This window comes from Schistocerca cancellata, chromosome 2 (genome assembly GCF_023864275.1).
Source record: "Schistocerca cancellata isolate TAMUIC-IGC-003103 chromosome 2, iqSchCanc2.1, whole genome shotgun sequence".
In the NCBI taxonomy this organism is placed as follows: Eukaryota; Metazoa; Arthropoda; class Insecta; order Orthoptera; family Acrididae; genus Schistocerca; species Schistocerca cancellata.
Genome location: NC_064627.1, coordinates 202,620,813 through 202,692,901, shown reverse-complemented (window position 1 = coordinate 202,692,901; position 72,089 = coordinate 202,620,813). Strand labels below are relative to the sequence as shown.

The 72,089-nt window shown below is 39.8% G+C and overlaps 1 protein-coding gene across 1 annotated transcript; it reads left to right on the top strand.

Moving 5' to 3' along the window:
- The first annotated feature begins 37,128 nt into the window (after nt 1–37,128).
- On the top strand, nt 37,129–48,986 carry LOC126144477 (immunoglobulin-binding protein 1). The gene is made up of 3 exons (XM_049915494.1): nt 37,129–37,360; nt 38,838–39,574; nt 48,593–48,986. Exons 1-3 carry the CDS (start codon nt 37,244–37,246, stop codon nt 48,798–48,800), a joined length of 1,062 nt encoding a protein of 353 aa, XP_049771451.1. The 5' UTR covers nt 37,129–37,243; the 3' UTR covers nt 48,801–48,986.
- The last annotated feature ends 23,103 nt before the right edge of the window (nt 48,987–72,089 follow it).

The window sequence follows — 72,089 nt, the reverse complement described above, 5'->3', positions numbered from 1 at the left end:
AAACACTAATACGTAAGTATATCCTCTTCTTGTTCTTGGCAAAGGCCCCATCAAATCTGTTGCCGCTAATTGTCTTAATTTGGTCGGTACGATTGGGTATAATAGTGCCTGCATGCTCACAGTGGAGTGCTTAGCCTTTTGGCAGTCTTTACACACCGATAGTACCCTCCGAATTCGACGCTCCATGTTTCGAAAGTAACACATGGTCCTTAGCTTGAGATTGCACTTGCGTGGTCCGAAGTGTCCATAGCTGAAGTGAGTATGCCATATAACCATGTTTATTAGGTGTTCAGGGATGCATACCCCCCATTCAGTGTCATTGGCATAATTTCGGTGGAAGATTACGCCTTTCCGCAAGAGGTAGAACTGCCTGACGGTGGCGTGTCGTCTGTCTATCCATTTCTGTCTCAATAACACTAGGGCAGGGTCCTTGTCTTGCTCCTTCTTGATGTCCTGCATACTACAGGTAATAAAATTTTCAAAGGCTACTTTATAGAAAAGGCAGTAGTGATTTTCCTCCAGATCTTCTTCCATGTTGTGCTCAAATCCGATCGGAGACCGTGATAAGGCGTCTGCAATAATGTTCTGACTGCCAGGGATATATTCTATCGCAAAATTGTACTGCTGCAGATATGATGCCCACCTAATGAGCCGCCTGTGATTAAGCTTTGCAGTCATCAGGAACTCGAGTGCCTTGTGGTCTGTCTAGACCCTCGTCTTGCGACCAAACAGAAGGTATCTGAATTTTTCAAACGCCCATACAATAGCCAGCGCCTCTAACTCGGTTACTCAGTAATTTCTCTCACTCTTGGCTAGTACTCTGCTACCAAACGCAATTGTCGTCCACACCCTGTTTCCTTCATGTACATAGTCTTGGAACACCACGACACCCAGACCTGAGTATGAACTGTCCATTACTATGCAAAGCTCTTCTGCTAAATTATGGTGTGAGAGGATGAGTGCTTGTAATAACGCGAATTTTAATGCTTTCCATTCGGATTCGGCCGCCTCATCCCATTCCCAAGGAATCTTCTTTGGATCAAATGGGTCTGAGCACTATGGGACTCAACATCTGAGGTCATAAGTCCCCTAGAACTTAGAACTACTTAAACCTAACTAACCTAAGGACATCACACACATCCATGCCCGAGGCAGGATTCGAACCTGCGACCGTAGCAGTCCCGCGGTTCCGGACTGCAGCGCCAGAACCGCTAGACCACCGCGGCCGGCGGAATCTTCTTTCCTGTAAGTTGATGCAACCTAGGACTGCTCTGAGTTTTGACATGTATAAAGCGGTTGCAAAAATTTATGATCCCTAAGAACCCCCTTAACTGTTTATTTGGCTTAGGAACGGGAAACTTTTCAATCGCTTCGATCTTTTCGGGATTTGGCGTAATGCCCTCACCTGTGATGATATGTCCCAGAAATTTGACAGAGGACGTCCCAAAATTCGATTTTTCGATATTGATAGTCACTCCGTATTCCTTGAATGTCGCAAGGAGTTCACCGAGGACCGCATTGTGCTCTCCCCAAGATTTCTCCGCGATCAGCAAATCGTCCACTTAGCTGGTGACATGACGTTTCAAATTATCGCTTAGTATGCCATCCAGCCCCAGAATGAATGCGGCAGACGAAATGTTCAAACCAAATGGTAGACGACGAAACCGGTAACATCTTCCAAATGCTAAAAAGGCTGTGTACTGTCTGCAATTTGGGTAGAGCTCGATCTGCCAGAAACTCGATTTTAGATCAACTGATGAGAAGATTGATATTCCATGGAAGATTTGTAAGAGTTCCTCTAATCGTCCCGGTCTGTCTGTTTCGGGTTCTATAATGGTATTAATTTGTCGCGAGTCCAAGACTAAACGAATACTACCATCTGCCTTCTCGACAGTATTGTAACAAGGCCGGTCCCATTCCAAAATACCATTATCCATGATGGCGGCCATGACGTCAGAGTCATTATGAACTGTTTTCATAACACCTTCACCATTCCTAAGCATCGTTAGTCGACAACAACAAGGTCGCACGCAATGTATCCGGCACGTGTTGCCTCTCTAGTCTTTATTACCGTAGCGGGTTGTGACATAGAGAGAGTCCATTCCAAAGCATCGTTATTTGACAACAACAAGGTCGCACACAGTGTATCTGGCACGTGTTGACTCTCTAGTCTTTATTACCGGCGCGGGGTTGTGACATAGAGAGAGAGTTAGCGCCATCTCTCTCTATGCCGCAACCCCGCGCATACATACACGTGCTAGGCAGGACCTATATAAATCAATGCACGACCTACCTCACTCTCATACTGCTCGTATACTTCATTCATCCAATACTTGTCACGTCTTCGTAATTAAACGTGTAAAAATGAAACGATCACGAACCGCCAGTGACAGCAGCAGCATCAAACGTGCTCATGTGGACGAAGTTCCATTCCCTGGTAAGTACATTTTCAGTATTCTGATATCTACACCCTTTAACTCTGTGTATGAGTGCTACATATCTTTTATAATGCTCTCTATAAAGATCGCTCCTCCAATTGTTCTGTGTGTGTTCCGGCTTACGTTTTTTACCCTTTTGAATCTCTCTCTCTATAAAAATAGCTTATCCACGCCTTTTTTTTTACCTCTAACTTGGGTGTCTGAATCTTTTATTTTAGCTGTTACATTTGTTTTGTACTGCTCTCTATAAATATTGTTCACCCACGTGTTGTATGTTACGTGTTATACCTGTTTTCGATCTCTCTCTGTAAAGTTTACTAAGTCTTTTAACGGATTCTATGTTTGTGTATGTGTTAAGTCTTATATCCGTTTTGGACATCTCTATGTAAAGAATGACTTTCCACATGTTGTATGTGTTATAATTAATTTCCCGTATCCGCTATAAAGATAGAGCTTCCACGTGTTGTGTATCTGTTATATTCGTTGTGCAGTGCTCTTTGTAAATATTTCATTTCGTTCCTTCTTTTTTTTTTTTTTAAATTTGCTGGTCCGCTTATTTCTCTATCACTTAACTGAAAGCACACTTCCCTTTCCATATGCGATATTATATTCAGTCTTCTCCATCTTTCCAGATTTCTTCCAGCAAATCACGGCTGATCTAGACAACCAGATCGAGATGGAAAGGGCTCAAGCGCAGCTCGAATGTAAGTACATTTATAATACAATCATACTTCTTAAACTTAATTAATTTCATCTAATATATACCTGTTTCCTGATTGTATACATTTAGTCCTCATAAGCAGGTCTTTTCTTTGTAGATGCGCCTAATTCAGCCTTCAGTTCAACCACCCAAAACGTTCAAGGAGGCGGCGGTAGCGTTCAAACGGCGCCCGCCACACAGGACACTCAGTCTTTAGAGGAGGAGGAGACCAACCTGCCTGACCCGTTTGAGGAGGAGATCAACCTACCTGAGTGGTTTGAGGATCTACTTGATTTTGGCAATGAGTTGCTCAAACCATGGAGTCAGAGTGGAGAAGGTGAATAATTTTGAACATTAATATTCCTTCACATAACTGCCATTATCTACTCTTATTGTTATTATTTATCGCTCTTTTAAATATAAATCACTAAATTAATTTTTTTCCTTATTTATCTCACAGGTATATCACACGGCGTAGGCCGTGTTCCTAGAGCGGTGGTTGCGAGGGCGGGACTCGGGCGCACCGAACCGCAAAGACACGCCGCGCCTTGCGTAGCCCCTATAAGGGCTTCGCGGGAGACAGATGCAGAACACGCGCCAGCTCCTCCCCCAGCGCTGTCGCAACCGTTTGGCTGCGCAGCCCGTCCACCGTCGCCACAGCCTGGCCCTTCAAACCGGCTGTCACCCCCTCCTCCTCTAGAAGCAGCAGCTCGCCGCCGCCGCCCACGCAAGGTATGCGTTCCGAGACGTATACCTCTCCCCGCAAATGATGATGATTACGATCACCCATCACCAGCCCATTCATCTATCGGGTGGACTCCTAGTTGTAGCAACAGTAATAATAGTAATTTCCTTATGGCTAGCAGTAGTTCTCTCCCCCGTCCTATCGATAACTAATTCGATCAGAATAACGGCGTAATGACTCCCTTAGAATACTCAGCAGTTGCTAGAGCGTTTGATGGGCGAATCTCTTTCACCAGAATTGAGAATCCAGGCGGGAGGTATCGCGATCCTGTAAGGTTTTTGGAGGCGTGCCTCCCCGTCTTGGAGACCGAGCTCCTCAAACTCTTAGAAGATCCGGAATTTAACGCCTTTAAATGCAGTGCTGTGTTATGCTGTGAACTGAGTCACCCCCCTAAACATCAAGGTGACGCGGAGACGGCTACTCTGCATTATATATGGGGTGACAATGGCGTTATTTCTCGGAGCACATCGATTGCTGAGTGGTATCGAGAATCCTCCTTGAGCGCGCTATTATGGCCCGATTTTCCGAGATGGAAGTACGTGGATCCGCTAAAGCGCTCAGCAGTATACCACACCTCGACATCCATATACATGTCTATGATCCAATGAATAGAGGGTCCAGTTATATTAACTTCCTATAGATATTGAGAAAAAGCAAGCATGCATTAATGTTCAAAATAAGTATGATAATGCGTGTTTTGCATGGTCAGTCCTGGCTTGCGAGAGAAATTACAATTACAAACATCATCCCGAGCGTCCCAGCAGTTACAAAGTCAAAGATATTAAGAGACAGTATAACTTTGACGGAATAGAGTTCCCTTTAAGAATCCAGGACATACCTAAGTTTGAGGCTCAGAATACCGCAATATCGGTCCACGTTTATGGCCTGGAGAAGAAAAGCAAGTCAGATGAGCAGAACAAGCATACAGTAGTAGGCCCCCTCCATTTCTCAAAATTTGCAGGTGAGCGAGAGTTGCATGTCAACATGCTGCTCTTCTCCGAATGTGATAATTATCACTACGTCTGGATCAAAGACATGTCCCGACTCATTTCCTCCCAGTTAAGTAAAAATGATCATAAACAACATATTTGTATAAGGTGTTTGAATTATTTTTCATCTCAAGAGTTATTAGCAACACATCTATTAGATTGTGCATGCAAGGACCCGGTACGTGTTGTTATGCCCACTGAGGAAAATAACTTCATTAAATTTAAAAATGCTCACCACCAGCAGCGTTGTCCTTTTGTTGTGTACGCCGATTTTGAATGCTTGCTGGCTCCTATTACTCGTTGTGAAGGGAACCCCTTAGCCTCACACACAATCTTCACACAAAAACACGTACCTTATGCGGCGGCGTTCCAAGTTGTATGCGCATATGATTGTAAACTTAATAGCTATCAGTCTTATGTAGGGAACGACCCGGCGGTTTGGCTTCTCACAGAGCTTGAAAAACTTTCTTGGCAAGTTCACAAGCTCTACAGCATCAATATTCCCATGACCAAATCAAAGGAAAATGAAGACTTGTATGAAAAGGCTGTTAATTGTCATATTTGCGGGCTGGTCTTAGATAGAAAAGCGGAGACTCCTCGTAGAGACCATTGTCATCTTACGGGTAAGTTCCGCGGTGCAGCCCACAATGCATGCAACTTGAAGTATCAGTTACCTACACACATACCCATCTTTTTTCATAATCTGAGCGGGTATGACGCTCATTTTCTCGTTGAGCACTTGGCTAAGTTCGGTATGAAGAATGATCAGGTCAATATCCTGCCTGAAAGTGTTGAAAAGTACATCTCTTTTTCAAAACGAATGACGCCGAAAATTACGCTCCGCTTCCTTGACTCTCTACGATTTATGCAAACTTCGCTTCAGAAACTGGTTGAGACTTTACCTCGGAATGATATGCATATCACTCGATCTGCATTTACCGATGAGGAAAAGTTTCAACTTGCGACGAGGAAAGGAGTTTTCCCGTACGAGTATCTTGATAGTATGGCAAAACTCAATGAAACCAGGCTTCCCGACATAACTTCTTTTACCAGTACTCTTACTGGCGATACCATAACTATCACAGATTATGAGCATGCCGTTAATGTCTGGCAGGAATTTAACATCCCCAATTTGGGAGAATATGCAAGGTTATACATGGACACGGACGTTCGTTTGCTTGCAGATGTTTTCGAAAAGTTCCGGAGTGTATGTATGACCACGTACTCTCTGGACCCTGCCTTTTATTACACGGCACCTGGGTTGTCCTGGGACGCTATGCTAAAAAAAAAACGGATTGCAACATTGAACTTTTGACTGATGCTTCAATGCTTCTATTTTTTGAGCGAGGGATCCGCGGTGGACTTTGTCAATGTGTTCACAGACACGCCAGGGCAAATAATCCGCTGATGGGTGTCGAGTACAACGCATCCCTTGATTCTAGTTACATTTTGTACTTAGATGTTAACAATTTATATGGGCATGCTATGAAGCAACCACTGCCGGTTGCTGGGTTCCAATGGGTGCCTGAAGACGAATTGAAGGGATTAGGTGGACAGATAATGGGTCTTGCGGCCGATTCTGATGTAGGGTATGTGCTTGAGGCAGACATCGTGTACCCTAATAATTTGCATGGAGAGACAAGCGACTTGCCTTTATGTCCAGAGCAACAAATTCCACGAGGAAGCACCATCCCTAAACTGATGGCCACTGTTGGGGATAAGCAGAGGTATATTATTCATTATCGTAACCTCCAGCAGTGTCTCAGATTAGGAATGGAGCTCATTAAAATCACCCGGGCAATCTCCTTCAAGCAATCCCCCTGGTTGAAGGAGTATATTGAACTAAATACCGAAAAGAGGGCGGTCGCGAGTAATGATTTTGAAAAAGACTTTTATAAATTAATGAATAATTCCATTTTCGGGAAAACTATGCAAAATGTAAGAAATGAACGCGATATTGTTATTAGAACCGCATGGGAAGGGCGTTACGGCGTGAGAAAATGTATAGCCAGGCCAAATTTTAAGCGTGCCACCATCTTCAATGAAAACTTTGTTGCTGTGGAGATGTCGAAGACTGCAGTAGAGTTTATGAAGCCCATCTATTTGGGGATGTGTATACTCGATATCTCCAAATTCTACATGTACCGATTCCACTATGAGTTTGCGAAACCTCATTTCGTAGATCCAAAATTACTTTATATGGATACAGACAGCTTTATCTACTGGATCAAGAACTGTGATCCATATGAAGTAATTAGGTGCAATGGTAAAGAATTCGACACCTCTTCTTATGAGGTCAATAATCCTTATGGTATTGTTCCACAGAACAAGAAGGTTATCAGTCTCATGAAATACGAGTCGAATGGTTTACCAATTGTAGAGTTTGTGGGACTGAGATCGAAAATGTATGCATATCGCACAGTAGACGGGGGCACTCTGAGACGGGCAAAGGGTGTTAGACGGATCACGTCTCGTGCGCTTACGGTCGAGGACTACTTGCAGTGCCTGTACGGTCGTAGCGTTGAAGGCGCTCATCCGCACATGGTTCAACAAACTAGCATTCGATCACGAGCTCACGAGGTGTACACTGTGCTGCAGTCTAAAGTCGGACTGTCTCCTCATGACGATAAAAGAGTCATACTCACACTATTTACTTGAAACGAAAGTAGGGGTGGGGTACTCTGGTTGAGTGATAGAGAGGGAATGAGCGTGTGAATGTTACGAATGTGGGCTATGCATGGAAATAGTATGGCTCTTTTATCATAGTGTAAATAGTTGATGAGAGTGTTTTGTTGCGTGTATCAGTTTGCGTGCTTCCATGCATGTCTGAGTGTGTGAATGAGCACAAACTTGTGTTAAGTGTGTGTGTATGTAAATATAATCATTATTTTTTCAAAGAAAATCATAATAAATAAAATAGTCTTTATATCTACATATTGCTGACCATTATTAATATATATATATATATATATATATATATATATATATATATATATATATATATATATATATATATATATATATATATATATATGAAAAGGCTATAAATTTAACCAATTAACTTCTGTATGAACAAAAACAAATAATAAAATTTTCTCACATAATATATGCATCACTTCTAGTCATTATAGTGCTTAGATTTTAGTTTGTAAGTTTCACCTACCGCTAGCCACCCAGCCAGAACTAGTTTTTAAGTGTATGAGTTCCACTAATTAAATTCTTTCTATATGTTCAATTGCTTGTTCTAGCGGAAAATGTTTCTAGACGTCCACTTTAAAGAAAAATATATATGTTCACCTTGTTCTTGTAGTTGAAAATCTTTAAATCGACTTACTTGGAAAAAAAATATATATTCAATTTGTTGTTGTTCTTTTCGAAAATGTTTAGAGCCATTGACTTGAAGCAAATAGGTTTGGTATTAATTAAAAGTGCTTTGTTTTTCTGGTGGAACTTCATTAGCGATATTAGTTACTTTGTAAGATAGGGTAGTACCTCTGCATTAGCTTTAAAATTATGTATATAATTTATCTGAAGAGAATGCTTATATATATTTCTTAATTATCTAAAATTGTTAAAAAAATTATCTAAAAAGATGTGGAATTTCAGATTTTTGGTTAAAAACCAATCTTATATCTGTAAACTCATATTTATATATAATGTGAAAAATGTTAAATTCTGAATTCAATAATAAACTCAATTATTTCCTTCTAAAAAAAATGTTGTTATTATTTGATACCCTAATAATGATTATTCTTTTTATTAAAAATATTATAAATTTATTTATGTGTGTATGCAGAATACGTACATACAGCCACATCGTAATGCATAAAGTTAAAAGGTTTCCTGCTTTTAATCACAAGTGCCGGACTTCTGCTAGTTGTCACGAACACACACAGCCCACTGCAGCGTTATCTCTTACAGTCCTACGTCAACAGATACTTTAGAGATCGTAATCTGACACATCGCTTTCCACAGCGGCCGCGAGGCCGGCAACTGGTGCAACCCCCTACCAAGCGTCAGCGCGTGTCTGCCGATTTCGACGGAGGCCGCGAGATTGGCATCTGACGCATCCGCGCCTAACTATGACAGTAGGCTCATTCCACGTCAAAGGCCGGGGTATATGTCTCTCTCGGACAGTTCCCTTCATAAACAATATAAAAAGAATAAACTTACAATACTAGGGACGTTGGATGTCATAGAAAGAAAAAACACTCAATCTTATAAATTATTATTCATTTCTAATAAAAGTGAAAAGTAATTTTACATTCTCATATGCAGATACAAAAGAACTTTTTTGGTAATCGTTCTTCAGTCGATGGATGGATGGACATCCGTACCATTCAAGGTCTTGAATAGATGCAAATTTAAATATTTGACACATCCAGGAGGTTTTGTCCTTTCCCTTCACGTAAACGATGGTGTCCTTGTGATCGAATAATTTAAGTGCGATCACCACATCTTTATAGGGTATGCCGGGATCATCCCAGTGAATTCCATGATAAAAATTAGTTAACCACAATGCACTGGTCCGTGTTTTACAAGATTTCACTTGCGTGAACGGTCTTGGTGATCGAATATTTTGCAGAGAAGGTTTCAATTATTCCTGCGTCTTGTGTGTAGGCCACAAAAGCAACTTGCTTAAATACGAACTGTCTTCGCTCTCCATCATGGAATCCTTCAACATCTGCAATGATCTTCACAGGCTGAGTTGCCATCGTCAAATGATCAATGCACAGGACAGCATATTTTCATTTATACAGCTCGTTGCACAACACCTGTGAGCGGTGAGTAATTGATTATTCTGTCGTGTAGGACTAATGCATATGCAGCAGTGTGTTCTGGGAAATTTGTCGATGATTCAAATTCAATTCGAACGTCTATAGGTCCAGACTTAATTATCTCATTCTGTTTAGAGCAGTCTATTACAATGATCGGTGAAAGCTCTTTGAACTTACGAGGACTGAGTAGACACCCCCCTCCCTCTCCTTCAGCAATTTCATAGTAAGAAGGACGAAACCTTGCATACATGTCATACGCGAGGCTGTATACATTTTCATTCCATTGCAGATGTAGATTGTCATATGGGTAGAATTCTGAATTGAGGTAGACTTTGGCATTAGTTAACTTGCAGTTATCGAACACGGTGGAATCGTTTGATGTATTTGCTCTTCTATCAGTCTGAAACGCAAGTATAATGAATCTGGGTGTCTCGATATGACTGGGGGTCTTAATAGCCCATGTTTGTCTGCTCGCGGTCAGTAACACTGGATACTCAAAGATCTCCCATGAGCGGAAGGTCAGTGACAGAAATGTACCTGAATTCAACACTTTCAAAAGCTTCAATCGTTCCTCGTCGGATACACTGACGTGAGGCATTTTCCATATTAATTTGTTGATTGTGATCCTATTCTCTTCTTGAGCTCCTTGAATGTACGAGTTATTGTCTGTCGCACTCCGCACGAGAATAAGTTCCTGTTTAGCGTTCATAATAATCTGTCTCATATCCTCAAAATATCCCATAAGTATTTTTAGAGGTATGCATGCAGTAAATCGCTTGTACTCCTGGGGTGTTCTACCCTCCGCATCGTCTATGAACCATCCAGCATTTTCTAAACTGTGCAGATCTGCTGGTGATGCCGAGACGTATGTTTTAAGGGTCGATGTTAGACCAACATTGCGTGTACGATCAATCTCAGAACCATTCAGTTCATAGCGAATCTCTTGGAAGAGGAATGCCAATGCGTTGCGAGTCAGCTTGGACCCCACTGTATCGGTGCCATCAGTTTTCTTGAATGACCCTTCGAGATATATGAAACTCTTGCACGGAAGAGTGAGTGTGTCCTGGTGCTGTATGACAATCCTGATTTCATCATTCTTGTTAAACGTGGTTGAAGCGTAAGATTTATGAGAGAAGTATTCTTGACGTATAATTCTGTCATCATACTCTACTGGATTGGTTATATTGAGAGATGACGTCATTGCAGGGTTTGAGACCAACTGATTTAAGAAATTCGGAGTTCACAGGTGTTATCAGTTTGCTGTTCAGTAGCGAAGTGGCGCGCTGTGTATTGGGTGCACTTGTTTTATACCGCAAGCCCATCTTGTTTTAGATGTAATCGTATAATGATTTCCTCACCGCGAAAGTCGACAAGTTTATTATTCTGATCCACAATACGCAGCTCCAAATAGCCCAATGTCTGAGCAGTCACTGGAAGGTATATTGCATTGCCAGGTGTCTCAACAATCTTATACCCCGCTGCAACTGATGGGAAGAATCCGTAAATAGTGTGAATGAGAGTATCGTTGAGATAGGAATTCGTAGCAATGTTACACTCGACACGTATTGTGCTGACTAGGAGTATATCCACAGACTGATTGGACTTGTAAAATTTAGTTGGATCTTTCTTCAAAATCTGCCCTTTTGTGAATCCAAGCAGGGGTCCTATTGAATGTTTCTGGCTAAAGTCAATCGTTGCATTTAGAGTCCTTATTTCAGATTTAAGTGTATTGATGTTTGCACGTAGTTAAATACCTTTTCCAGACTGCTTTAAGAGTTCGTTTAAATCGTCAATATCGTATGCACCAGATTCTATTTCAAGAATATCTTTTTCACCATTAATATCGAGATGCAGTTTATTCTTAGTGTTGGTGATATTCGGGATGCTGTTGTACGTCTCCAGTCCAATCAATGCAACACTCCATTGACCTGCACTCAAATCAATTGGTGGGAAGTAATTTGCACGCAATACAGATGACCGTCCTTTCAACGTCAAAGTGTACGACATTGCATCTGAACGTCAACTGATGAATGAATGTTTAAACATCCTGCTTATATACGTTAGTTCTTGTTCTTATTCTTCTTCTTTGTGAACGTCAAGAGAAAGATGATGCAAAGATGCCCGCAGAGGTATGTATTAAAGTCCTGATACCGTTGATAATTGTATGGCACATGTCTTCTGTGAGTGAAGTATTGCTGTAATTCTTTGGGTGGTTGCAGGTCACCAAAGGAGTCGAAATAGTAGACTACCCCAGCGTCTTTCATAACGTACGCCACCCAGTGGGTGCCAGGACCTCCGACAACATCTAAATTCACAATACCGCATTCACCAGTTTTACACATAGTCTTAGGTAATGTATCCCTCATAAACACACCATGGAATCTTGGTATCTTGAATTTATGTCTAACAAACTTAAGAAGGTCTGTATTTGTGAGTGGTCGATCTGGTAGGACCGCTATTGGGCTTTTTTTTTTTTTATTTATGAATAGACCAAGACCCTTCTTGTACGGTTTCAAGTATAGACCTTTTCCAATGACTGCTGCTTCCATCATGCGGTTATGTCTTCTCGCCTCTTCTAACTGGGTTTGCGAGTTTTGCGCATTCTTGACTGTTCGAGCGATAGCTGCAGCCCCACCGGCGAGCGAACCTACCGCTGAGAGCGCGGAGAGGGCTGGGATGAGAAAAGGAATAAAACCGCCGGATGTCTTGAGTATTGGTAGAATGCGAGGTGCTTTAACGGATCTTCTCGTTGGTGATTCTTTGTCCTTCATTGCGTTTTTAGCTGCATACATCGCTGTCAGGATACATTTCTTCAAAGAACCCTTCTTGTTCTTCATGTTTAGTGCGCGACGTGCAGCGTTGATAACGCGCTTGAAATTCATCACTCCTAATCCTAACTTGATTTTTCCGCGCCTGGTTTTATCAACTGCGAATGCTGCGATGCGTTGACCTATACCAATATCTTTTCTTTTCCGTATCGCCTTAGCTTTATCAGCTAAAATCCTATCTGCAATGTGACGACTTGGTAGATCTTTATTTGCTTCGTATGCAATGTCGTGTTCCATGCACGCTTCGTCAAGCAGATTCACTCCCTTATCACCTCGCGCCAAGCGTTTCTGAAGCTTTGTCCCAGGTCCGCAGTAGTTATACCCCGGGATGTGTAATCCCAAAGGTAGTTTGTCCAGAACACCACCGCCTCCTCTAATATGCCCTCGATCGCGCATGTCAGGCTACTGTGGTGGTTGTGGACGATGAATGTTCATTATATAGCAAATCCCTGGCATCAATCCAACTGTTTTGTGTAGCAGGAAAACCAAGCCATTTGACTAGGGCTTTATTTCCAAGTCGTCTTATGACTCTCTCCATGAGAAAAAGATTTGGTTGTGAGCTCTTCTGCACCTTCTCAGTGTAGAAGGAGCCTGCAATTTCTTCATCTTTACTGTCTTTCAATAAATAAGTTCTAGGATTCGTTCGCTGCACATCTGAAACTGTAAATATCTCAGTTGACCAGTTCGGTAGGTATGATTTCTCAAATGCGGTCTTGTGTTTTGAGATACGCACCAAATCACCTACATTAAATTTCTGTTTGCGTGGACCCAGTATCTTAATGTGAAAGTATACCGTATCCATGAGTGTGTTATCACTAACATCAATTGGCCGCATTTTTATTGTGCTATGTTTGGTTCTATTATATTGAGCAATTATTTCTGGGAGGATATCTGTCCATTTGTATGAGCCACAAAGGTTAAACCGCATCCACATTCTGCCTTTTATTGTTCTGTTCAAGCGCTCTACGATACTTGCCTTCAGGTGAGTGAATGTCGAGTAGTGATGTATTCCATACCGCTGCATCACTGTCTTGAAGTACCTATTGTAGAACGCACCACCATGATCGGTTTGGAGATTGTCCGGGCATCGATTGGTTCCTATCTGTAGCAAGCCTTCAAAAGCATCAGCGACATTTGGTCCGGTTTTTGTCTTGACTGGTACTGCCCATGCAAATTTTGGAGTATGTATCAATAACAATTAAAATGTATTTGAAGCCATTATTCTCATGTGAATATTGTCGCATATCTACAAGATCAGCTTGCCACAAGTCTTCCATCCCTTTAATCATGACATGCCTGCGCGGGTATGTTTTGCGTGCTGGTTTGTGTAGTTCTCGAACTACGGTCTCCATACTTATTCGATGATAACTCTCTCTCGAAGCTCAGAGATTATGGAGATAACTTCATTCGAATGAGCTGTATTACCTGCAGCAGCTGATGCCATGAGCAGACGTAGTCGATCTATTAGTTCATTGGGATCGTCATAATATATATATACTGAGGGACTCGATTGTTCACTGTCTTAAGACCAATATCAATACCATCTCCGCTGCTGGCACCGTTGTTGTTGTTTTGGCCTTCAAGTATTGGTTTTATAATGGTTTTATACTTCCTGTTGGTTAGGCTTTTGGTGATCTTGTGTACACCAGTCATGTGTAGTATTTGACGGTACGTGTCCTTATCATTAACTGAATAATTTATAGGTTTTTTAGTTGGTCTTAGGAAAATAAGATTCATTAAGTCTGGTGTTCGGTCAAACTGTCTATCAGCTATTTGTATTTTGTCTTCTGTTACAGTTATGGGATGCGTGCCCAACATGTATGGTCTTCCCGGGCTAACGCCGAATGTTCTATCTATCTGGCCTGGTGCGTGACTAATAATGAATTCATCAATGGCTTGACTGTCGTTTTGGGTCGTTTTTGTTTTTGGTGAGAGCTGTCGGAGAGACTCAGTAACGGGCTTAAAGGTCTCTCTTAGTGTTTGCTGACGATCAATATACCCTAACCTAAGCAACCGTAATTTCTCTCGGACTGCTTTACGGGCTTGAATGACTTTCTGTTTGGTCGTCGACATCTCAACGTATACTAATCAGACGTCTCTGTGACATGAGGCTTTATATATGCATTCATTTTCTTCAGCTTCTTAGTATGATCACGATCACCCTTATCGACAACAATGAGGTCTACATCTATTTTTCTCTGAATATGATCGACCTTTTCAGTTAAGTCGGTTACTTTCTTACTGACTTGATTAACTAGCTCATTTAACTGATTCACCATTCTCAGAAGGGTTTGGTAATAGGTCTCTAGTTCCCTGCGCATACTTGCAACTTTAAGAGCCATAGCTTGAATTTTCGCATCCATGTACAAGCGAATGTTCTGTCTGTGTACACCAATCATCTCAGGTTGAGAGGTGGACATACGCGCGAATTTGTCCATGGTATGACGTAGACTGATGTGTTAACGTCTATTACCTTGTTATACATGCAAAAATTCTTGAAAGTTTCGTCTGTATCTACCATCATACAGTTTTCTTGTTTTATCAATAACGAGAAACCCATACTGTGAATGGTTCCAACAGTCTGCACATATCTTTAAGAAATCATTGAACGACATATCCGTCCCCACATGTGCTTGGTAAATGTGTCTTAAATTAAGATTGTCTTGCTTGAAGGCTATAATGAGATTTGCGTTATCCCTAACAAGTTGTTTGGGGATTCTGGAATATGTTTGACTTAGATAAAATACGTCAGCACCCATATGGCGACCGAAAGAGAAATATTTGCGAATTTGGTCTTGGTTTTCTACTGCAACATCGTCAAATATGAATACTGTGTTTGGTTTTGTTTCTTCAGGTGGGGGGATATCAGAGCTTTCACTGAATGTTGTGTATGTAACGCCATCTACACCTCGAAATATCTCATGCAATAGCTGATACTTGGGTTGAAAGAGTGTTTTTGAGAATAGACAGACATGTTCAAATCGGACACCTTGCACATGAGTTAGCAGAGTCATGAGGACATTAGTCTTGCCGCAGTTGGATGGGCCTACAATAATTGCTCTTATATTATCGGGAAGGAGAACTCCGTTTTTCTTGTTCTTCTTCTTCTGCTCTTCACTTGAATCTTCACATGACCAGTCACTGACAACAAAGTCCTTGTGGTGAGGGTGCTTCACCCAGCCAGCCATGATAGTAAATGAGCCATGTACAAACAAGTACTTGACATATATAGAAAATATAACTGAGAGGATAATAATAATATTTGTGTGTAGCCAGTATAGTTCGATCAATTAACCGATTGAGCTATACTGCCTACACGAGGAACACATGTATGAAGAGTAAGATGGTCATAATTTGAGTAGAATTAAAAAATTATTGGATCAATTTGATTATAATAGGAGTGGTGATCTGAAATAAAAGAGAAACAGGAGATAAGATTAAATATAAATTATTTATTTAAAAATCATACATTGGATGTACTATTTCTGAGGTGTTATCATAATCTGCACGTTTCTTCTTAGAACCTGTACAATATATAACAAATAATTCTCTTTGGTTGGCAATAAATTCTGCACGTAGCTCACGCAATCCGATAGATGACTCTGAGTACTCTGGTTTTTGACACACGCATTTCAATTGGATGTCTGTAGTTTTAATGGCCATATGCGAACGAAGATACTGCTCAAAATCGTCAATATGTATATTATTAACACGTAGAGAGTTTTTAACATCACTATATGCTGCCTCTATGCTAGGAACCCAACGATTCAGTCTCTCGAGAGCAAACCGTATAGAGGAGTATAGGTTGAATAATTTGATAACTGATGGATGCCTTAGATAGACGCTGTCGACACCTGATTTAATGCATAAGGCGCAGTCACCATATACAGTAGTAATGGAAAGTGTGACATCGGCAAGACGAATTTCTGGTGGGGGATGAGTTGGATCATATTAGGTGGTCATTTGTTGATTGATGTAGCGCTCTACATGACAGATCCTGGCCCAGTCGAACTCGGAAATCGGGACTTTAACACTTTTGGAATTGTGTTCAATTGTGATGAGTTATATGTAGGCATCCAGTACTGACCACCATTTAGTTGATCTTTAACACCACCAGTGGTTGAATTCGTTGTGTGGTGAGCAGATCGAGCATCTTCATCACACAAGTTGCTGAGTGGGATGGAGAGCAGCAACTCCTTGTCCTGCTCCAACATGTGAGCTACAGGATCCCACGTGGTCGCTACTGGATCAAATGAGTCAGCTGTCGCTGGTGTAGGTCCGGATGAGATGGTTAACGAAGCTAATGATGATGCAGGTTCGGACGCGTCTGCGGAGCTAAGCATGGTTGCGTTTGACTCTGTTGGTAAAAGAAGATGAATGATTAGATATTAGCGAATAATTGAAAACATTGAATAATAAGGATAATGAACGAGATAGAATAATGTGAAATATGATACTTACTTTTCCGTTTGATCCTGTTCTGAGTGACTGCACTGGAGGTCAACTGATGCTTCATGATTGTTCTTCTTAGTCTCCCGCTGACTGAGTGACCAAGACTGAGGTCCCGGAACTTAACCTATATATGTCCTACAATGAGGTCATAGGATAGTTGAATCCTATTGGTAGAAGTCGAACATGTGACTCAATTAAGGGATTGTATTGGATACAGCCATTTCCACCACCCCACAAAACCATCAGCTGACTTGATGACAGATTACTCTGGTGGCGGTAATAAAGACTAGAGAGTCAACACGTGCTGGATACACTGCATGCGACCTTGTTGTTGTCAACTAACGATGCTTTGGAATGGACTCTCTCTATGTCACAACCCGCTACGGTAATAAAGACTAGAGAGGCAACACGTGCCGGATACATTACGTGCGACCTTGTTGTTGTCGACTAACGATGCTTAGGAATGGTGACGGTGCTATGAAAACAGTTCATAATGACTCTGACGTCATGGCCGCCATCATGGATAACGGTATTTTGGAATGGGACCGGCCTTGTTACAATACTCTCGACTACTCTTAACGGGTTATTATAGGCTGAAGCCGTAGGTTCTATTATTCCTGCACTCAGCATTCGCATAATTTCAGCTGCTACTTTCTGTCGATATGCCAAGGGGATTGGGTAGGGTGGCACACAAAACTGGTTGTGCGGACGTACCCGGAATTCATATTGGAAGTTCTTTATTGATCCTGTCTTGGGAATGAAAACCTCCGCATGTTCTACTAGTAATTTATGAAGTTCTTTACGCTGGTCGGACCTTATATTCTTTATTGCTTCCAGTTTTTCTCCTATTTTCTCCTTTATTTCTCCCATTATAACGACTTCATTCTCATCCGTGTCCTCTCCCCTACCCGCAATGTCGACCTGTTCTTCCTTTCTGTCTTTCTGACACGTATAGTTTATCCGTACAAAGTTAGACGGTAGTTGAGCTGGGATCAGCTGGTCGTCGAACTTAATGTGGACGGGATTCCCTTTCCTCAAAACCACTTCACCTCGCCCTAGATCAACTATCGCTTCATGCTCATTTAGGAAGTCCGTTCCTATTATCATGTCGATCGCCAGATTTGGCACGATCCAGAAGTTAGACACTATTTTGTGTCCTTGGCAGGGGAATTCCAGTCTCGTTTGTTGGGTGACCTCCGTACATTTACCCGCTAATGCGCCTTTTATTTTGGTTTTCTTAAGCGATAGGACAGGCCAGTCCACCTCCTGAGAGCACCTCTTGTATGCTGCCTCAGATATTGCTGTTATGTAGCTTCCACTATCTATTATCGCATTCATACTCTTTTCAGCTATTGATACTGTGATAAGAGTCTGCCGATCCTGTCGAGGAGTTGTTTTATGTTCTTCGAGCAGGATTTCTGATAAATCTTCGTAATTTATCATCCGTAGTTGGCCAGAGCCGAGATTACGTGCGAAATTCCGGCGGCCTGTGTTCGCACTAGTCTGGCGTCAATCCCTTGTTAAGCTCCCCTCCTCTGACGTGCATTAGGATTTGCGGGTCTAGTTTCAATCTCCTGGCTCCACTGTTGTCCTTGGTTTCGCTCTCTCCAATTACGGCCGCTTTGCCGTTCGTTATTCCTCCTATCCCAGATTCCTTGTCTAGATTGACCCTGTTCCCTGACGTTCTGGTTTCCGTGTCTCTGGTTTCCATAACCTTGAATAGCGTAACCTTGACTTCCGTAACCCTGGTTTCCTAACTGACCAGTGCGATTATGCGATCTGTTGTCGTCTTCCCTTCCTGGCCTGTGGTATTTGTTACTTTGCCCCTTCTTCCTGTCCTTTGCGTCTTGTTTATCAAAGACTACTTCGAGGTCGCGCAGTAGACTCTTGAATGCTTCTATGTCAGATCCACACTTCCCGACAAGTATCTGTTGATACCTAACTGGCAATTTGGAAAAGCAAAATTTAATGATTTCTCCGTTGCCATATAGACTATCTAAAAATTGATTCTTCTTGAGTAAATCATCAAGAAATTTGCTTGTGCTCCTATGCCCGGACACTTCCAGTTCAGGACAAAATATTATTTCCTCTTTAATCCTGCCTTGCGTTTCCTTTGACCAGTAGGTCCGCAGGAATGCACCAACAAATTCCTGATAAGTCCGACACGTTGCTGCCACACCCCGCATCTTTTCCGCGGCTTGGCCTTCGATGTGTACACACATGAATTCTAATTTTGCCTGGGTTGGCCATGATGCCGGTAATGAATTTGTAAACTGCATCACCCAGCTCTTCGGATGCATCGACCCTCCATTTTCTTTGAACTTCTGGAATTTTAGTATCGACAGGAAGTGATTGTGATCAAAATCCTGTCTGAACCTCGCACTGGTGTTGTCACTCGTTTCCGATACTTGCACGTCTGCTGAGTGTCCTGATCTATCTTGCTGATAACTGTGATGTGCTACCTCTGTATCACAGTGTAAGTGGCACTCAGAATTCCTTCTCCTAAGTGAGCTACAATTATTGGAGCTATTACTCGCTGATTCTGCACTCGGTCATTGGGCTAGAGCACGGCGGGCTTTTCCTCGGAGACGCAATTCTGTGTACTCCATCATTGGTATCCGAACGCGCAGTGCTCGTGTGCCCGTTTCGCTCTAGTTTTGCTATCCGACTCTCTACTTCTTCTCTACGTTTCGTGGTGTTCGTAAGCGCGATATTACCTTGAGTTTTTAAGAACGCTAGGGATTTTGAGTGGGCTTGTGTTGTACGTCGCAAGCGCCCTGCGAGTTTAGGAGTTGCTTCCACGACTTTCATTGCCCCTATTGCTGCCGTTTTGGCCAGGCCTGCTACTTTTTGTGCAGCCTTTGACATTTGTCTTATTTCTCCACATTCTTTCTTTATTATTAGTAATTCTCCACGAATTTCCCCTATATGCGAAATTATTGCCTCAGTGTCCTTCTTACGCTGTTCGTCAGCTTCTTCCTTCTCCTTCTTACGTTGTTTCTCATCTTCTTCCTACTCCTTCTTACGCAGTTTTTCATCTTCTTCCTTCTCCTTCTTGCGTTGTTCGTCAGATTCTTCTTTCATTGATCGTAGGAAGCTCAGTATTGGGTTTATGTCATCTTTTTGATCCTCGTCACACATGGGCGATGTAACTCTGGACACCTGGGCGCTAGAGCTCTGACGTGACCGAGCTGGCCCCTGTCTGCTCTCGTTCGTTTGATTATAAACTTCTGCTACCGTCTCGACCTGTGTGCCTCTCTGTTTCATCCTCTACCTCACTATCATAATCACGGCCGCGACGTTACTCTAAGATCGCGTCCAAATCACCTTCCTCATCAATGACCCTGTCGTCCTGTCCTGCTAAAAATGTGCCCATCTCATCTCCGAACCTATCCCCGTCAGTAAACTGCCCCTTATCCATTATGCTATCCTCTTTTGTTTTAGCTTCGCTCGATAATAGTCGTGCCACTGTCTACTGTCGCATTCGTAGAATAAAGTTGGAGACTAACATATCCCCCATATAGTCCTTGACCAATTCTCCCTGCAACACAGTCGCCAGATTAATCTGCATCTGACCAGACATTTAAGGGTCCCATAGCCACTACATTCCACATCTCGTGAAGGATCATAGTGAGCTGTATCCATAACTACAATTCAGCAAAGACTGTTCTGCACCAATCTCACTCATGACACCTGTCCAAGTTCACAAGTTCTCTGCAGCTGTGTGCACGTCGAGGAGTGTTGCACCCCTTATCAGTGTATAGTTGACATGACAGTGTTGCAATGATATAACAAACGATTAAGGAGAACCATGTAGTTCATACATGATGGAGCTCCAGATGGATGGAGTTTTAAACATTTCATCTAAGTTAACTGCACTGTCAATTCTGATGTGTGCTATCAAAATGTTTAAATGAGTGTGATTTCCTAAGGGACCAAACTGCTGAAGTCATCGGTCCCTAGACTTACACACTACTGAAACTAACTTAAACTACCTTATGCTAAGTACAACACACACACCCATGCCTGAGGGAGGGCTCGAGCATCTGGCGGGAGGAGCCATGGCACCTCTGTGACATGGCACCTCTAACCATGAAGCCACTCTGTACAGCAGTGCACTATCAATTTGAAGGTGGATTCACCAGCGATAGGTCTAGGGTAGGTTTATTGGAGCCACCCATGACTTCGAATTTCCAGTTTGCACCACTTGTTGAGCCTCATCTAGGTACAAGGCGAGTGTTACTATACTTTTCATGATCTTCCTCTCTAAAATTCACGCATGTAGATCATCAGGAAGAGGGGAATGCTTAGGAGCTTTTAGTAGGCTGGTGTATAGGATAAGCAAATATCCTCGTATAAAATCAAATAGCGCATGGTTATTCCAGCAATCTGACCATATACATACAGAAAACTATCGAAAAATTATGAAAAAATAACATAAATTGGTAGAATTGAGGAACACCTGGTGTAATTATGACAGATTTATGGGAAAATACGTAAAATTGAGGGAAATACGACGAACATGTAAAATCGTGAAAGACGCGAAATTACGTAAATTGACTGAGAATACGTGAAATCAGAGCAAAACTACCATGAAATGAAGAGAGTTGGATTGGGTGTACTCAGACTCTCAAGACCGCGAAAAGCTTAAAAATTATGCTCTGCTTGCATTCAGTTTTAATCCTCCCCCTCCTCCTGTAACCTACAAGGGTTTTTGTTATATATACTTCAACAAATGCGATATAAGTATAACACAGAGGCACTATATTAAAGCAAGCAAAACATATGTATCCCAATCCAGAACTGTGCTCTCACACACGCAGTCGAATGTAGCTATTACCGAATCACATTTGGTTCTCACAAGCAGTGTTATTCCTTAAGTGTTAAGGAGAAGAATCAATGCATTCACCGGACTTAAGCCATTCCCTAGAGTGTTCCATAGGAGAGTGGACTGATGCCATATTTATAACAGCTTTAATAGTGTGAGGATTTTGTACTCTAGAGATGTGGTGTTCAGATAAAACTGCAGTATTATCCTATGCATTAGCAAAACTACCTGACATCAGACCAGGACTTCCGTGTGCAAGAGGAGTGCTACAAGAGCTGTGATGGTACTACTGGAAACAGCTATAAGACTGTTACATCTCTTTTGGCTACTGATAGTGGTGCTTACCCCCTCATAAGAGCTTCCTGCTTCTTCGTGTGCATTTTCATGCAGTAGGGCGTGGGTGCTAACTCAGTGTATCAGCTGTCAAAAATATTCAAGTCGCTTTTTTTCCTCATTCTATTTCCAAGTGAAGCATAGCTACACATTTCAGTGGTGTGGTGGAGTCTATCAGCAGGACGGGTTTCACTAGACATGGCCTGCACCTCAACAGGTATGGAAAGGGGAGGTTGGCAAAGCTTATAGGTGACAGCATAGGTGGGGGTGGTGGGATCACTCATGGGAAAATTCCTGTACTAGTGGGTGTTAGAGCTGCACCTTTTTTAGATTGAAGCCAGATGGTAGGTATTCCTGCTTAAGGGAATTGTCTCTAACAAAGAAACCACTTTCGACAAAGCTTAGGTATCCGAGTAATGAGGGAATTAGTATATTTCATCAAAATATACAAGGTATTAGAGATAAAGTTAGTGAACTGCTTATAGATGTTGACTCTGAAATTATTGGTATATCTGAACACTTCTTAAATAAGGAGATAATTCAGAGGCTTCCTTTACCAGGATACAGGTTGGCTGGCAGCTTTTCTAGGGGCTCTTTGCGGTGTGGAGGAGTAGCCATGTATGTGGAAAACGGCATCCCATTGGAGTCAACTGATGTTTCAAAGTACTGCATTGAAAAGGTGTTTGAATGTTGTACAGGTGTGGTTAAATTTAGTGGAGTTAAACTGCTAACTGTTGTTACTTATAGATCCCTAGACTCCGATTTCACAACATTTTTGCTAAAGCTAGAGGAGGCTCTTGGTACACTTTATAGGAAATACAAAAAGTTAGTTATATGTGGTGACTTCAATATTAATTGTATAAGTGATTGTGCAAGGAAAAGGATGCTGGTAGACCTCCTTAATTCATATAATCTTATGCAAACCATATTCTTTCCAACGAGAGTGCAAGGGAGCAGTAGAACAACCATAGACAACATTTTTGTTCATTCCTCATTACTAGAAGAGCATTCTGTTAGCAAAAAGGTGAATGACCTTTCAGATCATGATGCACAAGTTTTAACTCTAAAAGATTTTTGTGCTGCAACACATGTTAAATATAGTTATCTACTTTTCAGGAAAGCTAAGCCAGTTGCTGTAGAGACCTTTGTAAACCTTATCAAGGAACAAGAGTGGCAAGATGTTTATAGTGCTGATACAGTTGACGATAAATATAATGCTTTCCTGAAGACTTTTCTCGTGCTCTTTGAAAGTTGCTTTCTGTTAGAACGTTCAAAACAGGGTAAAAGCACAAACAGGCGGCCTGGGTGGCTGACTAGAGGGATAAGAATATCCTGTAGAACAATGTGGCAATTATATCAAAACGTTGGAAACAGTCAAAATCTAAATGCAGCAGCTTATTACAAACAGTATTGTAAGGCGCTTAAAGAAGTTATTAGGAAGGAAAAAAGTATGTGGTATGCAGAGAGAATAGCTAAGTCTCAGGATAAAATTAAAACCATATGGTCAGTCGTAAAGGAAGTGGCTGGTCTGGAGAGACAGGTCGAGGATATAGAATCAGTGCATAATGGGAATGTCCATATTACTGATAAGTCGCATATATGTTCAGTATTTAATAATCACTTTCTAAATATAGCAGATGAACTAAATAGAAACCTAGACCCAACAGGGAATCATATAGCACTTGTAGAAAAAAGTGTTCCGAGACTGTTACCTTAAATGCTCTTCCATGATACTGACAAGAGGGAGATTGAGTTAATAATTAAATCACTAAAGACCCAGAACTCTCATGGATATGACAGCTAGCAGAATACTGAAGTATTGTTCTATGTATGTTAGCCCATTACTTAGCCATACCTGTAACTTTTCCTTTAGGAGTGGTTGGTTTCCTGACCAATTGAAGTACTTGGTAGTGAAGCCACTATATAAAAAGGGAGACAGGGATAATGTTGACAATTATGGACCTTTTTCTATGCCATCGGTGTTTCCTAAAGTTATCGAGAAGGTTGTATATACAAGGTTACTGGAGCATTTAAATTCACATAATTTGCTGTCAAATGTACAGTTTGGTTTTAGAAATGGTTTAACAACTGAAAATGCTGTATTCTCTTTTCTCTGTGAGTTTTTGGATGGATTAAATAAAAGGTTGCGAATTCTAGGTGTTTTCTTTGAGTTAACGAAGGCTTATGACTGTGTTGACCACAAAATATTACTGCAGAAGTTGGACCATTATGGAGTAAGGGGAGTAGCTTACAATTGGTTCGCCTCTTACTTTAAGAACAGAAAGCAGAAGGTAATTCTCCGCAATAATGAGAGTGGTAGTTATGTTCAGTCCCAATGGTGCACTGTTAAGTGGAGCATTCCCCAAGGGTCGGTGCTGGGGCCACTGCTGTTTCTTATTTATATAAATGATATACCTTCTAGTTTTAGGTGATTCAAAAATATTTCTGTTTGCTGATGACACCAGCTTGGTAGTGAAGGATCTTGTGTGTAATATTGAAACATTATCAAATAATGTAGTTCATGAAATAAGTTCGTGGCTTGTGGAAAATAATTTGATGCTAAATCACAGTAAGACTCAGTTTTTACAGTTTCTAACTCACAATTCAACAAGAACCAATATTTTGATCAGACAGAATGGGCATAATATAAGCGAGACGGAACAGTCAATTTCCTAGGCGTTCGGATAGATAGTAAGCTGTTATGGAAAGCCCATGTTCACGATCTTGTTCAGAAACTAAATGCTGCTTGATTTACCATTAGAACAGTATCTGAAATGAGTGACAGTTCAACACGAAAAGTAGTCTACTTCGCATATTTTCATACGCTTATGTCATATGGTATTATTTTTTGGGGTAATTCTTCTGAGTCAAAAAGAGCACTTTTGTCTGAAAAACGGGCTGTTCGAGCTATATGTGGTGTAAGTTCGAGAACCTGTTGTGGTTGAGGATACATACACTGTCGACTTAAAAAGCTTATAAAATCCATTAATTTCCTTGAGACAGAACAGCAGTCGTCTGACTTCGTTCTACTTGGTTTACAAACACCAGAATAGTTTCGAGGGAAGCAGTTTTATCGTTTTAAAGTTTGTCACCATAGTGATTGGGGTAGGAAACTTGGCAGGTGATTGTATGTGTGATGCTGGACAAATAAATCCTGCATTAAGTACTAAGAGCGTAGCATTCCACATGATAAATACTTCAGAAAACATATGGCTTTTACAATATAGCATTTGTAAGAGCAGAAACATATAGGCATAGGTTGTATATTTATTGTTTACAATAATTTCTGTCATGCTGGTACCTTCATGGTAGTGACTTCAGACACTGGAATAACACTTCAGAATTCATAGTGCAGTTAACTTATGTGAAATGTTTCAAACTCCATCCATCTGGAGCTCCATCATGTATAAACCACATGTTTCTTCTTAACTGTCTGTTATATCACTGCAACACTCTCCTGTCAACTATACACTGATAAGGGCTGCGGAGGTTCGAGTCCTCCCTCGGGCATGGGTGTGTGTGTGTGTTTGTCCTTAGGATAATTTAGGTTAAGTAGTGTGTAAGCTTAGGGACTAATGACCATAGCAGTTAAGTCCCATAAGATTTCGCACACATATGAACTTTTTTTTTTTTTTTTGATAAGGGGTGCAACACTCCTCGACAAGCACACAGCTGGAGAGATCTTGTGAACTTGGACTGGTGTTGTGAGTGAGATTGGTGCAGAACAGTCTTTTCTGAATAGCAGTTACGGACACAGCTCACTCTGATCCTTCATGAGCAGTGGAACGTAGTGGATATGGGACCCTCATACATCTGGTTAGTTGCAGATTAAATTGGCGACCATGTTGCAGGGAAATTGGTCATGGACAATGTGGGGGGATCTGTTAATCTCCGACTTTATTCTATGATTGAGAGAGTAGTCTGTGACGCCCACCCACATAGGGAATTCTGCACTACGATCTTTGGCCTGGAAATATGTAGTAACCTAACTGCATCGGTATAGGACGCTGTCTGGTATATTTTGGTGTATATGACCGAATAGATGTAATGCACAGTCATGTATCTGCATTGGCAATATAGCATATGGTACTTGCAAAGTAGTGGAGGGGTGATTTAACGATGATGCAGGGAAGCATTCTGCTGTCATTGGCTGGCTTTGAAATTACGGAACAACTTGTAAAATTGTTAAAAGTGATCACACTATCAAATTTTCAAATGTGTGTGAATTCCTATGAGATCAGATTGCTGAGGTCATCGGTCCCTAGACTTCCACACTGTTTAAAAAATTTAAACTCACTTACGCTAAGAATAACACACACACCCATGCCCGAGGGAGGAGTCAACCTTCGCCGGGAGGGGCCGCGCAGTCCGTGACACCACGCCTCAAACCGTGCGGCCACTCTGTGCAGCTAGGATATCAACTGCGGCACATATTACAGTACATCGTTCCATATCAGCGGTGTCTTTCCCAACCCATCCATTCGCTGTTATGCTCTTGATTACCATATAATGATTGACTGACGCCACTTTGTTGACATGGAGAGAGCCTCAGCACCACACTGGATATCTGCTACTTGTTAGTGTGGACCATGGGATTAAATGTGGAGGGATTCACCTTCAGACAGTTGTTTGGAAGCATTCCTCAATGCTGCAAACTTGTCCTATTTCCATATTCTACAATGCCCTTCACATTTTTTTTCGTCAGTAGGATAACAGAACCTCTTTTTATTTCTACTACGGCGCAGGTGTTGTCAACACCAGAACAGTAATCATTACTGCAAAATGAGAAAACAATGAATGCTCTTTCAAATGAAAGCCCGAGATATCTGCTATCCCATCACTGTGGAAGATGAGATTAACTGCATATGTCATCACCACGCAATAGGTCATTGGAAATGCTCTACAATGCTGCAAACTCTTCCAGTTTCCATATGTTACAATAACCTTTCACATTTTTGCAACGAGAAACATTGCCTCTCTTTTTTATTTCTACCATCCTGTATCTTGTGGGAACTGTACTGTTTACACCATGCGATCCTCAGCTTTCTGTGAGAAGAGGGGATCGTAACATTTTAATGTCAGTTAGCACCTGGCACAGACCTTGAAGTAATGGTAGAAAAACTAAGTATATGGCGGTGTGAAAAGCTGTAGTGATGTACTGTTTGGATATGTTACAGCTGAAAAAACAATGTGGTAAACTGCTTATCAAAGAACAACACAGTAACTCTCTCTTATGACTAATAGTCTTTTGGATATGGTCTTCCTCTGGTACAGGCGACAAAATTTTACACAGGTCTCTCAAACAACTTCAATCACTGGCCATCTGCTCTAATGGAGCAATATGTGTGTATGTAATATGCTCGATGTCAACACTCGGATGGTATTTGTTTTTCGACATATTAGAAGAGAGAGATGCAGTAGAGTCTTATAGGAGCTTCTGTTACAAGGAGTAGTATAACTAGTTAAAGTCTGGATGCAGATAGTTCATAGTTTTTTACGTACTCTGGATGCTCTTGAATGTACTAAATGACTGTGTCGATGGTGATCTGTATTGGTATTTCAGATGTCTCAAATGAATGTAATGCCCTAGTGCATGATAATTTGTAATCTGAACATGCATAATGCTCTCAAGTTACACCGATTTTGCTTGTAAAACTAATAGATATTCACTGCATCCATTTTCATGGAAGCATGATTGGTTTTATTATTATCGTCTCGATTGCATTTTTAAAATAGGTGTTCTTGATGACAGAAACTTTACATACAGTTTGCTATGGGCGAGCTATGCAGTAAAAAAATGTAAGATGTTGCAAAATAAGGCAAGGGGAAAGAGAGATGTGAAATGTATCCTGCAGTCGAACATACAAACAATATCGATTTTTCTTATAAAACTAAAAGAAAATGGAGGGCGCGTATTTTCGTGGAAAGCCTGTATTTATTATCATTACCATTGTGTTTTCTGTTTTTTAAATAGATGCTCGTTTATAGGAGGTGCGATGACGTTAAATACAATTGTTACAGGAAGTGTTTCCATACTCAGAACAGTGGGAGCTTTTAGGGATGTTATGGGGGATGGTCCAGTGTGTGTATGCATGTGTATGTGTGTGTGTGTGTGTGTGTGTGTGTGTGTGTGTGCGTGTGCGTGTGCGTGTGCGTGTGTGTGGTAGCCCGAAGCAGCTGTTCCTCCACTAGAGTGCAGTTACATTTTACACAAACAAGCAAGTTGTGTTCATTATTTATTTAGCATTGTTTAATGGGTATTATGGTCTTTCGTGTTAGTGAAAAGCCCTTGTTCCAACCACCCAGACACGTGGCCTGCTGGAGATGCGTTGTGCAGTAGACTCTGCCACCAGATCTGCAGGAGGCTGCTCCGACGACAGCTGGCTGAAAACTCTGCTCCCAGAAATGGCAAGGGCTGTGGCTAGCAGAGGCAGTGGCACCGGGCTGTTTGAAAAAGCCTGTATTCCCGCCATAGGTGGAGGGAGGGTGGGAGGAAGAGGGAGGGATGACGGGAGGTAAGTGTAGGTTTAATTTCGCTAGTTCCTGACCACACATCAGCGAGAATGCATGTCCAACTGCCGCCCATCTCTCCTGTTGCAATCTTTTGGGAAGACGATTCTCCCTATCCCCCCTCCCCCGCCCAGCATGTGCTGCATTATGTCCCATTGGTTACGAGTGCTGGTATTTTATGATAATTTCGACATGTAATTAGAACATTGAAGGATTTTCCATTGGTTGTAGTAGTGTGTATCGGCTTCGATTATGTGGGTTGCATGGTGATAGTCGAGCAATGCTGGGGGGAGACATACTTGCATGTAATACACCTACAGGCTGACAATTATTGAACTACGTATATCAAATAAAATCGTCATTACTTCTGAATGGTTTGCGTTAGGACGTTCAAACTGCACAGTTGACCATGGGGCTTGATGGGAATTAGTATGGTTTGGTTTAACCCACTTACATTTGGATGGGTTTGTCAATAAGCAAAATAGTCGCATGAGAGATGGCATGGCACTCTCACTTTGAATACTGTGTCATGCTATTTAATGTTCATAGGAAAGGTGATGTTTATTATTTGGTTTCCACATTTGATACAACCTGACTTCACATGATGAAATGTTTGGCAGTAGTTAACGCTCTTGCTTGTGTGCTCTAGAGATGGTGCCAAGTTAATTGACAGTAGTAAAAGCGTACGGCGACTGAGAGCCGAGGGGAGCTTTTTTTCTGCAGAACCTAGGTGAAAACGTTTGTCGACAGCCAAGTTCCCCTGTCTCATTGTGCAGCCACAGGGGTTGGCGCCGGTCAGTCGGTGCCACGTCCAGATAGGCTGACTAAGGCTGAGGAGTCAGTGCAGCTTTGACCTGCGCATTGTGTGACTGATGGCCAGCAATAAAGCAGAGTATGGGCCCTTGTTAGGTAGAAAGAACATGAGACTGTTGCGAGTTTTTGTGAATTCCGTGGGACAGGGCAGTGGCGCCCAGGCGTCCAGACTCTGCTACAAAATATATTTGTGAAGGCATGAGGCTTTTAGCGGGTTCATGGCCGTTCTTTAGAAAGTTCGAAATGGACGCAACGGGGTAGATAACGATCTTTTTATGGAGGGCTGTGATTCCATCCAAGTCATGCTTTTAGCACAGAACGGCGTAAACGCGTGGGAAAGAAGGCGCGAAGCCGAATCTCTTTTCCTTGTCTCCCAATTAATTTTTAAAGCCACTGGTTGGTCAAATCTGTGTATGCAGAGCAGAGGTCGGTCTCCCAGATTCGAATGCCGAGCTCTAGCTCGTGATTGGCTTGCGCTAAAGTGTATGTGGTCTAAGCATGCAAATGTACTATACTACCGAGCCACAGAGGAAAGCTGTAGAGAAAGAAAAGAACACTCTTGTATTGGTGGCACTTTGCTAGTAAAGAACGGCAGGTCTTTACCTAGATGGTGAGACTTGTGTCCTTTGCTAGTGTGCCACTTAGGCCCTGTGCCAGTCACCAAGCAACAGTTTGCAATTGTTGATGAAAACAACCACCATCTTACAATTAGCAACCACTGCCAGAATCTTACAATTGGCCACCACTACCAGAACCTTGCAATTGGTAGAATCCGGAAGCTTGCATGGATTTGGGTGACTGAGAACCGCATTTCGTAACCGAGAAGTCTCTTTACCCTCAATGGGTGACTGTGCGGTGTGCAGTGTCCAGTTATGGAATAATCGGTGCGATATTCCTTGATGGTATGGTAACTACTGAATGGTACGTGAAAGTTTTGGAAGATGAGTTCATCTGTATTATCCAAAGTGACCCAGATTTCGACAAGAAATGGTTCGTGCAAGATCGAGCTCAACCCCATCAAAGAAGAAGAGTGTTTGATGTCCTGGAGGAGCACTCTTAGGACCGCTTTCTGACTCTGTGGTAGCCAGAAGCCAGTGGCATGGGACTCGATTGACCATCATATTCTCTGGATCTGTCACTCTTTTTGTGCTGGCTGAGGAAAACACATAATGCCATCTGGGGGGGTGTATTTAATTGATCAATTTCATTAATATGCATATCAGTTTGATATCAAAAGTGGGCTCTTGCCGCTATCTCCCTATGACTGACATTCCTGATGATTGCGCTAACAAATCTCGTAGTTCACTATGTGATTGTTGCACTGCATCAGTGATTGCTTCAATATGAGCATCAGCTGACACATTCAGTTCTCCATCAATGTGTACAGGGTGTACATAAAGTCCGGGAACACTTTCAATTATTTGTTGCACAAGAACCAAACATTGTACAGATATCATACATATGTCATTTTGAGGAGAAACCCTGATAGTTTTTTTCGTGTATACTGCCATAGCGTAGATAGGTAATTTGCTGATAGTCAGCACTAGTCACAAACATGGCGAGTTCAGATGCGGACCAAGCTTCTGTGTGTTGGACTTCGACGAAAACAAGTGTGCTACAGCTGTTCAGCGGGTGTTTAGAACCAAGTATGGTAAGAAGCCACCAACAAGGAAGGCCATTTACCACTGGCATAACAAATTCGTTACGACGGGTTGCTTGTGCCCAGCAAAGAGAAGCCGATATCCCAGTGTGAGTGAAGTGTATGTGGAGCATGTACGAGAGACATTCATAAGAAGTCCTAAGAAATCAGTGTGTTGTGCATCCCATGAACTCGAAATGACTCCAATGACAGTGTGGAAAGTACTGTGACAGAAGCTGTCTATGAAACCATTCAAATTGGAAATAGTGCATAAGCTCAATGACGACGATGCCGTGCTGGAACGGGTACGGCAAGAATTCGATTACCGTATTGACGTCTGTCGAGTCACTGATGGTTCACATATCGAATGTTTGTAAAAAAAGAGTGTCTCTTCAAAATGCAATATGTATGACTTCTGTGCAATGTTTAGTTCTTGTGCAATAAATAATTGAATGTGCCCCCAGACATTATGTACGCCCTCTATTGGTAGTGAACTGTCCAATGTAGTCAAGAAGTCACAACTGATGAAGTGACGTTTTCCCAAGACGCTGGCATATGTTAGTGGCTTGTGAACCGTGATGAGAGTGAACTGTTGTTCTTCAGCTTGGTAAATGCCAACTTAGCCTTACTATTCCACTGGAGTTTGACATTTGGATTCGGTGAACCATGCAAGAATTTATTTAGTCGTGCAGTTAGGAGGACATGACTGCGAATAAACTGATGGTAAAATTGGTTACACCAAGAAATTGCTGTAATTCTTTAACTGCCGTAGGCTGTGGAAATTTAACGACAGTTAAGGAATTACAACAATTTCTTCTACTTTGTCTTGTGTTGGTCTTATGCCTTGCGCATTGATAGTATAGCCTAGGAGCTGTGCTTCAGCTGCTGCAAAGACCCACTTCGATGGGTTGATGAGCAGGCCGTGAGCACATACGGCCAGTTGTACAATCTCTGGTTAGCAGCCAGTAAGAGCTATTCTCGGAACAGCGCAAGAAACGCAGTCTACAAACCCAGAATAATGTCTGACCGGAAAATATACTCAGGATAACTAAACGATCGATTTCTGGATGGTTAGCGAGCTTAACCAGGGTAAAAGTTTTCAAGATGACAGAAACAGTGACAGATGTAGACAGCGATGACTATATTTTGGCTAAACTATTCACAAGAATGAGGAGAAGAAATTGAGGCAAAGCCGATTCCGAATTTATATCCAGATTTCGCTTGTCAAAGGAAGCCATGCTTCGTCTTTTAAATCTTGTACCTGAGAAACTGGAGAATATGACGAACAGGTGTTTTCTTAAATAACGCTGTTTATTTGTAGTAATACGCATTTTATTCCAGTACTTTGTGAATTCTGTTGTGTTATTTTTATAAATCAGGCACATTAAAATGACGATTCATGCGAAAATAGTATTGTTTACTTGGTGTGTGTTACAATGGCTGGAGTAGTGGAAATGGCTGTTTTGTTTTAGCTAGCATACAGTATGATAATAGACTTTACCAAATCCAGGGCTCACACCAGATGTGTACTGTTTATATTAACATATTTTTTGTTTTAGACAAAACATCATTTTTAGTGTTGCAAACCTTTTGTTAATTCAGTAGAGAGCCAATTTCACTCAATCACATTACATCAGTATCAGAAAATATTGTTCCACTTGGTTTTCTGTTGGCAATGTCCCTTTTTGTAAATACAACAGCAGTGTTGTTCATTGAATCCTGTTAAGTATTTGTGTTTATTCAGGCTAAGCTGAAGACAGTAAGATTAAGAGGAAAGTTAGCATTTTTCTTTTTTGTTTTTTTAAAAAGTAGTGATACTTACCCAGCTATAGAACATAAATGTTGTGTTTTTCAGTTGTTAGTATTATCCTCATAAGCCCACACATATTTATCAAAAATAACAGCTATATCTGTGTGTGTGTGTGTGTGTGTGTGTGTGTGTGTGTGTGTGTGTGTGTGTGTGTGTGTGTGTGTGTGTTGTAAGAGCAAAACAGGGATCTAGTTATTGAATCTGCATAGTTTAGTTTTAGCATGTGGAAGGAGTGCATGGAATACTGTGTTTTTAACTTTTCTTAAATACCAAGTTACTTCCACCATGCCCCTTTAAGTCAAATTGTAGCTAGTTGCAAATAACTTAAATTGAAATATCTTATACTGTACTTGTGTGAAGTATCATTTTTCAAAAGTTGATTCCTTATTATATTTTTTTTTAATGTGACAGAAAGTTTGATACCACATTAATGTCCTGTGTTCACTCAGCCACATCTGTAGCAAAAAATATTGTTAAATCTTTTCTCCCATTGGGACAACAACTTTCTGTCCTTTAAGGAATGCTTCAGAGTAATAAAATTGTCCACCTCCTAGCATTATGCCCATAAAAATATAAATTATTTACCCTCACTCAAGCTACATTTAACATAGTAAAATTAGCAAGAAAATAAGATTTTTTAGAGAGAGCTGTAGCAGATAGCTGTTGTATTTGTCAGTTGTTAATATTATCCACATAACCACATCCATATTTATCATAAAGTAATTGTTTGCTTTGTGTTATGAGAACATAGGTTCTTGTCATTCAGCTAGCAGGAATCTTCAGTTATTGAACCTGCTTAATCATAATGGTGGAAGGAGTAGCTGGCAAGTTATGTTTTCAAATTTCTCTTGGATTGTCTTGTGTCATTATTTTCTTTCTTTTAGAAATGACTGTTCCACCAATGAAACAGCTACTACAGACACTCAGATATTTTTTCCTTTGCTGATTTCCTTCTGTCCATTGGAGACTTCATTGATATTGGCAATAGAACAGCCAGAAGGATTATTAAAGGAATGTGTATGACACTGGACAACATGCACGAGAGACAGTTTCTTTTAATTATTTCAGTTGCCTGATATAATATAATGGAAAACACTCATTGCTGCTGTAATGAATTAATCATTCTAAGACATAAACACAACAGCAAGCTAGCCAGTAACACCTCTCAGAATTTTCAGTCAAATCAATCTCTGTGAAGTCTGTGTCACAGAGTTTGTTGGAGAGACTGAAAAGACGAACTATTTTACAAAGCAGACTGCATTTCACAGTTGTTTCTACAATATGTGCATACTTACAATTCACCATCTTCCGTACAGCTACATTTCATGGAATACTATCGTGTGTAGAAATGTTGCACCTGAATAGAATTGACTGTGATGTGCTTCTGCTGACAACTTTATCAAATTGTGTATTTCATTGTACACAATTTGGAACTTACATTCCATGTATGAGGAGCTACCAATATGTAGCCTCTGCTATCTTTTCTGGGCATAACATTTACGTGTTAAAAAAAATCGTACGTCTGTTATAGTTGCTCTGTAGATTTATGTGAAGTTGTTTGTGAATGGAAACTGTTGCATATTTTTTCCCATACCGTATTCGGAAATCTAGAAAGATCTCTCACTGGCAAAACAACAAATACTTGGTCCTTTAATTAATTTCAGGAAACATTGTACATATAAGTAGCCTACCAATGTAGTTAAATGTTTTGCACTAATATTTTCATTGAATGAGACTGCAGCAGTTTACGTTTTTCCTACTACGCTCTTGAACTCATTTGCAGTATCTTCCAGCCTCAAAGTATCCCCAAGAAAATAGTTTTGCGATCTGGCACGCTTATCAGTCATGTAAGATAGGCTATTTCTGCATCCAACGATTATGTAAATATCAAATGACGTACGTGAAAATACGCAGAGTACTGTTCAGTTGTTGCCAACTTAAAACTGGACATGAACATGGACAAAACTGGGAAATAAAGTGGTCCCATACAACGCCCATTCCAAGTTAACTCACGGTGAGCCTATTCTTCAATGAGCTGTTCTTGGATTTATCCCGAAATTGTACAACCGCCCACAGACGAGTAAAGATCTGTCGCAAGAGTAACAGATGTTTCACCTCTGAGTTTGACTTGACCAGGACGTCGTCTATATATACGTACAAAAGTCTAAGTCATGTGTGGTTTCATCCAAGAACAGTTCAAATGTTTGAGCAGCATTACAAAGTCCAAAAGGCGTTTGTGTAAATTCGAATAGTGTGCAGATGGCAGTTTTAGCAATGTCGTCCAGTGCCACAGGTACCTGGTAGAATGCGCGAACTAAATCCAACGTAGAAAAGATGTGCTTACCATGGCCACTGGATGTAAAATCTTCGATATGAGATACTGGATATCGATCTGGGCTGGTTCTAGCATTGTGCTGTCTATAATCGCCACATGGACGCAACGCATTATCCTTTTTTAGGACCACAGTGTAGTGGAGGTGACCGACTATTGCTTGATGGGTGCGACTCCTTGTGCAAGCGTTGACGAGAATTCCTGGTTAACTATCTTCAGTTTCTGGGATGTCAAGCGGCGTGGTCGAGCATGGAATGGTGGTCCAGGTGTAGTTAGAATATAGTGCACTGTCGAGTACTGCACAGGTGCCAGTGTGGAAGTCTGGCATGTGATCTCCAGGAACTGTCTGAGGAACTCTATGAACGCAGAATCACCGGTAATCATACGTATTGCTGTGCCTTCCACATGATGCAATCAACCTTGGCTTGCTACGTTGGTAGTAGTGCCGAGAAAGCGTCGGTGACGGAGGTCAGGCAATAATTAATAAAACGATAAAAAGTCCGCTCTGTGTATGGGGTGCGTCACGTCGGCTACGAACTGCCACTCAAATTTCCCGCCGTAGGCCGAAGTTCAACACTAATGTGAAACAACCATACGTTGCGACTGTAGAACCATTGGCGGCGAAAAGGTAGGAGTCATCACAGTTGCTACGTGGCAGATGGATAGATAGATAGAATGACATTTCAGCACCTGTGTCTACCAAATACTGTAACCTTGTGCCATGTTCCATTACAAACAGGCGACGGCTGCCGTCTGGAAAGCCAGTGGCATCATCACTGGCTTCCTGCTGAGTTTCCCTGTTCGCACAGCAAGCTCTTCAGAACCATATCGCCGGTGGTACCAACAAACTCTTGTGACGAAGATGAGCGGCTGCACTTTCCTGGTGAGCTGTGGCGACGACATCGGCGACTGGTAGCCTGGGGTCCATATCGCAGTGAGCTCGGCAACCTGTGCATGTAGCGCGGCGAGGGTGTTTTCTGCCTGAGGCCTAGGCAAACAGTTACGGTCCACGCGGACGGATACATTTCCGCTAAACAATCCGCTGTTTGTGCGAGTGCATATAGATCGCCGGAGCACACTGTAAATACCTTCTGTGTATCGGGTGGCAGGCGTGATAACCAAATATTTCGCAGAATATCATCACTGTATGCTAATGTGCGCAGCAAGCCTAGTAACTGCGACGGGGAGCGATCGCCCAGCTCTTCAGTGCAGTGTAGTTTTTCCAATCTCTTCGCCTCAGACTCCGAGAGCCGGGTAATCGGGGCGTTTTAAATGGTTAAGTAACGATCAGTGCTCGGTCGTGACGCCAGAATGTCTTGCACTTCTGTAGCCATATCTTCACTGAACGCAGCAACTACATAAGTGTATTTCGTGTCATCTGCAGTTACATGCGCTAGCACAAACTCACTTTCTAGTTGCGCAGACTGGAAATACAGAAGCGTCAGACTTCTGCTCGGGATTCTCTTGCCAAAACGGTGACGACTTTACTGTCACGCGATTAACTACTGCGCCACTAGACACGTCTACAGTTGATGATGGATCTGATATTGTGGAGTTTCTGTGGACTCGGGAGCGGAAGATGCGCGACGCAGTTGATGCGAATTTTTGTACTTAGCGGAACGCGGCACGATACAAGCGTCAGTGACCATCAGAGATAACGTCGGGTTCACCAATTGCGGCGTGGCTAGATAATTAGCATTATTAAAATATTAAAACTAAATCGTAGTACGTACGACTCCGTTAAACAGCACATTCGACGATAGAATAAAACATACATAAGACAAAGAGAAAACATAAGTCAGTGACTGCGCCGAACATAATCATTAAAACAGTCATCACTTCCGCGTAGCATTACACTGAACATCAATATAAAAGCATGTAAAATTTCTTGTGAATCTGTTCTAACCTCGTTGGAATCAAATTGAATGTTATCGCAGACGTTCTGCATGGAACATCGCTGGATTGTTGTTATTTTGAGTGTATAAGTCACTCGTTTGTTTTGGGAGTGTTCGAGGTTTTTCTACGAGGTATTTTGTGTCCAATCTCCAATGGCTAATACCGACGATCATGAGATGCGACAAGTATCCGAAATGTTTGATGAAGGTCTTCAAATTTACAAGAAATTGGACAAAATAGACGAACCAACGAATAGTAGCTCAGTTCAGGTAAATACACATAAAATAGCTTTTCTTATTTTTTTAGCATTTTAAGCACATCATATCATCGTGTATTCTGAAAGAAACAACAGGTCTTGCGTATTACCTTGCCGCGTTGTATGTTTGAGCGTGGTGAAACTAGGTATCTTATCAGCGCCTCATGTACTGGTGAATTATGATTTATTCGTCTCATAGTGTACATACGCTAATGATTTGATTAGAGTACATGAAACATGTCGAAAAGATATAATACAGCTTCATTTCTATAAAACTATAGTTAAATAGTGGCAGAAGTATTTCAACATTAATGTGATGTTTCTGCGAAAAGACAGCTACTTTTACTCAACAAGATTAGTGATAAACTACTGCATCCTGCTCAGATAATCTGTTCATCCTTAATGAAATCTTCACCCGAGTTTCAGCACCCCTGAAACGGAGTATCATGTAGCTTTGTTTTCGCTGAATCTAGCTTCGTACTCAGAACGTTTTTTCCCTTTGAGTTTCTAGTAAATTTTCATACCCATATACTGAGAGTGATCAAGTATTCGAAATTGCTACTTACAAAGACGATAATACCATAGATTGGGATGTTCAATGATTGGAAGATTTTTAAACAATAAGTTACATGATTGTCTTGGAAGTACAGCATACGTTTCTAATTATGTTTTCTGCTGTTTCATTGTAAGCAATATGTTGCTAGAGCTTCCCCAAAACAGAATGCCGAATCTTATTACTGATTGGATGTATTTATAATATGAAATTTTCCTTGTATCCATTCAGTGACACAAGGAAATTTACTACACAGCCGGCCGCGGTGGTCTAGCGGTTCTAGGCGCGCAGTCCGAAACCGCGCGACTGCTACGGTCGCAGGTTCGAATCCTGCCTCGGGCATGGATGTGTGTGATGTCCTTACGTTAGTTAGGTTTAAGTAGTTCTAAGTTCTAGGGGACTGATGACCTTAGAAGTTAAGTCCCATAGTGCTTAGAGCCACGTAATTTGTCGAATAGGTACTCAATATGTTTACTCCTAATTAAATTCTTATCGAGTTTTAATCCTAAGAATTTTCAGAGAATTCATTCTTCTGGATGTTGCTTTTCTCATGACATATTTTAATTTCCTGAGATTTTTACTGTTTTGATCAGAACTGGATCATATGGGTTTTTGGGACGTTTTTGGTTAACCACTAAGCTGAAACCATGTTTTTAGATGATTTTTATATTCATCATGCTGACAAGGATGTTTACTGCCTCATAGTCTTCAATTTATACAGACATATCATCTGAAAATAAAACCGACGTGACATTTATGTGGCTCGGTAGATTATTAATGGAGAACAAGAACAAATAGGTTGTAGAATACAGCTGTGAGGGACATTGTTTTACTGTTTACCATTTGGAAAAAAACAATTTGCTGCATTTGAAGAGACACACTCTCTTTGTTTTCTGTTGCAATAAGGTAATTACATCCACACTTGTTTGTCTTGCAGAGCCTCATCAAGAAAGCAATGCATATTCTGGAGGACGCTACAAGACTGATATCATTAGCGGGTGTTTTTAGTTCAAATGAAGCTTTGGAAGAAATTGCTACAAATGATATTAAGTACCTACTCTTACCGGCACTTTTAGGCGGTCTGGCTTTGAAATTGTGCGTGGATGACCGCCTAGAAGTCATTAATACAGCAGAAGTATATTTTCGTGACTTTCTTACACGATGCAAGGACTATGGTGTTATTGATATAGAAGTACCGCAACCTTCACAACAAGATGATGACAAAGTGGTCTCAGCAGTTGGGCCTCACTCAAGTAATCTCATTGACATGGCAATCAAGAGAAATACGAAACTCCAGAGGTATAAAGAGCAGAAAGAATTAGAAAAGAAACTGGAACTTCTGGGGAAGGAAATGGAACAAAGTAATGTAGACGAAGAAGTGAAGCGTAACTTTTACATAACATTGATAAAGTGTTTTGCTAATCAGGCTGTGGATGAGCTGAATAATATTGAAATGGAGAAACCATTAATTGCACACATGGCTCAAGTCAGAAAAGGTGCTGCGTTAGGAATTGAAGAGGAGAAGTCCAGAAAAGTGCGTCCTCCTCAGAAGCCACTTAAGCCCATAATTATCACAAAAGACGAAGTGCAGAAGAAGGTATTTGGAGCTGGGTATCCCAGTCTTCCCGTTATGACGGTTGAAGAATTTTATGAAAAGAGAGTCAAGGATGGAGAGTAAGTTGCACTATTCTCCATTGTACCATACATCTTAGATCTTTAGGAGTGCATTAAGAGTTTATTTGGTAATGTGCATGTTTCCCTCCGTTCTGTGTGTGTGTGTGTGTTTTCACAATATTGCCATTCTGTTTGGTCTTCCAGATACCATATTACCATTTGGAAAAACAAAAAAAGTTAGGTAGTTGTCTGGAGATTTACAGCAATTGTTGGGTAGTGTGTCTAGTTTTTCTGATCAAAAGTGTGTTCCTCATTACACATTTGAGTCTAGTGAATAACCCGGGCAATCAGTCTTTTCTTTGTAATATAATGTTTTATGTAATATAGAAACCATTTAGAATGTTTTTGTTTATATGTTTTAGTTGCAGATGACAATTGTGTCTGTTGTTTAGCTCGCAATATGTTATTTATTTCTTGTGGATTGACTCATGTAGATGATGATCCATTCAGGAAAAATATGTTTGGAATTGTTGTGTGCTAGACCTACATGTGCTCTTTTTACGGAGTTGTGATGAGACTGAACTGTAGCATGCTCCAATACCTAAGTTAGTTTGGAAGGTTATAGTTTTCTTGTGATGTGGTTAGTCCAATGAAAGTGTTGTGACAGTAGTATCATAGGAAATAACGAAGTGTCCGATTCCACCCATCTGCTTTGACCCATGACACCCGAAATATGGCAGAAACAACCATACACTAAGACTCCAATATGGCGCCTATGACGTCATTACATAAACATGACAACAAACACCAAAATACATCAAAAAACCAACACACACACGCCTTCCAAAAAATACCTAATCAAACTAACGGGACAAGCGTGGGAAATTGGGGTTTTAGGGTGGGGACAAACTAAATATAAACACACGTCACTAAACCAAATGACAAAAAATAACACTAAAATAACAAGACCCCACAACCTTCCCAAATTTCACTACACACAAAATCCACTGGAATCGATCACTTCCCTTGGCATATATAGGTCAACAGAAACAACCAATACCACACTAGGAATCTCAAAAATTTCACCACCACAACATTTAATCCTACCACAAAAAACACCTAGAAAATCAAACTTGGAATCGAACACTTCCCTTGATCTATATAGGTCAACAGCAACTACCGATACCACACTAAAAATCTCAAAACTTTCTCCGCCACCACGCTTAATCCTACCACAAAAAAAAAAGTAGAAAATCAAAATTGCAATCGTACACTTCCCTTTACCTGTTATCCTTACGACAGATAGCCGTCCCTGGTCAGAGACGTCAGAACTTAAGTAGGCCTCATTTCTTCACGACACACTGAACACTTCACTTCAGCCTACAGGACGAATAGCTGAAGAAATTTTATTAGAGACAACGGACTGTCCCCCATCATTGCCGACAACCAATAGCTGTTGACCTTGTCAGTCATATCCATACCTACCAAAGACATAAACAAAGCAATTTACCAAAATTCACGCACAATGAACAGAAAAAAAAACTACAATAACGTCGACATCACAAAACCAAAATCGTTAACTAACTGAAAAATATTCCGCTGAAAGCACAATCACCACCGATACCACACACGTGCAATGCTACAATGCAAGTGAACCCCATACACCACATAACACGCTACCCGTAAACACACTACCAGAGAGAACCACTGATCACATCAAAACGACACCTACAAACACGCCACTCTCACAAACTAAACTCTGTGCTGTTGTGATGTCACACACCACAACAGCCTTACATCATGTGTCAAAGCCGACGGGTGGGATCGGAAGCTTCCGTCGCCCAGTTTCATATACCTTACACATAACTACATTTATGACACTATTCAGAAAGCCTGTTTTTCCACTGTGGTTTAATGTTTCCAGCTTTTGGCATGTTTGAAGGCATTAATAACTAGAACATTCCCTGCCATATATTTCTGGAGGTTTTATTAGTTTATCAGATTTTATTTTGCTGATGTATTTTTGTTGTAGTAACCTCAACCGAGGGTTTTCTCTTGAGGCTCATATCTCTGCCTTGTTAATGACATGAATGGTCTTTTGCCATTGGATCTTGTTTATAACTAATCCCACACATTTTCCTATGCAAGTGTTTTCATTAATTAACACGGCATTTGTCATGTGAGGTGTATCTAATTTAGTCAATTTTTTTTTGTGGACTTGCACTTCAGTTACAGTGAAACTACTTCAGTTTCTGCACATGAATGGTAACAACATAGAGAAAGAAGCAATAAATAAATCATTAAATAAATGCTAATCACTCTTTGAATGAAAAATATACATTGTTGGAGGGATAGTATGTTTCCCATATTGAATGTTACTGAGGTCCTTTCTGTTTATATTAGCATTAATTATCAGAGCAGGAATATTGAGAAACTGACAGAATCATTTGTATTAAAGCAAATGTAAATGATATCAGCAATTGAATGAAACTATATAGTTCCAGAGACCTTTTCATGTCTCAAACATCATGATGTATATATGCAGACTGAAGCGATGAGTGAAAATCTGTACTGAAGCCAAGATGTTTGAGACTTGAAAAGGTCTTTTGAATAGTTTCATTTGATGGAAGCACCTATGTCTGGGTTTCAGGCAGGACCCCAATTTTGTTTGATGCTATTCAAATAGAGTTGGAGGATCTCTGCAGTGCTGTTAAAATTTACGGGGAATACCAAGTGGGCTCAGTTGTGAATGAGAATTTGTGTAGAGGAGGGAGGCATGCTAGTGTAGTCCATGCAGTTGTGCGAAGCCACTGTGCGAGGGTGGTGTGGTGGTTAGTTTCATCTGCCTACTGAGCAGGAGACCTAGATTTGAATCCTGGCCGTGGTACAAATTGTTCTTCGTCACTTTGGTCTGAATATACAATTTAGGGTCCTCTGTTGCCAAGTGTCTCGTGTTCTATGAATTCACATGACTGGAAAGATTAAACCATGCTTCATTATTCATGATCTAATGGAAAGGATCTAACAAGCCATCATTGATGTCATACAAAAGCCACAAGCAGTGATCTACATGTTTCTCTCATCCTCCCATAATTGCTACAGACCTGTTGCATGATATGGCTTCAAATTAAGACTTCTCAATATCCGCTGGCAGCTCCTCCAACTTACGTGCACCTTTTGGACCAGTTTCTGTGTAGACTTCTATTGGCTATGAATAATTCTGTGGCGAATGTCTGCAATGCTTCCAGTATGCGAATTGAAGGAATTCTTTGTCAATTTACATTTTGCACAGATCTGTATGTGCGCCAGTTTTTATACAGACTCTGTATTGCTCTCTTTGCTGGTAGTATTTACCTGGATACTTAATACTGAAAATTTCATGAGTTTCAGTAATCATACATGTTTCCACACATGCTTCCACAATTTTAATTCTTTCTTCTATCTTGAAAGTAATTTTGTAGGCCACAAAGAGAAATGTCTAACTTCACTGATGAAATAACATGAAATGCTGAGAGAAAAATGCTAACAATAGATTATTGCATAAAACTGTCCATTGTTGTAGTTATTTACTCTGTTTCAGAAGTCGAAATATTGCATTCACTTTCAAAGGGCGGCAATCTACTTTTAACTGTGCTACCCTGTATATATTATTTCAGAAGTGATTAGTACCTTGCATTATCACTGGATTAATGTTTAGTTTCTAAATTACTTTTGTATCTGTTATATAAGTAAGTTGAACAAATGGAAGGAAGTTCAGGGTTTTAATCTAATTTATGGTAAGGTTATAATGACTGAGCACAAACTTTCTTCAAAGGATCCACTCCAACATTCACTGCAATCAATTTAGAGAGACCTTGGGGAAACCTAAAGCTGATGGTGTAACAGACATTTGAGCTTTGCTGCTCTTGGATAAACACTCGGTTGATTTTACCAGTGCATCAGCAAGCTCAGTGGAAAGTATTCCCTTTCATTCCTATGAGAAATGTTCCCATGAATTTCACATTTTTTAATCCAGTGTGACTAGAAAATTATTGACTCTTGCCAGCCTTTATATTTAAAACTTGTGCCTTACACTACACTTCTCTGTAGTTGCACAGCCCATGACCTAGCTATGTGAATAATTTAGTTGTACATAACTGAAAATCTTTCTGTCAGATCAGCTTTTAATCAAAAAACATTACTTAGTTTTGTTTCCAGGAAAAGTTTGAAATAAATTATACATCTCATTATTACTCACTAGCTTAGTGTTTTACTTTGAAATTTAATGAATTTTTCATTGAAATAATTGTACAGTAGAATTCTGTTGGAAAATTATAATACAAATCTCGTGAGAACCTGTGCTCAGAAATACACTTAGACTTATTGGGATGCAATTTTTGTGGTATGGTTTCACTTTTACTTACTGTTTGAACGGATTGCTCATCAACTACTAGATCCCCTTTTTTGTTTTAGTTTCCAAGAACTAACCTTTGGATTGGGGCCAGATTTGAAAATCAATTTTAATTTCACAATAGCTATACCTTCCTAAGTGAGTTTTTTCCTCCTGTAAATGACTGTTTTGTGTTTAATGGATAATTTATTAATAAACACCAACCTCCCTAAGAACATTAACATAACTCTTGAGCACCAGCACTATAATTTTCAACTGTACCTCTGATGACTTAGATATGAGTGACTGGAAGGTGATGTATTTTCATGTCATGGTAACACCAGATATTATTTTGCAATAATAACATTATTTTTGAGTATAATAGTAATGCAAATACAACTCAGTTTCATATAACATTTGATGTAGAATCTAATGACTTTAGGATGTGTAGTATTGTGTCAGGTCTAAAAACAAAATATAATTAGATTTTGCACAATGTCTTTCAATCATTGTAGGAAATTGTACTGTGGAAAATAATCCTTAGCTGGCCATTAACAATTCTAGGGCATTCTGTCATACAGTCTGACAGAAAAACAACAATAAAGTCTCCACCAACCATGATTCTCCAATTAAGTGTGCATAACTTCATTAAAACTATTTCTAACTGCTTTATGAGTCTTAGGATACTTCTTGTGGGTGGCCTGTAAACTGCTAGTACTACAATTTGCATGTTTTCTAATCCATTATTGAGGCACAACTGTCAAAAAGTATGCTATTATTGTAGTTTGTACCCCCCATTCCCTCCCACAAACTGTCACTCGGTATACACCACAATTAAGAGCACATACTAAACAGCCTTGCCTGTGGCTTACACAAACCATATTTAGTAATAAGTATTACTTAAATGAAATGTATGGGGAAAATTTGGAGAAGGTATTAAAATCCATGGAGAAGAAAAAAAAACTTTGAGGTTCGCCGATGACATTGTAATTCTGTCAGAGACAGCAAAGGACTTGGAAGAGCAGTCGAAGGGAATGGACAGTGTCTTGAAAGGAGGATATAAGATGAACGTCAACAAAAGCAAAATGAGGATAATGGAATGTAGTCGAATTAAGTCGGGTGATGGTGGGGGAATTAGACTAGGAAATGAGACGCTTAAAGTAGTAAATGAGTTTTGCTATTTTGGGAGCAAAATAATTGATGATGGTCGAAGTAGAGAAACTATAAAATGTAAACTGGCAATGGCAAGGAAAGCGTTGCTGAAGCAAAGAAATTTGTTAACATCGAGTATAGATTTAAGTGTCAGGAAGTCGTTTCTGAAAGTATTCGTTTGGAGTGTAGCAATATATGGAAGTGAAACATGGACGATAAATAGTTTGGACAGGAAGAGAATAGAAGCTTTCAAAATGTGGTGCTACAGAAGAATGCTGAAGATTAGATGGGTAGAGCACGTAACTAATCAGGAGGTATTGAATAGAATTGGGGAGAAGAGGAGTTTGTGGCACAACTTGACGAGAAGAAGGTACCGGTTGGTAGGACATGTTCTGAGGCATCAAGGTATCACAAATTTAGCATTAGAGGTCAGCGTGGAGGGTAAAAATTGTAGAGATGAATACACTAAGCAGATTCAGAAGGATGTAGGGTGCAGTAGGTACTAGGAAATGAAGTAACTTGCACAGGATAGGGTAGCACGGAGAGCTGCATCAAACCAGTCTCAGGACTGAAGACCACAACAACAACATGGGAAAAACTTCAAATTAAAGGAAACACTGATGAGCAATTACTGGTCAAGTGAGAACTTTTCCCTGCAGACTACTTGCCCCAGTAAGTGTTCTACGTAAAAACATATATTTACAGGTTACATATGTTCTGGAAAAATTCCCATTTGGGGGCAGAAATCCTGCATACCCTCGATTAAAAGAGAATTGCTAAGAAACTTTGGAGTTAAAACTACTTGACCTGGTATCCAGAATATGTGAGACAGGCGAAAACAGACAGACTGCAAGAAAATACAATATCCCAATTCCAAAGAAGACATGTGCTGATACATCTGACCAAACTATCAGTTTAATTAGTCATGATTGCAGTATACTAATGTGAACTATCTGCAGAATAATGGAACGACTAGTTGAAGGCAATGTGGGGGAAGGTAAATTTGGGTTCTCGATAAATGTGGGCACATATAAGGCAATAATGACCATCTGTTGGTAAATGTGTGTGTGTGTGTGTGTGTGTGTGTGTGTGTGTGTGTGTGTGTGATGTGATGTGAGTGTGCACATGTGTGCGTATGTGTAGACTACAGACAAGGAGCATGGTACTCCTCCCCCCTCCTGTGGTTGATACGACTTTCTACACACTTTGTGTGAAACTGTAAACAATGTGTTTTCTATTGGCTGTAGGCAGCTATATGAACAATTTGCAGTATGTGAGTGCTCTGAATGGGCGATATTGAGTATCAAGCAGAGTTTAAGTTCTTCTAAAAAGTGGTTGATGGCAACCAAAATTAATATGAAGTTTGTAAATGTGTATGTTGACTCTTCTCCTTAAATTTCCACCATGGAGAAATGGGCTGCTGAGTTTGAACAAATCATGAAAGTGCCCAAGATGATCCACATGAGGAACATGATGAACATCAAAGGTTGTAGAAAAAGAGTGGGCTGTGATATTGGAAGATCAGGCTATGAAAGTGTATGAAATTTCAAAGATTGAAGGGATTTTTAAAGACTATATTTGCTCTGTTTTACCATGAAGAATTGCATGTGTGAAAGCTGTGTGGGAGTTGGGTACCGCACCAGCTCGACAATTTGTGAACAGTGTTTGGCATGATTTTGTAAAAAGGAAAGTGATTTCCTACAACAGAATGTGACGGATGAAACATAATCAAAATAACAGTCAAAACAGTGGCAAGGAGCTGATTCTTCAGGTACAAAGATGGCAAAGATGATGTCATTCAGGGAAAGTTGTGGCATTGGTGTTTTTGGATGCAAAAACAATTCTTTTCAGTCACCACCTTCAAGAAAGTAAAACAATAATTGGTAAATATTACTCTAACCTTCTAATGGATCTGGATAAAAAAAATTGAAAAAGATACATACGGTATGAAAGGAGAAAACTCATATTTCACCGGGACAGTGCACCTGTCAACAAAAGTATCTTGGGAATGTGAAAAGTAAGGGATCTGCACTACGAAGTGTTGCAACATCCACCATATTCCTCAAATTTGGCTACCCCAGATTCCATCTCTTCCCAAAACCCATTGTCATCATGGCTGGTCAGCATTTTCTTGTCCAACCAAGAAGTGATTAAAACTGCATATCGTACTTCAGCAGGAACATGACACTGATAGAATAATCTTGCAGGAACACTGTTAGATGAAGTATACTAATATTAAAGGAGATATGTAAAAGTAAAAGAAGGTTTTTAAAAGGTAAAATTCTCGTTTTCATTATGAAGGTGAGAACTTTTCACATCACCCTTGTAGCCTGTCCCCCATGTTATTCAGTTTGCAAATAAAGCAAGCAGTAAAGGAAATTAAGGAGAAATTCTATGTCATATATAGAAGTAGAGCATGCACAATAAATAATTCTGATAAGAAGAGTGTATAAAAACTTCTGAATTGTGGTGTTACAAAAAATGTTGGTTAGATTTATGGAATTACTAATGAGGTTTTATTGGATTCAGAAGAAAAGAGCTCTACAGCCCAACTTGGCTAAAAGAATGGGTCAGTTGATTGGACACATCCTGAAGCATAAAAGAACAGACATCAGGGCAATTTAGCAAAGTATGATAGCTGAAAATTATAAGAGCGAGACCAAGGCTTGAATACAATAAGCAGGTTCAACTGGGTGTAAGGGGTAGTTGTTATGCAGAGATGAAGTATTGTGGAGATCTTCATCCAACCAGTCTTTGGACGCAAGATTTAAACAAAGCTTATGTTATTGTTAATTCTACAAACAGTAGAGGAGTTATTACTACATTACTACAAACAAAACTGTTTCATCCACCAGTTTCATTAAAAGCAGACAATTTATGGAATTTGAAACTTTTTGCTCAGATTCCTTGAAATTAGAGTGTACTGAAAAGTCATTATACAATAGACAACTTTTGTAAGCCGTCCAAAGTGCGAATTGAGAGGACAGCTACTTTGAGAGACATACATTCTGCAAATCACTGTAAATTTGGTTAAAATGTGTCTGTTCCCAAACTGTTGTTATCAGTCATTAAAATGTGAATTTGAACAACAACAAAGTGCATATTCTGTGTTCTGTGCTGTCCAACACTGGATGAGTGAGAATGCAAATCATTACAGAAGGTGTCTAAAAAGTTCAGTTGTACTAACGGATAAGAATCCCTTAACTTCCACTCTTCCCCCTGCTTCCAGTGAAATGTTGGGAAGCAGTGAGATGATTTGTCCTGCTAATCAATAGTTCCCATTGTTCCTTCACAGAACATTATCATATGTAATAAATAGATCACAAATCATATGTATTTTACTTTATGTATGTACATTGTACAGCAGCTTATTTTTGCTTGTAAGGCATTCAAAAGACCTGCCTTGTAATGGCCTTAGGTCTCTCTCTCTCTCTCTCTCTCTCTCTCTCTCTCTCTCACACACACACACACACACACACACACACACACACACACACACACTTGCATGTACATATTATTGGACCTTTGTACATTTACCATGGTTTGTTTTATTCCAGTTTCCCTGATCCTACCCAAGCAAAGGCTTTAAGCCTTCAAGACATGGCTGCTAGAGAGAATGCAAATGAACTGGCAGAACAAGAAGAATTTAAGAAAGAACTGGCAATAGAGAAGGACGAAGAAGAAGCATTGAGAAGAGCAAGAGAATGGGATGAGTTCAAAGATGAGCATCGTAGGGGGTGGGGTAACAGAATGAATCGCAGTTAAGATAAAGCATTGTTCTGAGCCAGATGCTAAACTTCAGGATTTGCTGAACAGATGATTCAGGACAGCATATTGATTTGTGTACATTGTGGGCTATGTCCAGATGTTTCTTTAATAAAAATGTCTAGGTGGACGATGAAAAAATGTGTGTGTGTTTCCTAAGCATGGAAGGTTATATAATAATTGAAAATAAAGTAATTTAAAAACAAAACAATGTGGTTTATAATGTTCTGTGTAATTGTTACCATGCCCTATATACATCCTTCTGTGGATGAAAGGAGAAAAATGTGCAAAGAGGTTCTTTCTTTGTTTTCTAACATTTCAAGAAAGATGAAATTGAAAGACAAAATAGTTTTGTATTGTTTACGACATGTTGTTTTCCCTTACAAGCCTGAAACGTGACTGTGATAAGTGCGCACACACACAGTCAGATGTAAGGTGAGTAACTAGAAACTGAAAGTGAGTACTAAGTTACAAATACATAAACCAACAGTCAGTATACATAGTAAATATTACCATTGAAGTACAAGGCTATTATGAATGAGTGAAGCAATTTCACAGATTTTCTGTAGCTATATTATTTGACGTATTGTTACATGCACATACATAGAACATACAAAAAAATGCAGAAAGAAAGCTTTTTTTTACAAGTGATCCATATGTGCTCTGCTCCCCTACTGATCTTGCAGTATCTTGTCAATAATCAAGTTCTTTGCATGTTTGTCATAGCATGTCTTTGTAAATCTGTTCAAAATCACTGTTGGTATGAGCTTGCAGTTCTGATAGCTTTGTTAGTACAGGAAGCCTAAACATCAAGTCTTTCACATAACCCCACAGAAAAAGTCACATGGAGTTGGGTTGGGAGAGTTTAGAAGCCATGACATGAATTACTGATCATCAACCCTGCCATGACCAATCGATTGGTTTCTTAATTAAGAATTTATGAACATTATGACGGGAGTGGGGTGGAGCACCATCCTGTTGGTAGATGAAGTCCATACTGTTGGTCTCCAGTTGTGGCATGTGGCAATGTTCCACCAGGTCCAGATATATGTCAACTGTTTCTTCACTCACTGTAGGCCAACCTGTTGATTTCCCTTGCAGAAGCATCGTAAAGCTTTAAACTACGCATGCCTTCGCTGAGTGGATTTGGCATTGGTGGATTTTTGTAGAACCTCGTTCTGAAGTGTCATTCATTGATGTGAACACATTTCAAGCACAACATATGCTTTCTCAGTGCCTGTCACCATCTTGCCTAACTGCTCACTCCTGCACTCTCAGGACAGAAGTCTGAGGTGTGGTTGCAAATATACAAAACTTTTTGAATTTTTTTGTGCGAGTGTTGAGTTCTGTAACGCTATGTCAATTAATGTAGTTGTAGTGAATATATGAAATCACTCCAATCATTTATAACAACCTTGTACTGTGTACCTCCCATGCTACTTACATACCTATACATTTATGAAATTTTGTTGTGTGTTCATTGTGGGTGATAAGTGTGTATCACATCATTGTTGCTGATTTTCATAGAACTTGATTTGTTGCAGAGTCCAGCCTGTCACAAGTGCCTAAAAGACAAGAAAATCCCTTCTTGACTATGGTTTTAGACTTAATATTATTTGTGCTATTTTTTTACCTATAGTTAAAAAGGTCCCATTATTTACTAAAAAAATGTCAAACACTTATACTGTCCAGTAGGAATTTTTGAATACAATATGCGTTTAACAATTTTTTTAACATTTAGTGATTTTGAGCAAGGATTCATTTGTCACTGTAAAAGTTTAAAAAGCTAGAAAGAGAAGTGTAATATTTACTTTCTTCATCTCCTTTCATTAATTTCATTCCACCTTCTTCTCACTTAAGACTCCTTTCCAATTTTTTGCCTCCCCTGTTCAGTTACCAATAGCCTGCCATTTTTTAGCAAACAACAACTTAAATTTCTGTTTTTCCCTTTGTTAAACTCAGTTCCTTCCTTGCACCAAGTGACCCTATTGATGTGAGATTCTGAATGACTTTTCCTTCATTATAACACTTTTAACTCTCTTGTTTATCTATTCTACTTAAGGAAACATTACTTCTGAAAGTTAGATGTTCAATGCCTTATTTTATTTCTTTTTGTGTAGATTTTGCTGTTGATATTGGTGTTTTAACAGTTAATTTGTTTTAAGTCCATGTTAAATTGAAGGTCCCCCCCCCCAAACTTTTGGGTGTGGACAGCTTTTCTGCAAGGTAATCAATATGGATGAATGAGAGTGATCAAGGTATGAAAATTTGTGACCGATTGTCAATGAGGAGCATGTACCAGTAAGACTCTTAGTCTTAAGGTCTCATACATCTAGAAGGGGTAGTAAAAGAACTTAAGAATGGAACTCGTTTTATTTGCATGTAGTCAGTGTCACCATAAAATGATGGGAAATTGTAATTATTTTATTTTTGTTCATATTACAACTGTGAATGTTACTTCTGTGGATGAGATGAGGTAGTTGCTGCTGGTAAGCAGCTGGAAATTGCAATTGGAAACTATTGTGAATGGAGTGTTAGGCAAAATGCCTTGAGACATCTACAAAAGGTTACCAAAGGTGCCACAAGTAATAGCCTCTCCAATGGATACTATCTCCCCTGCAGGAAGTACTGGATCTGTAATCACTCCTCCACTTGGCTTAAGTGGCATGTTCAGTGAGAGGTCTGGAAGCTCTGCACAGAGACCAATGAGAACTTAGGGTGCTTATTAACAAGTTCGAGGTACTGTCTTCCATTGAAACTGAATTTGGGTCAGCGAGGCGTATTGTAATGACCAACACCTCTCATCTTGGGTCTGATACCTTTCTTGGACCACTCCAGAGAGGGTTGAGAAGACCTGCCTCACTCAACAAGTTTCAATGAGGCTCACAGTCTGCAGCATTTTCTTCAGAAATGATTGGGGCCTTCTGGTTCTGAGCTAAGTAAAAGACTTGAAGCAGAGATTTGGAAGGTTCTGTGAAAAGCTATGCTGTGATTTCCTGGCCTTGCACAATAGGTTTGAGAATTGTAAGTGTCCCCCTAAATGGGTCAGGAGTGTACTACACATAAAGGTTGTGACATAGTGGCTTACAAGCTTTCTTTTTTTTTAAGCGTAGGTAAGTACTGGGAGATGAAGAAGCTTGCACAGGATAGAGTAGCATGGAGAACTGCATCAAACCAGTCTCAGGACTGCAGACCACAACAACAACAACAACAACAACAACTGACACTCTGACTCTCCACCCCTTCCAGATAACAATAGGTGTAGGAGAGCACCAAGTATGCAGGCCAGTGTGGCTGAGCGGTTCTAGGCGCTTCAGTCTGGACCAGCGCAACCGCTACGATCGCAGGTTCGTATCCTGCCTCAGGAATGGATGTTTGTGATGTACTTAGGTTAGTTCAGTTTAAGTAGTTCTAAGTTCTAGGGGACTGATGACCTCAGATGTTAAGTCCCATAGTGCTCAGAGCCATTTTGTGAGCCCAAAGTATAATGGTAAGAGTCGAAGAAATGGTCCCCACAAATGAAACAAATAAAATACTCCCAGAATTTTAAGCAAGCTGGCCAAAACCCAAAACTGACAGCACTGTGATTTATGGGGTTAATTTTAGTGTATATCATAAGGATAGAGTAATGATAGGTGGAGGTGGAATATTCATCACAGTTGGCAAAAAACTCAAATTCACCAAGATGCAAATTGGGTCTACACGAGAGATCGTTTGGACAAAACTCATTATTAAAGATGAGCATAAACTTATAATTGGGTCTTTCCATCAGCTGACAGATTTGCCTTCAGATGTAAGGACAAACATAAGAAAGAAGCTTAGTTTCAATCTTCTCCAATTGTACTGTCATCATTAGAGGAGACTTAAACCAAACAAAAATCAGTGTAGAAAATCACAGTTCCGTAAGTGGTGTGTGTCACAGTGCATCCTGTGAAACTACTAAATGATTTCTCTGAAAAATTTGTTGAACAGGTAGCTCAGAAGCCCACTCATGATGGAGATATATTAGACCCAAAGGCATCAAATAGATGTGCCTTCTTGATGCCCATATAAGAAACTGGTTTAAGTGACCATTAGGCAGATGTAGCAACTATGACAACTGAAGTACAAAGGTGGCTAAATCAAACAGAAAGATTTACATATTTAGTACGTGTGGTAAACAGGCAGCCACATCACATCTGAAGGAGGAATTCAAAATGTTTATATCTGAGTAGGAACACGTAAAAGAACTACAGTACAAATTTAAAAGAATAATGGACCAAACACTAGATAAATAAATACCTTGTTGAACAGTTCATGATGGGAGTGTCCCTACATGGCATACAATCACTATAAAGAAACAGTAACTTCATAATATTTGTAAAACAAAGTATAGGGCATAAACAGAGAATACTGAATGAAATATGTTTGACTGTCAAGAGGACAATGCATGAAGTCTTGAATGACCACCATAGGTGAATCATATTGGAATTTATCTCTCAAAACTCAAAGAAATCTGGTCATGTTTAAAGGCTGTACGTGGCACCCAAGTTATTTTCCAAACACACATCCATAACACAGGAACTGATATTGTTGTTGTTGTGGTCTTCAATCCAGAGACTGGTTTGATACAGCTCTCGTGCTACTCTATCCTGTGCAAGCTTCTTCATCTCCCAATACCTACTGCAACCTACATCCTTCTGAATCTGTTTAGTGTATTCATCTCTTGGTCTCCCTCTACGATTTTTACCCTCCACGCTGCCCTCCATTACTAAACTGGTGATCCCTTGATGGCTCAAAACATGTCCTATCAACTGATTCCTTCTTCTAGTCAAGTTGTGCCACAAACTTCTCTTCTCCCCAATCCTAGTCAATACTTCCTCATTAGTTACGTGATCTACCCATCTAATCTTCAGCAGTCTTCTGTAGCACCACATTTCTAAAGCTTCTATTCTCTTCTTGTCCAAACTATTTATCATCCATGTTTCACTTCCGTACGTGGCTACACTCCATACAAATACTTTCAGAAACGACTTCCTGACACTTAAACCTATACTCAATGTTAACAAATTTCTCTTCTTCAGAAACGCTTTCCTTGCCACTGCCAGTCTACATTTTATATCCTCTCTACTTTGACCATCATCAGTTACATTGCTCCCCAAATAGCAAAACTCATTTACTACTTTAAGCCTTTCATTTCCTACTCTAATTCCCTCAGCATCACCTGATTTAATTCGGCTACATTCCATTATCCTCGTTTTGCTTCTGTTGATGTTAGTCTTATTTCCTCCTTTCAACACACTATCCATTCCGTTAAACTGCTCTTCCAAGTCCTTTGCTGTCTCTGAGAGAATTACAATGTCATTGGCAAACCTTGAAGTTTTTATTTCTTCTCCATGGATTTTAATTCCTACTCCGAATTTTTCTTTTGTTTCCTTTACTGCTTGCTCAATATACAGATTGAATAACATCGGGGATAGGCTACAACCCTGTCTCACTTCCTTCCCAACCACTGCTTCCCTTTCATGCCCCTCAACTCTTATAACTGCCAACTGGTTTCTGTACAAATTGTAAATAACCTTTCGCTCCCTGTATTTTACCCCTGCTACCTTCAGAATTTGAAAGAGAGTATTTCAGTCAACATTGTCAGAAGCTTTCTCTAAGTCGCCGGCCGGAGTGGCCATGCGGTTCTAGGCGCTACAGTCTGGAACCGAGTGATCCCTACGTTCGCAGGTTCGATTCCTGCCTCAGGCATGGATGTGTGTGATGTCCTTAGGTTAGTTAGGTTTAATTAGTTCTAGGTGACTGATGACCTCAGAAGTTAAGTCGCATAGTGCTCAGAGCCATTTGAACCATTTTTCTCTAAGTCTACAAATACTAGAAACGTTGGTTTGCCCTTCCTTAATCTATTTTCTAAGATATGTCAGAGGGTCTGTATTGCCTACATGTTCCAACATTTCTACGGAATCCAAACTGATCTTCCCCAAGGTTGGCTTCTACCAGTTTTTCCATTCGGCTGTAAAGAATTCGTCTTAGTATTTTGCAGCCGTGGCTTATTAAACTGATTGTTTGGTAATTTTCACATCTGTCAACACCTGCTTTCTTTGGGACTGGAATTATTATATTCTTCTTGAAGTCTGAGGGTATTTTGCCTGTCTCATACATCTTGCTCACTAGATGGTAGAGTTTTGTTAGGCCTGGCTCTCTCAAGGCTGTCATTAGTTCTAATGGGATGTTGTCTACTCCTGGGGCCTTGTTTTGACTCAGGTCTTTCAGTGCTATGTCAAACCCTTCACACAGTATCATACCTCCTATTTCATCTTCTTCATCTACATTCTCTTCCATTTCTGTAATATTGTCATCAAGAACATTGTCCTTGTATAGACCCTCTATATACTCCTTCCACCTTTCTGCTTTCCCTTCTTTGCTTAGAACTGGGTTTCCATCTGAGCTTTTGATATTCATACAAGTGGTTCTCTTTTCTCCAAAGGTCTCTTTAATTTTCCTGTAGGCAGTATCTATCTTACCTCTAGTGAGATAAGCCTCTACATCCTTAAATTTGTCCTCTAGCCGTCCCTGCTTAGCCATTTTGCACTTCCTGTCGATCTCATTTTTGAGACGTTTGTATTCCTTTTTGCCTGCTTCATTTACTGCCTCTTTACATTTTCTCCTTTCATTAATTAAATTCAATATTTCTTCTGTTACCCAAGGATTTCTACTAGCCCTCATCTTTTTACCTACTTGATCCTCTGCTACCTTCACTATTTCGTCTCTCAAAGCTACCCATTCTTCTTCTACTGTATTTCTTTCCCCCATTCTTGTCAATCGTTCCCTAATGAAGCTCTCTACCATCTCTGGTTCTTTCAGTTTATCCAGGTCCCATCTCCTTAATTTACCACCTTTTTGCAGTTTCTTCAGTTTTAATCTATAGTTCATAACCAACAGATTGCGGTTAGAGTCCGTATCTGCCCCTGGAAATGTCTTACAATTTAAAACCTGATTCCTGAATCTCTGTCTTACCATTATATAATCTATCTGATACCTTCCATTATCTCCAGGCTTCTTCCATGTATACAACCTTCTTTCATGATTCTTGAACCAAGTGATGATTAAGTTATGCTCTGTGCAAAATTCTACCAGGAGGCTTCCTCTTTCATTCCTTACTCACATTCACCTACTACGTTTCCTTCTCTTCCTTTTCCTACTGTCGAGTTCCAGTCACCTATGACTATTAAATTTTAGTCTCCCTTCACTATCTGAATAATTTCTTTTATCTCATCATACATTTCATCAATCTCTTCATCATCTGTGGAGCTAGTTGGCATATAAACTTGTACTACTGTGGTATGTGTGGGCTTCGTATCTATCTTGGCAACAATAATGCATTCACTATGCTGTTTGTAGTAGCTTACCTGTACTCCTATTTTTTATTCATTATTAAACCTACTCCTGCATTACCCCTATTTGATTTTGTATTTATAACCCTGTATTCACCTGACCAAAAGTCTTGTTCCTCCTGCCACCGAACTTCACTAATTCCCACTGTGTCTAACTTTAACCTTCCATTTCCCTTTTTAAATTTCTAACCTACCTGCCCGCTTAAGGGATCTGACATTCCACGCTCTGATCCATAGAACGCCAGTTTTCTTTCTCCTGACAACAACGTCCTCCTGAGTAGTCCCTGCCCGGAGATCCGAATGGGGGACTATTTTACCTCCGGAATATTTTACCCAAGAGGACGCCATCATCATTTATCCATACAGTAAATCTGCATGCCCTCGAGAAAAATTACGGCCATAGTTTCCCCTTAGATTCATTTCCCATAGATTTAGAAGGATGTAGCTTGCAGTAGGTACTGGGAGATGAAGAAGCTTGCACAGGATAGAGTAGCATGGAGAGCTGCATCAAACCAGTCTCAGGACTAAAGACCCTCTTGCTTTCCCCTTGTACCAGCACAGCAAGGCCGTTTTGGTTAGTGTTACAAGGCCAGACCAGTCAATCATCCAGACTGTTGCCCCTGCAACTACTGAAAAGACTGCTGCCCCTCTTCAGGAACCACATGTTTGGCCTCTCAACAGATACCCCTCCGTTGTGGTTGCATCTATGGTATGGCTATCTGTATCGCTGAGGCACACAAGCCTCCCCACCAATGGCAAGGTCCATGGTTCATGGGAGAAGGAGCTGATATTAAGGTTAGTAAAGCAGAATCAAAAATCCTGAACTCCATTTTCAAATGTCTCTTTACAAATAATTCCAGGAGCATTGCCCCAATTTAATATTCAAAGCATTGCAAAGGTGAGTGATATAAATATTGGAGTTGGTGGCATCGAGAATCAGCTAAAGTCACTAAAATGAAACAAGTGTCTGGGGCCCAGTGAGTTTTCTGTCAGATTATACGCAAAAGTTGCAGCTGAGCTACCCATTTAAACAATAATATACTGTAGATTTGAACAAAGACTGAGCTCAGTGATTGGGGAAATAAAGTTACATCTGACTGAAGAAGGATAGCATTAGTTTTCCACAAAACTACCATCCAGTCTCATCGATGTTCATCTGTTGTAGAACCATATAACACATTTTGAACACAAACATAATGAGATATCTCAAACGGAATGACCTCCTCCAAAATTATCAATCTTCTAAAGCCCAGCTTGCACTTTTCTCACATGACATTTCAAAAGCCACGAATAAAGACAGTCAGGTAGGTGCAGTATTTCTTGAGTTCCAAAAAACCCTTGACCCAATAACAGACCACCGCTTATTAATGAAAGTACAGTAGAATTGTATGGTGTATCAAGGGAAGTTTGTGAGTCTCTTGAGGATTTGATGGCAGGAAGGTTACAGCATGGTACATTGGGTGGAGAGTCATTGACAGATATGAAAATAGCTTCAGTGTGTCCCAGGGATATGTGTTGGGATCCTTGATGGACATGTTGTTATTAAAGACCTGCCAGAGAAAATTAACTCTTAATAATTAACAGCAAGCTCGCACTTTTCTCGGGTGATTAATTTATCTTTGACAGAATACTGCCTGATAAAAGCTGCATGACTGTAGAGTTCAATCTTGATAAGATTTTTAAAGTGGTGGAAAGATCAACAGCTTGCTTCAGAATTTTCAGGTTTGTAAAATTATCCACTCCTCTAAATGAAAAAAAAGTATCTTATGACTAAAATATCAATGATTCAAAGTAAGAATTTCATATTCTGGCAGAGGGTAGTTTTGAAGTGGGGAAGTTGGCACAAGCATTGTCTAATGGTGTCATATTCATATTGACTACTCACAGACACCAGTGTTGCAGGATGGCCACTTCTGCCCTCAGAATGGCCTGTGCAGGAGGCTGCAGGAATGAGATCTTCAATTACTGAGGCAATTGCACAGTTAAGAATGCTGGCTCAGTAAATTGTTCAATGTTTCTCGTACAGCATGTAGGCAACTGCAGCCCAGATACCAACTATGGCTACTGGCAGCGAGTCCACGGACAATGATAGTGGCCTTGCTGATGCAAGTGAGTTGTTCTCTGTGTGCCGCACTGAGCTTACAATTGGACTAACATATCCATTCCTCGGACAAAGATAGCTGGCAGAGGTGTGCAGACACCCTGAGTGGAACACAGGACGCTCGAAGGCCGGCTGGAGTGTCAGATGATTGCACCCCATGAAAGGCCTCACCTCAGCATTACCAGCTTGAAGGCCAGAACCACCAGAGCTCTCTGACAGCTTTTAGACCAGCAGCTTTGCCTAGCTGATGGTGCTGCTCAATGTAGCTGTCATTGTTTGGCTCAGTTGACTGGCACAGAGACTACAAGGTGCTGGTAGAATTAAGTTAATGGCTGAACTGGGGGCATATATAATTTCCCTGGCTGGGTGCATTGTAACAGGCTCAATTGCCATAACATAGCAAACTGTGAAACATTGCTTTACTGCTACAGCATGTAGCATTCCAGCCTACTGCCATGCTAGACCACTGTGCTGCAAAACACTGTGTCAGATTCCAGCTGCAGAATAACTCGTATGTAGGTGGCTGGTCTTCACACCCCTTGACTGGTTATGATGGCGTGCCTGAGGCTGATGCCGCAACACTACTGAAAGTCAAGCTTGTACATTCAAGTTTTGGTTTGACAAGAGGGTTTAATGTCTCAGAAAATTTCAGTAATAATAATTTTAACCATAAAAAAGTAAAAGTAAGAATGCATTCTAGTAAGTACAGCAGAAACTTTTATCTGAGTACAATTATCAAAGCCTGTGATTCCACAGTTAGAAAGCGTAGTTTTTGTCTTCAAATTACCCGAGGCACTTTTCTGGGTTGAATGACACTCATGTTGACCATCCAATGGTTACAGGAAGCTAGTAAAAGTCAGTATGCTCTCCAGCTTTTATAAATGTTAGGGTGGTTGTGGTACTGATTTTAAAGAGCTTGTTATAATTGTAATTTAAGCACAGTTGTATACATAGTCACGTCATGAGACCTAGTTTACATGAAAATTCTCACTTTGCTACCTCAACAATGTTACTGCTGCATACAGTAGGAAGACTCAACATTTATATTTACAAAACACCAAATTGTTGTTCTGTGTATCAGTTTTAATTGGTCAGTAGCATTCAGAAAGTGATTTAACAAATCCTTTGGCTAGGAGGAGCACAAGATTAAAATGCAAATATGCAGTGGTTTCATTTCAGAAGGAATCGGAAGCATTAAAACACTGTGCTCCATCATTAGTGAGTATGGTGTATCAGCTCAAATTGTTGGCCACTGGAGAAAAAACAGAAAAAAATCTGGTAAATTTGCTGAGCAGTCCTTTATTATGAGGGGAGTGGGGGCAAAGGTAAAAACTCCCAAGTAGCAAAATACAGGATGTGTGTCTTGAATCCTATAGCTACAGCAAAGGCAGAGATACTGTGTGGAAAATTTAGTTGCAGGAACAAATTATTGGCAAATGAAGATGGGCCAAATAAGTGGAAAACATGTTTTGAGGTTTTTGTAAGTCAGGACCTTGTAGTTTCTCTTCATATGGAAATTTATGATACCACTTGCTTTTTAACCATCTTGGCAACTGTGTTTGGTAGTAGTATCTGATTCATTTTTATGAAATTTATTAGCTCTCTAGCAAACCTTTTCCTTATATATATTTTACCAATTGTATATCAATACCAGGTTATATCACGGAAATGTTTTCCTATAAATGACACCGAAAACATGTAAAACATAACTTTGCTACTTATTGCCATTTTGTAAAGTCAAACTTACTTCAAGATAAAAGCCACATTTTTTATTAATTACCAATTGATATGTCATATTAATCTCATGGCATAAAATACATAATTTTAGAAATATTCAATGTGTTTTGACATCTTTGCTGTACCTTTCATTCTCAAAATACCTTCAAAGAATTTGCATGTGAAAATTACAACTACTAATTTGGAATTATGTTAAATCTTAAAAGATGGAAGTGGGGCACTGGCAGCTGTCAGATTTGTCCATCTACAAACTGTAGCACAATGACTCCATTCCAGACATCCAACAGGATCTCCAGTCTGTCCAGCAGCACATTCATAAATATCCTTCAAAGTTTTGGCATGTTCCTATTGGTCAGTAGTACAGTACAGGTTACTACATTGACTGCCTCAGCAATTGACCATATGGCCACAAATATGGACAGGGAAAAATGTGATGTAGCTATAAAAGATCTCGGACTATCAGACCATCTCTGTCAAATAACAGCAGTAAAATCAGGCATCGAATCATTCCCCAAATTACAAACGACATTTATCAGAAATCAAAATAAAAGATTTTTCAAAAGAACTAGCAAAACAAAGCTGGGGATGAGGTGTATAAGGAAACCAATGTGAATATGAAATTCTCTAAATTTTCCACATTGTTTAAACTGAACTTTGAAAAGGCATTTCCAAAAGTATGCATCTCTGTATTAACATCTCACAAGAACAGATGGATAACAACAGGTATTAAGAAGTCCTTCCAAACACTTAAACACCTCAGTTACATGAAAAAGATTCACAGTGATCCATAATTCTTAAATTTCTATTATATATACAAAAAGTTCTATAGGAAGGTGCTGATAGCTGCAAGAAAGTCACTTAATGACAAAAATAATATATAATGCAGAGAATAAAAGGAAAGCAGTCTGGGACATTATGAAAAAGGAAATGGGGAGAGGCAAACAAACACAGAATAGTAGGTATACTGCTGAGGGAGAGGGATAAGGTAATAAATGATCCACAACACTTAGCAAACTGTGTAAATGAGCAATTTTCAAGTATTGCTGAGATGTTACAGCAAAAATTCCCCAAAACAAATATAACACCTGCAGGTAGTGTTGCACTCAATACAATGATGTTACTTTCAACCATAGAGAATTAAGTCAATAAAACTGTTCAAAAACTAAAAAAATAAAGTCAGTAGGCTTAGATAAAGTACCAATGTGTGTTGTGAAACAATGCATAGGGATTATACAAGGCCCCTTAACAAATATAATAAATGAATCCTTCACATCAGGGACATTTCCAGAGCAGTTTAAACAGGCAAGTGTTGTACCTTTGTTTAAGTAAGGTAATGCAGAAGACAGAAAATTACCAGCGCATTTCCCTGGTGTCACCATTCTAAAAAATAATAGAAACAATTATGAAAGACAGATTAATGAACTTCTCGAATAAATACAATCTTTTAAGCGAATCACAGTTTGGGGTTCCAAAGTGGCAAAAATACAGAGTCAGCCATAGTATAATTCACAAAAGTTGTACTTGATGCTCTTGATAAAGATGAGTGTGTCAAAGGAATATTTTTGGGTCTTTCTAAGGCATTTGATACAGTTGACCATAAGATTCTATTAAATAAATTAGAAGCGTTGGGAATAAGAGGGGTAGCTAATGACTGGTTTCGATCATATCAATCAGATAGGGTACGAAGAGTAGAGATAACACATACTTCAAACAGATCTAAACATTTAGTAAAACACTCATCAGAACCAAAATACATTAATATAGGGTAGGTAGCATACTAGGACCAATACTATTCCTGATACACATCAAAGACTTTCCCAGTAGTGTTACTCATGGTGAAAAAATTCTCTTCACTGATGACAGCAATATTATAGTAACTGAGAAAACAAGAGAACTCCTTGCAGAGAGAGCAAATGAAACTCTCAAGGAAGTTCATGATTGGTCAATAAGCAATAAAGTGGCACTGAACATAAAGAAAACTAATGCCATGAATTTCAGTTTGAAGAGGAAGAATGACAATGTTAAATTAAATGTAGATTGCACCTTTATAGACTGTGTAACAAATGCAGAATCTCTAGGAATGAATACTGATTCTCAGTTGAAGTGGTGTGAACACACAAAGGTACTTGCAAACAAAATGTCAGCAGCTTGTTATGGCCTTAGAATCAATGTCATCAGCTTGTTATGCCCTTAGAATCCTATCATCAATGTCTTTTAGTTACATATTATTCATATGTGCACTCAATTCTTAGCTATGGCATTCTTATTGGGGAACAAATGCACAAAATATGAAAAATTTTCAAACTCCAGAAAAGAGCCATAAGAATAATAACCAAAAATACTAGTCAAGCTTATTGTAAAGATCTGTTCAAAACACTGGGGATTTTAAATGCTTCATGTGAATACACTTACCAGTCAGTTGTACACATTAAAAATACACTACTGGCCATTAAAATTGCTACACCAAGAAGAAATGCAGATGATAAATGGGTATTCATTGGACAAATATATTATGCTAGAACTGACATGTGATTACATTTTCACACGATTTGGGTGCATAGATCCTGAGAAATCAGTACCCAGAACAACCACCTCTGGCCGTAATAACGGCCTTGATATGCCAGGGTATTGAGTCAAACAGAGCTTGGATGGTGTGTATAGGTACAGCTGCCCATGCAGCTACAACACAATACCACAGTTCATCAAGAGTAGTGACTGGCATATTGTGACGAGCCAGTTGCTCGGCAATCATTGACCAGACATTTTCAATTGGTGGAAGATCTGGTGAATGTGCTGGCCAGGGCAGCAGTCGAACATTTTCTGTATCCAGAAAGGCCCGTACATGACCTGCAACATGCGGTCGTGCATTATCCAGCTGAAATGTAGGGTTTTGCAGGGATCTACGAAAGTAGCGGTTTGAGTAATACCTGGAATGTACGTCATTTTTTAGTATAAAAGTCTCTGAATCGGCGGGTAATAAACCTCCTGTACTTGAACTAGGTGCTAAAAGCGACATTCGAATGAGAGAGTGTTCTCAGTCAATAAACAATAAAGATAAATCTGTTACTGTGATGCAAACGAACATTCGCTGCATTAGGAACAAAGTATTACAATTAGAACATTTTTGCAGTATTGAAAACGTTGATGTTGTTTGTATCTCAGAACATTGGCTGACATGCGATCAAGTACAATATTTTGTTCCTCAGGGGTATGCTGTTGGAGACATTATGTGTAGAAGTGAAAGAAAGAATGGAGGTACCCTAATATTTGTTAAAGATAGTATAATGTTTACTAAAATAGATGTTAGCTCTTACTGTGCAGAACTAGATGGAGAATTTAGCTGTATAAAACTAAACGTAGAGAATACTATAATTGTTAGCTTATATAGATCACCAGGAGGAGATGTAAACACATTTTTCGAAAGATTTGAGCTGCTTATGAGGAAAATACTAAAATCTAACATAAAACTAATTATCTGTGGCGATTTCAACATTGAAATGGCCAACAGTGATGAACATGTTACTAGAACGTTTTTTAATATCTTAAGATCACTAAATTTACAATGTACAAATTACACACCAACACGGGATAAGGCGTGCTTAGATAATATTATAGTAAATTTTTCTAGAGATATGTACGACGTCAGACTTGCCAGTGGAGCCCTAGCTGATCATGAACCATTGATTTTGACATTCTCCTGTGATCAGTTGCCTAAATCAGTAAGAATCAAGTCTAATGTCACATGGGTAAGAGGGCAGAAAGATGAATATATTAATTTATTGATTGACAGAATATCTTATGTTAACTGGGACTTCGTATACAACACACAACCTGGAAAGGGTGCTGGTGAAATGGTGTTTAACAAATTCCTGGAAATACTCATAGAGTTATGGCACTCCTGCTCACCATTAGTCAAAAGTAGCCCTAAGCATAAACAGAAAAACAAACAGCTAAAATGGTATACAGATGAGCTAGCTCTCACTAGGGAGGAGACGCTCAGACTGTACAGAATATATAAAAATTCTTGTAAACAAGGACCTGAGCTAGATAATACTTCTTACAGAGCTTATCTAAAATGTAAAAAAATCTACAAAGATAAACTGTCCTTGGCCAAAAAACAAGCATGTGAACATTACATCGAAAGTGCTCCCAACAAATGTAAAGCAGCATGGGATATCATCAACCAATATAATTCACAAACCCATACACAAGATGCAATGCTGGTCCCAGAAGAAGTAAATAATTACTTCCTAACCTCAGTGAGTGAGCAGAAAAACAAAATCAAGCAAAATGGCACTTGTGCACTAGATCATCTTAGTGCTGTGCCCCATAGTATGTATACTTTCCACTGGAAGGTTGTCACCCCAGAGGATATTGTAAAAGCTGTGGCAAGGTTCACCAACTCCAAAAGTATGGACTGTTATTGGTTTTCTAACTATGTAATGAAAAAAATAATACACCTTATCTGTCAACCTCTTTCTTTCATTTTTAATATGTGTTTAGAATCTGGAGTTTTCCCAGATGCACTCAAAACTGCTAAAGTAATACCAGTCTTTAAAAAGGGAGATAAGCATCTGCCCCAAAACTATCGACCAGTTTCTGTTGTCCCAATTTTCTCTAAAGTTTTTGAATATGTAATGTACAGTCAACTAAATAACTATTTTGATAAGCATGATCTCCTCTCCAACAGACAGTTTGCATATCAGCATGGTAAAAACACCACTACTGCTGTCACTGAAGTGGTTAACCAGGTGTTAACAGCATTCGAAAATAAGGATCTAGTATCAGTCGTACTGTGCGATCTTAGCAAAGCCTTCGACTGCATACCATCTAACACCCTACTTGCAAAACTGGAATTTTATGGCATACACAAACCATCTTTGGATGTAATCGAATCATACTTAAGTAACAGGAGACAGTATGTATCAATTAAAAATAGATGCTCCTCACTGAAGGAAGTTCGGACTGGAGTGCCTCAGGGCTCGGTCCTAGGTCCTTTTCTGTTTATCATTGCAATTAATGACTTGCCTTACCATGTAGGAGCAAATTCAGTTGTCTGTTATGCAGATGATACAACGTTGCTCAATACACACCATGACACAACAGAACTGCATCAGGCAACACAGGAAAAACTAGAACTAGTAATGGATTGGTTTTCTTCTAATGAGCTCCTGTGTAATCCTGACAAAACACAAGAACTAATTCTGGGTTTAACTACAGCTGTTGAAAGCAAATCAATAAAATTGTTAGGATTCCACATTGACTCAAAATTAAACTGGGGGGAACACATTAGCCATATCTGCAAAAGAATAGCACGAGTGTGTTATCTCATCTGGAGACTGACAGATGTAGTCACTGATGAGTATCTAAAGGTGGTATATTTTGGCCTCTTTCAGTCACACATTTCCTACGGCATATTGTTATGGGGACATTCTTGCTTTGTCAGTGAAATTCTGAAAATTCAAAAAAAAGTAATCAGAATAATAAGCAAAGCTAAGCCCAAGGAACACTGCCGTCCCCTCTTTATCAAGCACATGATATTAACTGTGGTGAATCTATACATCTACACAGCACTGCTTTATGTCAAAAGCAACTTAAATGAGTTCGAGACCAGAGAGAACATACATCCCCACAACACCAGAGGCAAACTGGACTTTGACATACCAAGACACAGACTCACAAAGACTACAAACTCACACAAAATAATGAGTTTAAAACTCTTCAATAAACTTCCAGCATCTGCTCGGTCACTGACCAATAATATTTTCAAACGTAAGGTTTATGACTGGCTTCTCAAACACCCATTTTATAAGATAACAGAATATTTTGAAATAAGCATTGACATTAGTATATAAGGATATTCCTAAGAGAAAAGGAATTAAATTGTAAAAAACTTTACTGTAAAGTTATTGTTAATTGTATATTTAATGTTCAGACCTATTCCGCTGTAAGTGGTCAATGGTGAATAAACTGAATACTGAATACTGAATACTGAATCCAATGAAGGGTAGAGCCACGGGTCAATACACATCTGAAATGTAATGTCCACTGTTCAAAGTGCAGTCAATGCAAAGAAGAGGTGACCGAGATGTGTAACCAATGGCACCCCATACCATCACGCCGGGTGATACGCCAGTATGCCTATGATGAATAGATGCTTCCAATATGCGTTTACCGCAATGTCGCCAAACATGGATGCGACCATCATGATGCTGTAACAGAACCTGGATTCATCTGAAAAAATGATGTTTTGCCATTAGTGCACCCAGGATCGTCATTGAGTACACCATTGCAGGCTCTCCCATCTGTGATTCAGTGTCAAGAGTAACCGAGCTGATAGTCCATGCTGCCGCAAACATCGTCGAACTGTTCATGCAGATGGTTGTTGTCTTGCAAATGTCCCCATCTGTTGACTCAGGGATCGAGATGTGGCTACACGATCCGTGATCCGTTTCAGCCATGTGGATAAGATGCCTGTCATCTCGACTGCTAGTGATATGAGGCCATTGGGATCCAGTATGGCATTCCGTATTACCCTCCTGAACCCACCGATTCCATATTCTGCTAACAGTCATTGGATCTCAACCAATGTGGGCAGCAATGATGCAATACGATAAACCGCAATTGCGATAGGCTACAATCTGACCTTTATCAAAGTCGGAAACGTGATGGTACGCATTTCTCCTCCTTACATGAGGTATCACAACAACGTTTTACCAGGCAATGCCGGTCAACTGCTGTTTGTGTATGAGAAATCGGTTGGAAACTTTCCTCAAGTCAGCACGTTGTAGGTGTTGCCACCACTGCCCACCTTGTGTGAATGCTCTGAAAAGCTAATCATTTGCATATCACAGCATCTTCTTGCTGTTGGTTAAATTTCGCGTCTGTAGCACGTCACCTTCCCAGTGTAGCAATTTTAATGGCCAGTAGTGTAACACTGGTAATTACTGCACAAACAGCTCTGTCCATGACCATGCAACAAGAGCTAGACTCAACTTCCTTTTAGCAAGAAAAAACAAACATAACACTCAAAACAGCATTTTCTACCAAGGACTAAAACTATACAATAAATTACCAGAAGAGATTAAAGAAATTGCAAAAATACACTTATTCAAAAAAGCAGCCAAAAAGTACCTATTATGCAATACATTTTATACATTGAAGGATTACTCAGATAAAACAGAGTAGGGATTTGATAAAAAATTTTATACAAATAAATAATAATAATGATTATAAAACATCTAACTTTCCCCATAACACCTTCACATTATGTTTTTTTTCCTTTCTTTTTTCCTTTCTAGATATAGTTACCCCCAACCTGTGCATAGCACAGTACTAACACCTTTTCCTCTTTCTGACCTCAACATCTCACTCATTATAGAGGGATACTGACTCAGTTTTTCAGGATAGCAAATGGGAAGTTGTGGTACAGAAAATGGCCCAGAGATTATGTGTGTGTGTGTGTGTGTGTGTGTGTGTGTGTGTGTGTGTGTATGTGTAGCGAGTGAAGTGTTATGAAATAGTGTGTGCAGTGACTGCTAGTGTGATATGAGTGAACAGTGTGGCATTGTGTTATTTAACAAGTTATTTGTAAAAAAGTATTGTATACCAGGAGTAAATCTAGCGATTGTGTCTAACTAGAAGTCCATAAATGTATGTGTGTATGAATTAGCTTATTTTAAATTGGTGTAAATTTGTAAATACTTTGACGTGTCCTATATCCTTGTAAAAAGAGATCTACGCATGTGTAAAGCTACTGCTACTTCTCCTCCTCCTCCTCCTACTACTACTACTCAGCTCCTTAGGCACATTCCAGAACCTCTCCACTGAGCCTGTCTGTCTCCGTACTCCTACCATTCCTTGCACTCCTACCTTCTACATGCTTCCTAAAGTCCATAAACCCAACCACCCAGGATATCCCACTGTGTCTGGTTACTGTGGCCCCATTGAGAGAATTTCTGCTCTCATGGGCTAACAGCTTCAGTCAATTACATATAACCAACCCCCTTATATAAAAGACACCAACCATTTCCTCCACTGACTCTCCACAGTTCCTGCTCCTTTACTCCATGGCACCATGCTCATCACTATTGATGCCACTTCTCTTTACGCTTCTCTCTACACTAATATCCCTAATGCCCATGGTGCTTCACTACTGTACACTACCTTTTCCAATGTCTGCCTGACTAAAAACTTACAAGCTCCTTCCTGGTTACAATGACAAACTACATCCTCACCCACAATTAGTTTGCCTTTGAAGGCATCACCTACAAAAAAAATTCATGGTTCAGCAATGGACATCCACATGGATTTCAGTGAGGATAGTGATTTCAGGAATAGTTCAACCAAGTTACAAGCTCCAGTGTGGAATCACGGGAAACTTAACTATGAGAAAGTTTAAGTATTTTTCTTGGTAGTGTGTTGCGCACATAATGAACAGAGATGTGGTAAAACAAAGGCTGGGTATTGAAACAGTGACAGTGTGTGAAACAGATTTTGTGTGTGTATGTGGGGGGGGGATTGGCAGGAAAATGATGGTGAAGAATTGTAATAATAGTACCCTCAGGAGGTCATAAGTTATTTTAGTGACAAGGATGTGGCAAGCCCAGGGCCCTGATGCTCATGCAGTATTCTTCTTCCTGAGATTTATATTTCCATACTGCATATTATCCTGCTACTCATTTTTTTAACTTTTACTATTACCTTCCATTATAAATCTGTCTTCTGCTCCCTTAATATAGAAACAACATGGTTATGTAGAGGTGTTATGATTATCTGGGGTTTGGAAAGAAGTATTATTTATTACTGTTTATGTTGAGAAACCTTTTTATGATGATAAAACAATATTTTCTGCATTTTGAATTTTTACTATGTCCAAAACTTTGTGAAATCTTTGTAAATAGAAGCTACTGATGGGAAGATTTTCATGCTCTTTCGAAACATAATTTACTTTTGATCGGTATTATATAAATAGCATGTGAGATGTTGTGTTGTTACTGTTCTGAAATAATGAAGAAATTTTATCATTTTGCAAAACGTATGTGTAATGTGGAAAAAAATTAGGGTTCTTAAATAAGAGGGAGTCAGATCGGAAACATTTTACTGTTTTATGATTATATTCAGCTGTTACGAATATCATGAAAACATTTAATGTCTTAATGAGGGAAAAATGTTGATCAGAATTAGAATACACCATGCCCCTGATTACATGGCACAATGAGGAGTAAGAAGAGGCACAAATAATCAAAAAACACGAATAATCAAGATATTTTCAAACATGTATTCTTTGTTCTGTGCATAGTTATTGTAGACCCAATTGTTTGTTAGAATAGTCTGTGATGTTGGTCTGTTCCTGAGTGGAGTTGACTTTTTTTGCTCGGCATTTCAGATTTTTCTTGCACCAGTATTTCATTTTATTCCAATCCCCTCAGGACCATACAATCTAGAAGAGTTTCTGGAACTCTTCCTAGGAAGAATCTGTTGCTGCAACATTTGAACAAGCTTGCACGACAAGTTAAAAAATCCACGATGTTGTTTCAATCTGCACTCAGGTTAGGCATTAAATTCTCCTTCCAAGGTTCATGAAAAATTTCTCTCTTTTGGCACACATTGCACCTAAAACAGCAAGATGTTCTGTTCATTTTTGGTGTAACCATTGAAAAAAAGAACAGCATCAAATGGAGATCACTTCATGCTTCTTTGTGCAGATGGTCAACAACTAGAATCGCATTTCCTGACAAAATTCTGTATTTTCTGCTTATTCTTTTTAATGTCCCAAAGAGGTTGCATTACAATACCATGATCAGCACATGGTTTTGTAGCTGTTTCCCCCCTTTTCAACTCTTTCAATTAATTCTAATTTTTGTTCTAATGTCAAGATATGTTTATTACTTTTCTCCAACATCTCTTTTACAAATTGCTTTTAACTTGAGTCCTTGACATTTACACTCTGAGTAACATCAGATAACTGAGTTTGTTTTTGATTTGCATGGAACAGGCCTGTTGATAACAGTGGAAATGGCACTTACTGTCAAGTGGCAGGTTGTTTATTGCTGTTTGCTAGAGGATGTTGTCAGATCAAAAGAAAATGAAAGCAGTTACCTGTTTGAAAGACCAGTTGTAATGTAATATGTTTCTTAGGTCAAGGTATACACTGTATTGTCATGAATGAAGTATACGAATTATATTCAGAGCATTTTTCTATATGGAGGCACTATGTTGAAGCTACGAAGAAGTATTTTTTGATATTTGCGGTATTGTGAAGAGGTTTATGATACTCTGCAATTGTGGTATTATCAAGAGGTATTTTTAAGGTCACTGAGGATGTTGAGATAAAGTTTTGTGAAATATTATACAACATTTACAATGATGTGTTAGGAGCTTATTGGCGCTCTTTTATGTAACTTTGTTTGCTCCCATTTGTGACAGTTTCCAATATATGATTCTGGATAATGAATATGGTCATTTAATGCTATTTGTTGAAGTAAAATTTTGGTCTATGGTTTTGCTGCTGATATGCACTGCTCAAAATAGGTCTGAAATATTTGGGATATGTGAATTTCAGTTGAGAACTTTATTGTGATGATGTAGTTATGAAATGAGAAGGTTACTGAAGCAATTTATGTGAAGTCCTAGATATAATGTAGTTGCTAACTATAAAAATGCAACACCTGCTGACTAAACTTTGAAACTGTCCAACATACTAATTGCAAAACTGATCATAGATTTTTTTTTTAAAAAAAAGGGGGATTGCTCTTGTTTAAAGATATCAACAACATCATATGAATAATCGATAGACCAACGTGTGCTGGATGCTAGGCGCTTTGTGAAACAAGGTTTTTTTTCTTCAAGAATATGAATTTGACGCCTCCTGGGATTACCACCCGGGGCAGATACCCCAGTTTGCACAACTGTGTTAAGGTGAGACACTGAAACAGAAAATTTAATTTGTGGACTCCTGGAATACCATTCTTCACAAATGTAATGTTATTTTCTTCTACATACAGTTTTGAGGCTCAGCGACAATATTGCAATGAGAGAGGCCTGTTCCCAGTAGCACCTCATTAACTCGATGGTTCTGCAAGTCTCTTCCGATGAAAGGGCAGTGTGAATTGTCAGTTCCAATTGAGGTGAAGACCAGTGCAATCAAAGTTATTATTTTTCGTTTTATTACATGGATCTGTAAAGTGATTGAGCAAATTATTTAACAAAATCTGAAGAAAAATTTTACACATGATGTCTTCTCACATGCTCAGCTCAGTAAGCTGTCTGTGTTAATGATCATTGAAGTCTGCTCTGCAAATACCGAGCTGCCTCACTATATAGTCGTCTCCGAAGAACTTCGAATCGACCGTGACCATATGAATTTGAGTTTCATTAGTCACTTAGGGCCCACATGTCTGGGGGACACTTATGAATTGATCATACTGATTAATACATTTCCTCTGCACAAAATTTCTGTAATAGCAATTAGGCACTGTTGTAGACGTTTAGATAACACCAGCATTAGCAAATTCCTTTCATGCTGGGTAGCTTCAAAAATCGCAGTTATGTTGGGTTACATCTAATTTCATACTTTAAATATCACTTTCGATCAACATTAAGCTCTCCATGAATCCATATGTGGTCCTCAAAATTTGCAGCGTTTCTTCATTGCTATAGAACATGCACTGTAAGGTATTCACACTATTTATCATACACATTTACCATAGGGAATCAAACAATGACAGTAACACACATTACATCACAGCTACTCACTGCGGCTTGACGAAAACGTGCGAATTTCTGACGAAAAAATTACATGAGGAGTCACTTCTAAAACGAAAAGAAGCGAGGTATAAGGCATTGACAATAACATGAAACAACATAGTGATGTATCCTAATTCAATCACAAACTGTGACATTAATTTCGTGTCATATTCACGTCTTGCTATCGAGCACTACATGCAAATCCCTTTGTCAGGAAAGTTTCAGGACAGGTCTTTTTTCTGAGTTTGCAATTCTAAAAAGAAACAAATGTTGGCTTTATGTTGTCTACTATGTGTGCGTCCTTGAAATGACCTTGGCCATGTTTCC

Bases quoted from the DNA above. Each gene is read 5' to 3' on its own strand.
- LOC126144477 (XM_049915494.1), top strand. From the start codon at position 37,244: ATGGCTAATACCGACGATCATGAGATGCGACAAGTATCCGAAATGTTT. The intron at 37,361-38,837 runs GTAAATACACAT...TTTGTCTTGCAG, and splicing joins CGAATAGTAGCTCAGTTCAG to AGCCTCATCAAGAAAGCAAT. The intron at 39,575-48,592 runs GTAAGTTGCACT...GTTTTATTCCAG, and splicing joins AAGAGAGTCAAGGATGGAGA to TTTCCCTGATCCTACCCAAG.